Source organism: Esox lucius, chromosome 21 (genome assembly GCF_011004845.1).
Source record: "Esox lucius isolate fEsoLuc1 chromosome 21, fEsoLuc1.pri, whole genome shotgun sequence".
NCBI lineage: Eukaryota > Metazoa > Chordata > Actinopteri > Esociformes > Esocidae > Esox > Esox lucius.
Window position 1 is genome coordinate 32,196,907 of NC_047589.1, and position 63,411 is coordinate 32,260,317.

Genomic DNA, 63,411 nt, shown 5'->3' on the forward strand with positions numbered 1-63,411 from the left:
CTCTCGTCGCCACTGGGATGTCCTCCCTCCAATGCCATTCAGGGGCGGAGTCACTGGCTTGTTGTTGTCTCTCTGTTGCGCACTTGTGCAATTGGGCTGTACTCTGCTGGCAATACTCAGCCCTCATTCAGGGTGGTTGCGGTTGGTGGATCTCCCTTTGGTTGATGCCTGGCAATGTGGGTGGATTGATTTCCTGCCTGTGTGGCCCTGTCCTGTGACCTCCCCCGGGTAGGGCCACAGTGTTGCCGGACCCCCCTGTCTCAGTCCCAAGGTCTTACGCTGCTATACTATTGTACTGGGGGATTGGGTCAGTTCTCCTTCGCCACTATAAATCGTTGTTGATATGAGGAATGCACTTTCTGAATTTTCCCAGTCTCTTCCAGTTTTAAACTTTAGGAGGACATGAGGTCCTGGTCCACACCTGCAGAGTACCTGGTTTGGGGGGCCAGAAGCGGTCTGAGAACTGACCCCTGTGGAACTCCGAATGTCATCCCAGTGAGCAATCGCTGGCACGCCGCCGGCATTTTGTTGCTTTTCTCCTGATCTCAATTTGCATAAGCTCATTTGCATCTCAGGCGGCTTTCCACCAGCGGCCCGACTGCGTTTCGTTTGTGCTTCACAGACTAAAGCGCACTAAGGGCGTGGGCTTTAGTCTGCTGTATCTGCTTGTGTTGCCATTTTTTTCTAGCAGAGATGCTATTGTACCCCTTTTATTCTTGTACTGATTATTAGATTTTTTTTAATATTGTAAAATCTTAGTGTACAGGATTTTGGTCAACATTGGTAGTTTATAAATAAAATAGACTTTGACTATTGCATGTGTAAAGGACCTTTGTGTTGACATGTACAGTAAACACATCTCGCCATTGCTTACCATAATAATTTCCTGAACAAATGGCCATTTTCCACTGCATGGTACCGGCTCAACTACCCGTCTATAGCTTCGACTTTAATGCTTCATGGGGGACAGTCCTTTACTCTATTTAAACCCCGGCATGTCCGTAGATGGCGCTATAGCGAATTGCACATGTGTAAAGCAAGATGGATCCCACGTTGTTGTACCGTGAAAACTAGAAGTAACATACATTTTATCGACTTGGTTCTCTCGTCAACTCTTGTTCAAAGTTCATAAGGTATAAGCTATATGCTCTGAATTCGACAATACAACATGTGGATTATCACAAAGTCTAAGCAGAGATGCCCACTTCTGGCCACACTTCTGGCCACACTGTAAATGTAACAATCTGCTGCTATCTTTGTATTTGCTGATCGTTTTACCTTTACTGATTATTGTTTTTGTGTTTAAACTAAACAGACTTTTTACATTTTTATTTTTGCGTTTTACCAAAACTGATCTTTATTTTTGTGTTGCCTGTCTGTGATCATTTTAACCGAATTTTATTTTTGTATATTCTGTGCACTGACAAAGGTATAAAACTTAATAGAAGCCACAAGTTTTGATTTGTTGGGCATTGTTCATTGTGCAGTTGGGCATTGTGCATGGTCTGTCAGTCCCTGGGTTAGGGTATCTGATGTGTTGAAGGGCCCTGTGCATGGTCTGTCAGTCCCTGGGTTAGGGTATCTGATGTGTTGAAGGGCCCTGTGCATAGTCTGTAAGTCCCTGGGTCAGGGTGTCTCAAATGTGTTAAACCATTTCCACAGAGGGCAGAGTGTCTGCAGATTTTCACTCTCACCTTGTACTTGATTGATTCATTCGATTATTAATTGGTTAGTTTCTACCCTCACCCGGTTGTTTAGGTCTGAAATGGGAACCACTTTAAAGGAAAAACCAAATACCTGCAGACACTTGTCCCTCCATGGAACCGGTTTGACACCCCTGGGGTATCTGATATACGTAATCCTCCAGAGGTGGTATGTCAGACATGCTCTGATGGTACATGACTTGTATGTAAAGCTCAAGAGTAATAAATGATTTGTACTTTCAGGGGTGTTACATGTATTTGATATATGTATATGTATGCTACAAGAATAAGTGCACTGCTTTTGTTAGGTTCCCTTTCAGAGAAGCGCAGACGTCGCCAGGCCCAAATACCCACGAAACTCTGAGGCCACTGAGGGAATCCTTTCACGGAAGTGCAGATTTGCCAGGACCAAATACCCACGAAACTCTGAGGCCACTGAGGGAATCCTTTCACGGAAGTGCAGATTTGCCAAATACCCACGAAACTCTGAGGCCACTGAGGGAATCCTTTCACAGAAGTGCAGATTTGCCAGGACCAAATACCCACGAAACTCTGAGGCCACTGAGGGAATCCTTTCACGGAAGTGCAGATTTGCCAAATACCCACGAAACTCTGAGGCCCCTGAGGGAATCCTTTCACGGAAGTGCAGATTTGCCAGGACCAAATACCCACGAAACTCTGAGGCCACTGAGGGAATCCTTTCACGGAAGTGCAGATTTGCCAGGACCAAATACCCACGAAACTCTGAGGCCACTGAGGGAATCCTTTCACGGAAGTGCAGATTTGCCAAATACCCACGAAACTCTGAGGCCACTGAGGGAATCCTTTCACGGAAGTGCAGATTTGCCAGGACCAAATACCCACTAAACTCCCGAGGCCACTGAGGGAATAATACTGAAGCTTAAAGCAATGTACTTTGCCTGGTGTTTTCGGTGAGAGTCTTGCTTTGTCTGTTCTCTTTGTCTTGTTTTGTCTGTATACTGTGTTTGTTTCTTTTTGGTTTTAATCGTTGAACCTAAAATGTATGTGTAAATATATACTGCAGGGCCCATCTAATAAAGAGACCTTGATCTGAGTCTTTGTGCCTTGTTTCAACATTAATAAAGGTTTTATAATTTTTTTTTAGCTTACGTTGCTGATAGCTACTTCATTATGATTGCTTTTTTTTCTAGCACTACATTGCTGTGTGCTACTTTGCTGATTAAAAGTGTAGTTGCTGCTACTAGGTAATGTGGTTGTTTCCACCTGGCTTTCCCAAGATGCCCAACTGTAACTCTCTCTGGATATAAGGAGTGCTGATAAAAAGCTAAAATGCTAAATTGGAAGGATGGAATCAAAGAGGTCCAAAAGACATGCTGGATTTATTAATTGCTGTAAAGAGTTAAAAACAAAGAATATAATAGAAAATATTATAAAAACTATTAACATTAACAAAAAGGCTGAGATATTTAGAACATAGGAAATATTTGTATTTTAATTGTTATTTTTAATAATGATGATTATCAAAAATTATTATATTTAGGCAGTGGGTAAACATAGAGGAAAGATTTTTGCAGCAAAGACCTCTGAACCAGCCACCAACCACATTCTGAGCTTCAATGCCAATCTAAATACCTGTATTTTATCCAGCTTCGATGAAATACATGTTAAGATACCTTCACAGAGCCCTATCCAGCTTGGACTAAAACATGTTAAAATACCTACACAGAGCCCTATCCAGCTTGGACTAAATACATGTTAAAATACCTACACAGAGCCCTATCCAGCTAGACTAAAACATGTTAAAATACGTACACAGAGCCCTATCCAGCTTGGACTAAATTCATGTTAAAATACCTACACAGAGCCCTATCCAGCTTGGACTAAATACATGTTAAAATACCTACACAGAGCCCTATCCAGCTTGGACTAAATACATGTTAAAATACCTTCACAAAGCCCCACCTAAATTGGACCAAACCAGACTTCCGAAGAGGTACAAAATATGCCAACTCTGAAGCCATTACTTCTGGCCCTGCGATAGGCTCTCCCCTTTATCTCTCAAGGTTTTCTAAAACCCGGTAGACTGGATGCTGCTCGACAGGTAGTAGGCTAACTTTACAATAAGCAACAGAATGGCTTGTCATCGTTTTTTGGGAGGGATCTTAAATCGTAATATTGAACCATACATGTTAGAACTGAAGTAAGCTACTGTAGAATCGATTTGTTGACTGAAATATTTTCCTGTGTGGTGAGACTAATATGTATCTAATATGAATTGAAGGATGTATTTACAAATCACATTTTGACCACAACATTTTAACTGGACCAAAGTGGCAAATGTGTAACTTTATGAACAGACCAATACAGAGGAAGTAAGACAAGCTCATCACCCCTGTTTTTTTTAAAGCAAGCACTCTGAGATTCTGTTTCTAATGGAAAGCGTTATAGAAGCTGAGTAAATTATGAGAGACAGATTACTATATCGGACAGATAAGTTGTCTTAAAGGGGACTGAAGGAGCAGTATGACCACTGTGATTGTATTGTCATTGTGATGTCATTGAGTGGTAGTGAACTTTGTTTAGAATAACATCCCCATTAGACCCATCAGATATCACACTGTCTCCAAACACAGAGCCTGTGGAAACAAACACAAACAGGTTAAAACAAACAACTTAACCAAATAAAGGCTCTAGATAAGTTGGGTTATAGTTTAGAGGTCAGAAGTCTTGACACACCACTGTCATTGGATAGCCAGCTGCGGAGGGAGGAGCTTCTGGAGGCAGGGCCCCGAGTTGAGTTGGTTGTTGTAATGACAGAGAGTTTCTTATGATTATGGGTGGCCATGTGACTCCAATCTGGAGAACAGAGAAGAGATTTACTGAAAGACTGACTGAATGACTTCATCAAACAGACTGACCATCCATCTGACTGACTGAATTACTGTCCATCCATCGGACTGACTGTCCATCCATCGGACTGACTTACTGACTGACCATACATCTGACTGACTGTCCATCCATCTGACAGACTAACCGTCCATCTGACTGACTAACCAACTGTCAATCAATACATCAGTCATAAGGATGGATATTCTGTTAGTAAGTCAGATGGATGGTCAATCAATATGTCAGTCAGATGGATGACTGACGTATTGATTGACCATCCATCTGACTTACTAACAGAATATCCATCCTTATGACTGATGTATTGATTGACATCCATCTGACTGACTAACAGAATATCCATCCATCTGACTGACTAACAGACTGACCATCCATCTGACTGACTAACAGACTATCCATCCATCTGACTGACTTACTGACTGACCATACATCTGACTGACTGTCCATCCATCTGACTGACTAACAGACTGACCATCCATCTGACTGACTAACAAACTATTCATCCATCTGACTGACTAACAGACTGACCATCCATCTGACTGACTAACAGACTATCCATCCATCTGTCTGACTAACAGACTATCCATCCATCTGACTGACTAACAGAATATCCATCCATCTGACTGACTAACAGACTGATCATCCATCTGACTGACTGTCCATCCATCCATCTGACTGACTGTCCATCCATCTGGCTGACTAACTGATTTTCTATCCGTCTGACTGACTATTCATCTGACTCATTGACCATCTGACTGAATAACTGACTGTCCATCCATCTGTCTGACTGCACATCATTTGAACTGACTTGTCCATATATTGGACTGTCTGTCTATCCCTGTGCCTGACTGACTTTGTTTATCTCTGACTGAATGACTTATTGTCTGTCTGTCCATCCATGTGTCTATTTGACACACTGTTTTGGTCTTAACATGTTCCTGCGGTCTGACCTGAGATTTCAGCCAATCGCAGCCTTCCACAGCAGAGGTATGTCCTCCACTGTCTCTGAACGCTCTCCTTCACAGCACAGTGGAACAGGAAAATCAGAAACCCTGGAGACAAACAGCACAGTGGAACAGGAAGATCAGAAACCATGGAGACAAACAGCACAGTGGAACGGGAAGATCAGAAACCATGGAGACAAACAGCACAGTGGAACAGGAAGATCAGAAACCATAGAGACAAACAGCACAGTGGAACAGGAAGATCAGAAACCATAGAGACAAACAGCACAGTGAAACAGGAAGATCAGAAACCATGGAGACAAACAGCACAGTGGAACAGGAAGATCAGAAACACTGGAGACAAACAACACAGTGGAACAGGAAGATCAGAAACCATGGAGACAAACAACACAGAGGAACAATACATGTATTACAAAGATAGTAAATCCCAACAAATCTGTCCCACAAGGTATTTTGTTCAGTCTACAATCAGAAATTCATTGACTGGTCAGAGGGGTGACCAGTCCTCTTCTGGCTGTGCCGGGTGAGATATTAAGAGTCCAATTGGAATAATAAACACATTTCTCTGGGCTACATCCAGAGTCTATTTGATTTTAGACTAGGTCAAAAGTATAACCAGGTGGACAAGGACAGGGACAGCAACGGGCCCCCCAAACCAGGTACTCCGCAGGTGTGGACCAGGACCTCATCTCCTCCTAAAATTTTAAACTGGAGGGGACTGAGAAAAGTTAGAAAGTGCATTCCTCATATCCCCCAGCACAATAATAGCGTAACACCTTGGAACTGAGACAGGGGGGTCCGGTGACACTGTCGCCCTACCCGGGGGAGGCCCCAGACAGGGCCACACAGGCAGGAAATCAATCCACCCACATTGCTAGGCATCAACCAAAGGGACACCCACCAAGCGCAACCCCCCTGAATGAGGGCCGAGTATTGCCAGCAGCGTACAGCCCAATTGCACAAGTGCAACAGAGAGTCATCAACAAGCCAGTGACTCTTCCCCCGAAAGGCATTGGAGGGAGGCTAACAGCCTGCAGCCTGACCTGCACCCTATCTCATGTTAAGGCTATAGGAGTGATACTCCTGTCAATGTTCCTAGATAAAAGAAGAGCACCACTCCAGCTAGGATGGAGTCCGTCGCTCCTCAGCAGATCAGGCCTGGTCCTATTTCTGGGAGAGTCCCAAAAAGAAGGCCAGTTATCTACAAACTCTACCTCCTGCGACGGGTAGAACTCCGTTTTCAGCCAGCGATTGAGTTGCGCAAGTCTGCTGTAGAGCTCGTCACCACCCCTAGCTGAGAGGGGGCCAGAGACAATTACTCGATGCCGACACATCTTTCTAGCTAGTTTACACGCTGATGCTATGTTCTGCTTCGTAACCTCTGACTATTTCATCCTAACGTCATGTTTGTAAACCAAAGTCAATCAAGGCAACATTCTGAACAGCGAAACAGTTAAATTGAGACACAGGGTTACAATTGAGGTTAAGATTTGTTTTAGTTGTTAAAGGTTTTGCATTAAGATGTGAATGGGTGATCATTGTCACATCAGAGACCATGACGTATTGGGTTGCAGACATTTCTGATTGGTCTATAGTGCGGTTGTGTACTATTGCTCTCCACTAAGATGGAATGTATTGTGATCCTAGCAATGCCTCTGGCTCAGAGTTTCGGACCTACAGTTGCCCTCGATCAGTCAATACGTAATACATATTTAGTAGTGGTAGCTTTTGCTATCAACCAAAACAAAATACTAGCCACCTGCTAGATACATTTTATTAAACAAATGCACCCATTGTCATTAATGAACTGTTTCTGTAGGGGCTGTCACGTTTCTCTTGAACTGTCAGTATGTTATAGCAGAGAAATCAACTAAAATCGTGTTTTGTTTTAGTGAGTTTCATTTTAATGAACGGAGATTACTATTTGGTTTTGTTTATGTTGGGCCAGCCTTTTTTCCTTGATTGGTCAAAACAGCAAGGGCGGGATGCAGGCCCGGCACCATGAGGGGGCAAGAGGGGGCTTAGCAGTGAAAGGATGTGTGTGGCACATTCAATTGATCAACTATGAAAGTACACCTGGCTTACAGCGTCTAAAGAACATTGTTTGTGTGAGTTTGTTTTGTTTCTCTGGTAATTACATTGATTTGTGCTATGCAATGTCTATTTGTCATGCAGCATCCTGTCATACTGCATAATGGTGCATCCTTGATGGTTTTCATGTATTCATGTTTCTCTTTGACCTCTCTACATTCCAAATAAATAGCCTAAGTAACTCATTCAACTGGAAAATGCAACACATTGTTTGTAAAATATATATATGCCTACTTGTGTGTGTGTGTGAGAGAGAGATTCTTACCCTGTAAGGAATTAAAAATGGAAAACAGGTACATAAAGGTCATGTTGAGGGGTCCCCAGGCGAACAGAGCAAAGCTCCACGTTAGCCCCAGTAGAATGGACAAACCTAAAGATTCATCATTACATCATTACATCTTAATATCATCAGTATATCACAGTCATTAAATCGTGATCATCATCATTACATCATCATTTCATCAAATCATCATTATAATTCTCATCATCAGTAGCAGCATTAAAATCATTATCTTCATTATTTAATTTATTGGGAGTTGTAATATTTTCAATTTTACTGTTGGTTAGTTAGTGATAAATCATTGGGTATATTTGTGATGGGAAATCCCGGAAGTGTGTTTTGAATGCTGGTAATGCTGGTAATGCTGGTAATGCCAGGTACTGTGAATACTCACACCCTCACTCAGAGGGATTATCTGTCCGATCGATTTCCCTTCACTCACCAAAAATAACATAGTTTAAAAAGATCCTGTCAGTTCAAATGGCTAATGCACATGTTTTATTTTTATAACCCTAGTAATAACGAAACATTCTAATAATGAATACATGCTAATAATAAATTACTTGTTTAATGTAGGCTACTTTCCCTGTCATTTCAATTTGAAACATATTGCAAGAAGGTTTGAGAGATTTAGAGTGCTTAGGCAAATAACTTGTATAAAAAAAAAATGTATCAAAGCTACAACTAAAATGAAACCAACGCCAAAAACATCTTTCATTACCATATCAACTCATAACGCAAGGCCAATGGAAACTATGGCTATTAAAATATAATGGCTGTAAAAATATTCTGATTGACAGAAAATGTATTTGGAGAAAGAAATGGAACGTTGAGCACGAAAGACAATTTGGTGAATCGGATATTGCTGCGAATGTGTGTTGTGTAAGAGAGCTTCTCTGAGAATCCACCAGGATCAAGAATCAACCCACCTGTGAATTTACTGACAGCGGAATTAGGCAAAGTTCTCCAATCATGGAAAATTACGCTATATAATCATATCATATCCATACTGGAAAATTCCTCTTAACTGTAACAGAACTTGTTTTGTCTGAATAGCTGGCACACCCCTACCGTGGTAATGGTTGAAGAAATAAAAATCCAGTTTGTTTGCCCACAGAGATTAATCCATCCACCATTAAAAGATCGGACAAACTGCAATTATAATTCCCATCATCATCATCATCATCAAGAGTACCTGTGATGCTGCGTAGCTCAGCCAGACGCCCCCTTGGAGGAGAGTGGTGGGGGTTGTGTTTCTTGATGCGCTCCAGTTGAAACATCACCACCAAGAAGACCAGCAGATTTAGAAAAAACACCAGGGAGAAATACGCCACAACAGCCAAGTAGAACGCTACATCATTACGAAGCCAGCAGCTACACACACAAACACATATGAATCATGAATACATACAGAAAAACAACAACAAAAAATAAAACTCAAAATTAAGTAAAACAAATGAAGCATTTTCCAGCCTGAAAGAAAGACTTACATTGAGAATAAGTATGTGAAAGTTGTTCCCATAACATCTAATTGTTATATATTTGTACATTCACATTTCAAAACAATTGTGACACTGCGTATAATGCAAATAAAAATGAAATGCAATGATGTGAAAATCATGTAAAGAGTGAGACATGAGATAGAGAGAGACAAGAAGGCAGAAGAAAAAGGACGTAGAGAGAGACAGGAGAAACACAGAGACAGGAAGGCAGAAGAAAGAGAGAGACAGAGAGAGGAAGACAGGAGTGAGAGCTGCTACTCCATAACAGAAGAGATACTAATGTCCTTATTAATTATCGTTACATTTCTTGGCTTTCATATCTGGCCAAGACTCTGAGGTTCTTGGTAATTCTTCAAATGTGCTTTCTTGGAGTTGTATTCTGAATTCAACTATAACCCTATTTCTAAAAAAGTTGTCACGCTGCGTAAAATGCTAATGAAAAAAGAATGCAATGACGTGCAAATAATGAATACCTATATTTAAATTGAAAATAGTACAAAGACAACATATCAAATGTTATGGAAAAATGCAAGCCCATTTTGAATTTGATGCCAGCATCACGTGTCAAAAAAGTTGGGACGGGCATCTTTACAGTGGTGTTGCATCACCTCTTCTTTTAAAAACACGCTGTATGCGTTTGGGAACTGAGGAGGCCAATTGCTGTAGTTTTGAAAGTGGGGCGTTGTCCCATTCTTGCTTGATATAGGATTGCAGCTGCTCAACAGTTCAGGGTCTCCTTTGCTGTATTTGTCATTTCATAATGTGCCAAATGTTTTCGATTGTCTGAGAGGTCTGGACTGCAAGCAGGCCAGTTTAGCACCTAGACTATTTTACTACACAGCCATGCTGTTGTGATACATGCAGAATGTAATTTGATATTGTCCTGCTAAAGTAATCAAGGCCTTCCCTGAAAAATATTTTCTGGATGTTAGCATATGTTGCTCCAAAACTTGTATATATTGTTCAGCATTTATGGTGCCTTCACAGATGTGCAAGTCACCCATGCCATGTGCACTAATGCACCCCCATACCATCACAGATGGTAGCTGGATGGTCCCTCTCCTCTTTAACCAAGGATGCAGCAGTGGCGTTGTTTGCCCTAGTCATCTTTTATGAATAGCCCCGGATCTCAAACGGACCAAAAAAATAAATAATAAAAAGAATAGCACCTGATCTATTCATCTATAATTCCGATCGTGCATTATGGCAATGTAGACTTGTAGGCCGCTAGCGTGTACATCGACATTTTCCACATTCAAAACCCTGTACTTTCTGACCCGGGCGGGGCAGGGGGCTGGGCTAAGCCCGGAATGTGTTGTGATCCTAGCGACGCTTCTGGGATGCGGTGTCCATGATACCCAAAAATAATCTAAAATTTTGATTTGTCAGACTACAGGACAGTTTTCCAATTCGCATCAGTCCATCTAAAATGAGTTTGGGCTCAGAGGCGCTGGCATTTCAGGATGTTGTTTATGTATGGTTTCTTCTTTGCACGGTAGAGTTTTAACTTGCATTTGTGGATGCAGCGATGTACTGTGTTCACAAACAATGGTTTTCAGAAGTATTCCTGAGCTCATGCAGTGATATGGCCAATGCAGAACTGTGTCTGTTTTTAATGCAGTGCTGTCTGAGGGCCTGAAGATCACAACCATTTAATATTGGTTTTTGGCTTTGTCCCTTGCTTACAGAGAGTACTCCAGATTCTCTGAATCTTTTAATGATATTATGTATTGAGATCCCCAAACTCTGCAATTTTATGTTGATATACTTGTTCTTGAATTGTTGCACTATTTCTTTCACAGACTGGTGAACCCCTCTTTACTTCTGACATGACCTTCCTCTCTGGAATGATCTTTTAATACCCAATCATGTTACTGACCTGTTGGCAATTGACCTAATTAGTTGTGTGATGTTCCACCAGGTTATCAAACAACCCCATTTCCAAAAAAGTTGGGATGCTGCGTAAAATATAAAGAAAAACAGAATGCAATTATGTGCAAATCATTCAAGCCCTATATTCAATAGAAAATTGCACAAAGACAATATATGATACTGAGATATTTTATTGTGTCTTGAAAAATATAAGCCAACTTTGAATTTGATGCCAGCAACATGTTTCAAAAAAGTTGTGACAAAAGACTGGAAAAGTTGTGTAATGCTAAAAACTAAATTACAATCTCTCGTCCATGAACTGCCACCTTAACGTGGTGGAGGGGTTTGAGTACCAGAGTGTCCCTAGGAGCTATGTTGTCTGGGGCTATATGCCCCTGGTAGGGTCTCCCAAGGCAAACAGGTCCTAGGCAACGGGTCAGACTAAGAGCGGTTCAAAACCCCTTAATGATAATAAAAATGTTGAGGTCCGTGACGTCGCCCGGTATGGCGCAGCCGGGGTCCCACCCTGGAGCCAGGCCCGGGGTTGGGGCTCGTATGTGAGCGCCTGGTGGCCGGGCCTTTCCCCATGTGGCCCGGCCGGGCTCAGCCCGAAGGAGCGACGTGGGCCGCCTTCCCGTGAGCTCACCACCTACAGGAGAGACCATAAGGAGTTGGTGCGGAGAGGATCGGGCAGCAGTCGAAGGCGGGAGCCTCGACAACCTGATCCCTGGACACGGAAACTAGCTCTAGGGACGTGGAACGTCACCTCGCTGGCGGGGAAGGAGCCTGAGATCGTGCGTGAGGTTGAGAGGTTCCGACTAGAGATAGTCACTGGAAAATGCTCAGACTGGGGACTCTATCGTTCTACTGGGGGACTTCAACGCCCACGTGGGCAACAACAGTGACACCTGGAGGGGCGTGATTGGGAGGAACGGGCCCCCTGATCTGAACCCGAGCGGTGTTCAGTTATTGGACTTCTGTGCTAGTCACAGTATGTCCATAACAAACACCATATTCAAGCATAAGGGTGTCCATCAGTCCACGTGGCACCAGGACACCCTAGGCCGCAGGTTGATGATTGACTTTGTTGTCGTTTCATCTGACCTGCGGCCGTATGTCTTGGACACTCGGGTAAAGAGAGGGGCGGAGCTGTCAACTGATCACCACCTGGTGGTGAGTTGGATCCGATGGTGGGGGAGGAAGCTGGACAGACTCGGCAGGCCCAAGCGTACTGTAAGGGTCTGCTGGGAACGTCTGGCCGAGTCTCCTGTCAGAGAGATCTTTAACTCCCACCTCCGTCAGAGCTTCGACTGGATCCCGAGGGAGGCTGGAGATATTGAGTCCGAGTGGACCATGTTCTCCACCGCCATTGTCGAAGCGGCCACTCAGAGCTGTGGCCGTAAGGTCTCCGGTGCCTGTCGAGGAGGCAATCCCCGAACCCGGTGGTGGACACCGGAAGTAAGGGATGCCGTCAAGCTGAAGAAGGAGTCCTATCAGGCCTGGTTGGCTTGTGGGACTCCTGAGGCGGGAGATTGACAGACGGATCGGTGCAGCTTCTGCAGTAATGCGGTCGATGTATCGGTCTGTCATGGTGAAGAAAGAGCTGAGCCGCAAGGCAAAGCTCTCGATTTACCGGTCAATCTACGTTCCTACTCTCACCTATGGTCATGAGCTTTGGGTCATTGACCGAAAGGACAAGATCCCGGATACAAGTGGCCAAAATGAGCTTTCTCCGCAGGGTGGCTGGGCGATCCCTTAGAGATAGGGTGAGAAGCTCTGTCACCCGGGAGGAGCTCAGAGTAGAGCCGCTGCTCCTCCACATCGAGAGGGGTCAGCTGAGGTGGCTTGGGCATCTGTTTCGGATGCCTCCGGAACGCCTTCCTGGGAAGGTGTTCCAGTCCCGTCCCACCGGGAGGAGACCCCTGGGAAGACCTAGGACACACTGGAGGGACTATGTCTCCCGGCTGGCCTGGGAATGCCTCGGTGTCCCCTCGGAAGAGCTGGAGGAAGTGTCTAGGGAGAGGGATGTCTGGGCATCTCTGCTTAGACTACTGCCCCCGCGACCCGGCCCCGGATAAGCGGAAGATGATGATGAAACTACAATCTCACAACTAATTAGGTTAATTAGCAACAGGTCAGGCATGCCTGGCAGGCACTCAGCCCACCACTTCAAGCTTAAGCCTGCCCTCAAGATCTGTCCATCACAGTTGACAAAAGTTGCTTTGGATAAGAGCATCTGCTGAATGATCAAAATGTAAATCTAGAAATTGATTAGCATTTTACGCAGAGACTCAGCTTTTTTGTAAACATGGTTGTTGTTGAACACAGTGTCACCGGACCCCCCCGTCTCAGTTCCAAGGTGTTACGGTGCTATATTATTGTGCTGGGGGATATGAGGGATGTACTACTAACTTTTCTCACTCTCCTTCAGTTTAAAATTTTAGGAGGAGATGAGGTCCTGGCCCACACCTGCGGATTACCTGGTTTGGGGGGCCCGTTGCAGTCCCTGTCCTTGTCCACCTGGTCATACTTCTGACCTAGTCTAAAATCAAATAGACTCTGGATTTATCCCAGAGAAATGTATTTATTATTCCAATTGGACTCTTAATATCTCACCCGGCACAGCCAGAAGAGGACTGGTCGCCCCTCTGAGCCTGGGTCCTCTCTAGGTTTCTTCCTAAAATTCGACCTTCTTAGGGAGTTTTTCCTAGCCACTGAAATTCAACACTACTGTTGTTTGCTCCTTGGGGTTTAAGGCCGGGTGTCTCTGTAAAGCACTTTGTGACAACTGCTGTTGTAAAAAGAGCTTTATAAATACATTTGATTGATTGATTGAATTCAAGAAAGATGACATTTGTTGATTTACCAGGAACTTCAGTCTAGAACTTCAGAGTCTTGGCCAGATATGAAACCCTAGAAATGTAATGATAATTACCAAGGACTTTAGTATCTCTTCTCTTATGCAGCGGCAGATCTCTCTTTCTCTCCCTGTCTCTCTATCCAACTTTCTCTTTCTTCTGCCTTCTTGTCTCTCTCTCCGCTTTCCCCTGGCTCAGGGAGAGAGACACACACTCTCTTTCTGCAGTACTAAAGCTATTCTACATACTTCTGTAGTGTTTCTCAAAAAGAATACTGGATTTAATATGCAACACACACACACCCACACCCACACAGGCGCATACCCACACACAAATGTAGACACATACACAAATATACACACACATACAAATATACACACACACACACATGCAAACACACACAAATATACACTCCCACACACACACATACACACAACTACACACCCGCACACACACACACCCACACACACAAATGTACACACATACACACACTCTCACACACAGACAAATATACACACACACATACACACCCACCCACATACACACACACGTGCAAACACACACAAATATACACAAATACATCCACACACACACAAATACACACACACATATACACACACACAAACATACACAGAATCAGCAACCTACAAGTCATCGGATGAGCCATCAAGGTATATTCCATATGGGACCAGACCATAATTGCCCTTATCTACTGATATCACCACAATGACCACCAGAAGAGGAGCACCTGGAAAACATTACCAGAGTTATAGGTTAAGGTTAGACTATTGTGAAGACATAGGGAGAGGTTATGATTAGACTATTGGGAAGAAACAGGAAGACGTTATGATTAGACTATTGAGAAGAAACAGGGAGACGTTATGATTAGACTATTGGGAAGAAACAGGGAGACGTTATGATTAGACTATTGGGAAGAAACAGGGAGACGTTATGATTAGACTATTGGGAAGACATAGGGAGAGGTTATGGTTAGACTATTGGGAAGACATAGGGAGAGGTTATGATTATACTATTGGGAAGACATAGGGAGAGGTTATGATTAGACTATTGGGAAGACATAGGGAGAGGTTATGATTAGACTATTGGGAAGACATAGGGAGAGGTTATGATTATACTATTAGGAAGAAACAGGGAGACGTTATGATTAGACTATTGGGAAGACATAGGGAGACGTTATGATTAGACTATTGGGAAGACATAGGGAGAGGTTATGATTATACTATTGGGAAGACATAGGGAGAGGTTATGGTTAGACTATTGGGAAGACATAGGGAGAGGTTATGGTTAGACTATTGGGAAGACATAGGGAGCGGTTATGGTTAGACTATTGGGAAGACATAGGGAGAGGTTATGATTATACTATTGGGAAGACATAGGGAGAGGTTATGATTAGACTATTGGGAAGAAACAGGGAGACTTTATGATTAGACTATTGGGAAGACATAGGGAGAGGTTATGGTTAGACTATTGGGAAGACATAGGGAGAGGTTATGGTTAGGAACTTACCCCAACCGATTAAGGAAAGTTTGAGCATGTATCTGCTGAGGTAGGAGTTGAAGACCCTGACTATGCTGAGGTACATGTGAAGGGCTTCCAAACCTGACCTACAACCAAACACAATAACATTACTAATATTATTTCTACCAGCATTAAAAAACAGCTGATCAGATACAGATGCCATCAAGTACTGATATCATCGTATATACAGACATTATCAAATACAGACATGATCAGATACAGATGCCATCAAGTACTGATATCATCGTATATACAGACATTATCAAATGCAGACATGATCAGATACAGATGCCATCAAGTACTGATATCATTGGATACAGGCATTTTCAGATTCAAGATCATCGGATACTGTCATTATCAGATAAAAGATCATCGATACAGACATTATCAGATACAGACATCATATACAGCTCCGGAAAAAATTAAGAGACCACTGCACCTTTTTCTTTCCTTTCCAAAAATGGCGAAAAGAAAGGTTTTGAGTGAGGAACAGAAGGGTTAAAATTAAGAGACCACTGCTAATTGAACGCTTCTGTTCCTTATTCAAAACTTTCCTTTTCAACTTTTTTGGAAAGGAAAGAAAAAGGTGCAGTTGGCTCTTCATTTTTTCCAGAGCTGTATAGACACCATCAGACACAAATGCCATCAAGTACTGATATCATCGGATATACAGACATTATCAGATACAGGCATTATCAGATACAGATGCCATCAAGTACTTATATCATCGGATATACAGACATTATCAGATACAGTCATCATCTGATACAGACATCATCAGATACAGATATTATCAAATACAGACATCATTAAAAAATGTGTATTTAAATTAATTTATTACAACTGAAAGAAGTTGGCAGTGAAATAATTAGAATCATAATTATTATTTAAATGGTCATAATAATAATATTAATTATTCTAATAAGAATAGTAATCTGAGGGATTAAATTAGTAGTATAAATAATAATAATAAAGAGACACCACAATAGAAGTGTCTTACCAGGTGAAGGAGGTCAACAGGAAGTAGTGCAGGAATAAAGCAGTACAGATACAGAGGCCGCGGGCAGGGAAGAGGGCCAGCCAGCCATCCAATAGAAACATCAGATTCAACAGGAGGAGGGACAAACACAACTGCACCAGGATCTTAGATGGAATGTCACGACGTAAGTTCCTGTACAACACAGGAAAACGTTTGACATCACAACTAAACCTGGAGAAGGATGACGTTTCAACTCTATATATAGACACACACCCTTCATTTACATAAAAAAAGACACAGAGATAGAAGATGAAAGACACTCCCTCATTTTATTTCTGGTTCAATGAGCTAAGCATCCCAGTGTAATCCACCCTCAGAAACAAAGATCATTAAACTCCAATCAATTTGCCATTTTGCCAGAAAACAAACAATGAAGGTGATGCCCCCCACGGTCCTGGAGCTAACTGCTTCACTTGCTGTAATCAGATCTCACAGGCCTAAGGTTTACACTATTGATTGTATGTGTACTTCATACTATGTTGAGGCTAAAATATATTTGTGTGGATAACAACCCCATTACATGTTACAGACACATTTTACAGATGGGAATGTGAGGAGGATTGATTAACATTCGGAAACAAGCGGTAAATTAACAATGTAATGAAGATGGAGGAACTCGGGGGGATGAAGAGGAAGACCTGGGGGTGAAAAGATAAAGTTGGAAGGACACAGTGATTAGAAGGAAGATCGAAGGACTCACTGAAATGAGAGGTATGTTAGCAGAGTGATGAAGAGGAAGATGGCAGAGATTCCACAGCCGATGTAGGTGATGAAGGTCAATATGACGCCCTGCTTCTGGTCCCTCACACCTTCTCTAGACAGGTCCTGTTCACACAAAGACACAATCGCACACACCCACATAAGAGCAAATACATATCAACACACACAACCACGCACACACACACACACATATACAAATACACATGAACACACACGGACACAACCGCACACACGCACACACACACATACAAATACATATGAACACACACAGACACAACAGCATGCAAACACATACAACATCAACATACACAGACAACCGCACACACACACACACACAGACAAACACACACACACACACACACACACACACACAAATACAGATCAACAGACACAACAGCACACAAACATTTACAAATACATGTGAACACACACAGACACAACCGCATACACACACATACAGCTCCGGAAAGAATTAAGAGACCACCTTTTTCTTTCCTTTCTAAAAAAGTTGAAAAGGAAAGTTTTGAGTGAGGAACAGAAGCGTTCAATTTGCAGTGGTGCAGTGGTCTCTTAATTTTAATCCTTCTGTTCCTCACTCAAAACCTTTCTTTTTTACTTTTTTGGAAAGGAAAGAAAAAGGTGCAGTGGTCTCATAATTTTTAGGACATGACAGACATAAACACAACTTCCTACTAATTTGCAGACTCAAATGCTAAAGAAACAAGAAACCAGGCAAGCCTAATTCAGCCGGCACGCAACAGAAAGCATTAACCGTGGCTGCCCTATCGAGATTCGAACCAGGGTCAACCATGTAAAAAGGCTGCATCATTAACTACTACGCCACACAGATGTACATTTGCTGGGTGTCAGTATAGCCTCTTGACATTTGAGTATTTGAATATTTCATTAGACACCATTAACAATTGTGTCAGACTGACAAATGGTTCTTATTAAGCATCTATGAACTGTACGGCTTTTGCTAAAGGCCGTTTTAAAAGCTTATTAGCCATTCATGAATGACATAACTATTGTGTCAATATAGGTGACGATAACAGACATTTCCGTCAAGTGAAAAGACAAGAAAATTGTGTAGCCAGCGGTTTGTCTATCCTGAAGAAATAACTCGAAAATCCATCAGAAATAGAAATAGTTGCAATATAACAGTAAACAGTTTCAATTTAGACTTCCCATAACGTAGCTACATAAGGTTTTAGCTAGTGAAGTTTTTGTCTGTCATGAACCTCAGGCATAATGTGTTTTGACTGTTACAGGAGTCGGACATGGGACCTGTTGTTCCGTAGCCGGCATCTCTTACCATTACACTATTTAACAAGCGGTAGTCAGTTACTCACTCTCTCAGTCAGTCAGTAAGTAAGGGGACATTCGCTCTTCTAGGCTGGCACCGCTTATGGGTCCAGCAAAAAGATAGGTCTTAAGATGCGATTTAAAAATTTCGCTACTAGCAGAAGACCTAATATATAAAGGTAGGCTATTTCACAACTTTGTAGCAGAAACAGAAAAAGGCACAGTCTCCTTTAAACTTTAATCAGGACCATGGAGCACACAAAAGCATTTTTTTTGGACCTAAGGTTAAGACCTCAGGTTCTTTGAGGAAGAGTACTGGATAAGGAGGTCAGAAACCTAAGGGTCATTGAGGAAGAGGGGGGATAAGGAGGTCAGAAACCTAAGGGTCATTGAGGAAGAGGGGGGATAAGGACGTCAGAAACCTAAGGGTCATTGAGGAAGAGGGGGGGGATAAGGAGGTCAGAAATAGGAGGGTGCTCATCCATGTAGCTCATTAAAAACAAATAAAAGAACCTTAAAATCCAGCCTATATTTAACAGGTAGCCAGTGGAGAGAGACCAATACAGGAGTCTCTCTTCTTTGTACCAGTTAAAAACCTAGCAGCTGCATTTTGGCCAAGCTGAAGGCGAGACATGAAAGAATCCCACATACAAAAACAAGGATAGACTCCCATATACAAAGAGTTGCAATAATCCAGATGGGAGAAAATAAACCCATGAACTGTCTCCAAATCCTTGAAAGTAAGAATGGGTTTTAATTTGGTAATCGCCCGGAGCTGGAAAAAGCTACCTCTGACTAAAGCGTTTACTTGTTTATCAAATATAACAAAGACATATTTTGAATAACTATGTACAATGATGGAAAGAAGCCCTAAGTTATTAACAATAACTATGTACAATGATGGATAGAGGCCCAAAGTTATTAACAATAGCTATGTACAATGATGGATAGAGGCCCAAAGTTATTAACCTTGGGGTATCTTAGAATCTGTCTCCAGCTGCAGTAATATTTGTTCAGCCGTCGAAGCAGTAGAGTACATGACAGTGTCGTCAAAGTATAGATGAATTATCCTAATTATCTTATCCCATCACCAATATTGTTTATGTAGAAAGTGAACAGTAATGGACCAAGTACAGAACCTTGTGGGACCCCTTTAACCAACTACAGTGGCTCCAACTGGGTGCACTGCATGTTTCAGATCTCTCCCTGCCCTGCATGTTTCAGATCTCTCCCTGCCCTGTATGTTTTAGATCTCTCCCTGCCCTGCATGTGTCAGATCTCTCCCTGCCCTGTATGTTTCAGAACTCTCACTGCACTGCATGTTTCAGATCTCTCCCTGCCCTGCATGTTTCAGATCTCTCACTGCCCTGACGTACCTGATGTAGCTCATGAAGGACTTGATAAGGAGCTTATCATTTGAATCAGGTGTGACAGAGCAGGGAGAGATCTAAAACATGCAGGGCAGGGGTGGATCTAAAACATGCAGGGCAGTGGGGGACGCCGGAGCAGGGTAGAGAAACACTGGTCTACAGTGTCAAAGGCTTTAGACAAATCTACAAACATGGCGGCACAGCACTTGCTATTGTCTAGGGCATGAGCAATATAATTTACATCATGTACTGTGACCGTAGTGGTACTGTGTTTAGGTCTGAAACCAGACTGAATGCAGTCTGAATGCAGGACCAATGATAAACCCTGGTTCACTGCCAAACACAGGCGGCTGTGTTTGTTAAAGGAGGAGGTGTTCAAGAGCGGGGATAGAGACTGGTACAGAGAGGCAAAATACTGGTAAGGCAGTGAATGAAGCCAAGCGCCTGTAGGAAGAGAAACTAAAACAGCAGTTTTTGACCAGCAACTCTGCTTCTGTTTGAAGAGGCCTCCAAAAGATTACCAACTACAAGCCTAAATCCCCACTCCATTTAATGACCTGCAACTTGCCAACAACCTGAATGAGTTCTACTTCAGATTTGAAAGACAAAAGGGCAGTCCTGACAACATACCTTTTCCCTGTGTCTCCAGCCATCAACCAGCCCACTCCATCGGGGCCCATTCAGAATCACCCATCCCAATCATCCCCACCTCTGCCACTACAATGGATCTTTCGATCCTGGAGGATCAGTCTATTCAAGAGACAGAACACCTGCAGAGCAGCAGGGCCTGACAGTTTCTCCCCATCCACCCTAAAACACTGTGCAGATCAGCTTTCTGCTGAGTTTATGAACATCTTCAACACCTCACTGGAGACATGCTGCATCCCGGCTTGTTTCAAGTCCTCCATCATAATCCCAGTCCCCCAGAAGCCAAGGATCACAGGACTTAATGATTACAGACCTGTCGCACTGCATTTCTACACTGCCATCATAGAGTCCACCATGACTTCCTCCATTATTGTCTGGTATGCTGTAGCCACTGCCAAAGACAAGGCTAGACTGCAACGTATCATCCAGTAGTGTGTATGGCCCCCACATGCCTGTATGCACTTGTGACAACATCTGGGCATGCTCCTGATGAAATTACAGATGGTGTCCTGGGGGATCTCCTCCCAGACCTGGATCAGGGCATCAGTGAGCACCTGGACAGTCTGTGGCGCTACCTGGCGGTGTCGGATGCACTGATACATAACATCTCAGAGGTTCTAAATTGGATTCAGGTCCGGGGAACTTGAGGGCCAGTCAATCGCATCAATGCCTTTGTCTTCCCGAAACTGCCGACACACTCTGGCCACATGAGGTCGGGCATTGGATAAACCCAGGGTCCACTGCACCAGTGTAAGTTCTGTGAAGAGAACGGGGTGCCAGTGGCGGACCTGCCAAATCTGGTGTTCTCTGGCAAATGCCAATCAAGGTGCACAGTGCTGGGCTATGAGCACAGGTCCCACTCAAGGATGTCCTACTCATGGAGTCTGATCTGACAGTTTGGTCAGAAACATGCACACCAGTAGCCTGCTGGAGGAAATTTTGTAGGGCTCTGGCAATGCTCCTCCTGTTCCTCCTCTCACAAATGAGCAGATACCGGTCCTGCTGCTGGGTTGTCCAGCTCTCCCCGTGTAAAGGCCCATCTCCGGGTATCTCCTCCATGCTCTGGGGACCGTACTGGGAGACACAGCTGTGCAACCTGAATGGGCTGCAGGTACTGCATTATGGTACCCGTAGTGACAAGGAAACTAGCAAAATGCTGAACTAGAGAAGAATTAGTCAGGAAGGATAAGAAGGGAGCAAATGTCTGTGTCCACCACCTGCAAAACCATTCCCTTTTTTGGGGTTGTCTTGCTGTTGCTTCTCCAGTGCATCTGTTGTCACATTCATTTGCACCAAAACAGCTGACATTGAATCACAATCGCTTATCCTTTCTAACTAGACAGATTTATATCCCTGAAGTTTTATTGACTTAGTGGTATACTGTGATGATTACATGTTCCTGTATTTGTTTTAGAGCCGTGTATAAACCTTTGGTTTAGCATGCAAGCGCAAATACTAGGCCTCAGGCGGTTGTAGAACTTGCCGATGCTTGGTAGCTAGTCAACTAGCAGGCCTATGGAGCTAGGCGACGCTTCCATATTAGCTTCTGTATCAATACACTCAGACACAACCCGCACACACACATACAAATACGTGTCAATACAGAAACAGTCAAGACAGACAGACAAAAAAATAAGAAGACAGACAGACAGACATACCAGGAGAACAGCGAAGGAGGTCAGATGATTACATTTGCAGGTAGTTTCTTCTTGTGTAGTGTTTGCAACATAGCAGCCAGCATTGTTCCAACCTCCAACACCACCTGACCATAAAAGTACATAACATTATAACATAAAAGTACTACATAACACTTTAATATAACATAACACTTTCAAATTATAACATGACAATATTATGCAATAACATAACACTAACAGTAGAGCATCACAATACTAGATAACACTATAATAATAACATAACACTTTAACATTATAACATGTCAATTTCACATAAAACTAGATTTGAACTTTAAAAGGAAAATGACTGGGGCTTGTTTTCATGCTTTCAAAAGTAATTTTGGCCGGTATATTGGTACAGGAAAGTATGATAAATCATATTTTTTTAAAGTATGAAAAGTCTTTGAATGCTGATATTCATGTTTGTGTAAAAGTTGCAAACAATCATGTTGCTATTGTTACTTGCAGTATTTCTAGTTTGGTAAATACTCTTTTGTAAATAATTTCCATTATGAATAGCTGAGAAATATAGCTATACATAAGTAAACCTGTTTGTGTATTTCATGAAAAAGTACATTCTCTTGGAGCTGTTTTGAGAAGTTGCAAAGAAATCCTGTTGCTATGGTTACTCCGGTTGCAGTATGTCAAGTTTGGTAAGAGATATTAGTGGAATCTTTTCTGATTTAAACCGCTATGAAGCAGAGGAATATATAAAATAATTGATCTTTTTGTGTATCTTTCTGGGAAATTGGGTTAAACAGCAGTTGTTTGGGAAATATTGCTATGGTTACTGTGGTTGTAGTATCTCACGTTTGGTAAGATATATTTGTGTAATTCGTTCTGATTCAAATAGCTGCTTCTCAGCTATATGAATGTAATGATGCAGTGTTGCGAGAGCAAGGAACCAGGTGCAGGCAGAGGTAGTCGGTGTAGTTCTTTTTAATACAAACACCGAACACAAAAAAACACACAAAAGCAAATGGCTGACTAAAGCAGCAAAACTACTTTACAAATGATTCTAAAAGACTTGATTGAACAGCAACACACCACAATAACAATGATCCACAATGTAGGGAACCGAGGGGAAACATTTAAACACATACAAATGTGTTTAAATGAGGGGGCGGAACAGCCGATGCTAACAAGGGTGGCGGAGCCGTCGGGACAGGCCGGGGAGGTGGTGCCGGCGGAGGGTCGGGATCCCAGGAGAGCCGGCGGAGGATCAGGAGCCGGTAGAAGGCGCCGGGGCGGCCGGGACAGGAGAGTGCGCCGGGGCGACCGGGACAGGAGAGGTGCGCCGGGGCGGCCGGGACAGGAGAGGACGCCGGGGCGGCCGGGACAGGAGAGGTGCGCCGGGGCGGCCGGGACAGGAGAGGGGCGCCGGGGCGGCCGGGACAGGAGAGGACGCCGGGGCGGCCGGGACAGGAGAGGGCGCCGGGGTGGCCGGGACAGGAGAGTGCGCCGGGGTGGCCGGGACAGGAGAGGGCGGCAGCAGCCAGACCTCGGCGGACGGCAGCGCTGCTGCTCACCGTACCATGACAATGAAATGCTCTAACTTTTTGTCTCTCATTTGCAAAGTGGTAAAATGTGCTAATATTTGTAAAAAGTTTAGTTAAATGATTTACTTAAATCGCTGTAATTTTTTTGATTGATATTAATTTGTAATCTTTTCTAATAACAATAGCTGAGAATGTGAGGACGCTCACAATGTTTTAATGTCTTCTCTAAGTAGTTTGGAAAGGTGTAAAAATAGATTATTTGTGACTTTTTAAAAAACCTTTAGAATGTTTGAGTTTTAAAAATGGAACCTTCAGAATAATTAAGAATTCTCATTCAAGTCAATGTTTTAAATGTTGAATAAAAGTGTTTCAGGGGGCCAAGCGGGGCACAGGAAGCATCTCACTGCATGCTCTCACTAGAGAAATGTTTTGCTATTTAAAAATGCCCAATGCCACTAGTAGTCAGGATGTCCAATCAAAGGAGAGGAAATCAAAACAAAAAGACCTTGAAACCAGAAATTCTCCTAAACATATGACAATCATGGTATTACAGAGGGGATATATATTGTTGTGTGAAGGCTGAAAAGTACAGAGTGGCTATACATTTCTGAAATACAATACTTGGATCATCTCAAAGGGGAATCGAACCAGGGTCAAAATATTGAAGAACAGGGATGTCCCTACTACACCACAGGGGCTACTGGTGGCACTAGCAGCTCTATATCCTCTCCAAATGTATATTTTACCCCAGCCATTACAATTTTGCTGAGATAAAGTGGGCAACAAAACGTTTGTAACGGAACTAAAGTGTACTGTTGTACAAAGACTATTATAGATGGCTAGCTAATAGCTATACATCCTACTTATAAAGAAATCAATGACTCCAATCACTCCATGGCTGGTTCCTTTCTTTGGAAAACAATAACAGTATAAAACAGGTCACGTAATACAAATTCTCGCAAATAAATGAAAATCATGGTATTTCAGATATGTATTGTTGTGTGAAGGCTGAAAAGCACCAAGTGGAAAAGCATTTTTGAGATACAGAATTTGGAATGTCTGAGAAGGGAATTGAACTGGGGTCACAATATTGAAGGATGATGTTCCCACTACACCACAGGGCCAGCTGGCAAACTGAAGAGTCTCATCGGGTTGTGATCTCTAATACCCGAAATAGCACACACGGATGCATATTTTGAAAATCCACCAGAAACATTTACAACAATATAACTTTTTAAGACAATGGTTCTGTCATCCTTTACACCAATTGTCATCCTAATCCATTCAGCTGTTTCAGAGGAAATGTCATTTAAGTGTGTTTTTATCAACAGCAAAATCGTGAGAAACATCAGTGATGTTTATAGCGCCCCCAAGCGGTATTTCTGTATGGGAGTTTTCCTGTCCATTCCTAGCAGACACATTTATGAGTATGAGTAGTTTGTTTCATAGCTGTTTGGTGTTCTTTTTGGGTTTAATGGACGTCTAAAGTCAGAGACCCGCCCAGCTCAATTTCCTTCGCTGATTTCGGCCATATTGTTTGAGATATCAACTTTGCTTACCTAACATTTAAAGATAATGGTTCAAAGGTCCTTCACACCAAACGGCATGCAAATCCGTTCAGCAGTATCGGAGGAGATGTTGTAAACGAGTTTTTCACAGAAGTCAAAATGGAGGCCATATTGTTTGAGATATCAACTTTTCTTATATAACTTTTAAAGACAATGGTCCAGTGGTCCTTTACACCAATTGTCAACCAAATCTGTTTAGTGGTTTCGAAGGAGATGTCGTTTAAGTGTGTTTTTATTAACAGCAAAATCGTGAGAAACATTGGTGATGTTTATAGCGCCCCCAAGAGGTATTTCTGTATGGGACTTTTTCTGTCCATTCTTGAGTGACACATGTACTAGTATGTTTCGTTTCAAAGCTGTTTGATGTTCCATTTGGGATTAATGGACGTCTAAAGTCATAGACCCGCCCAGCTCAATTTCATTCGCTGATTTCTGTCGTACTATTTAAGATATCAAGTTTCCTTATATAACTTTTAAAGATAACGGTTCAAAGGTCCTTCACACCAAACAGCATGCAAATCCGTTCAGCAGTCTCGGGGGAGATGTCGTTAACGGGTTTTTCACTAAATTCAAAATGAAGGAAAATCCAAGAGACGAATTTGAAAGACCCCAGAGACTTTTTTGGTGAGAAGGGGTATATCTGGAACTTAGTTGCATGTCTCTACGACATTCGGTTCATGAGATCTGAGCTTCACTTTTTCCATTTTTGACTGAGTGCTACAGCGCCACCATGAGGAGTATGGGTACCGTGATGGGTCCTTCGAACCTTGGCTATCTACAATCAGGCAAAGTTTGGAGCGTTTTGAACCAGAGGGGACCGAGCTATGGACCTCTGAAAATGGCCCTAGAGAATAATGATAATAATAATAAAATGTACAAACATAAAAGGGTTCCAGCAACTTCGTTGCTTGGCCCCCTAATAATAAAATGTACAAACATAAAAGGGTTCCAGCAACTTCGTTGCTTGGCCCCCTAATAATAATAAAACGTACAAACATAAAAGGGTTCCAGTAATGTTGAAGAACTAACCTGGGGCTTTTTGATGCACAAGCCCCAGTAACTATAACAACATTATAACACTACAAAATAAAACTGTACCAATTGTTAGATGAAGTCCACTTTTGATCATAAAACCGGAAAGTCAGGAGGTAACTTTTTTATTTGCCTGACATCAGGACGTTGATCTTTAGGTATTACATGTTCTCCAACAATCAAGTCTTTTATGCAAAAATAAATAGAAGGCCGTGATCATATACCATTGGTCATCAGACCACTAAAGAGTCTATACATCCTCAATCAGAAGTGTGTATCCTACATTTGACCATTGTATGGCCTGTAGTGTTCATGAGTGTTCAGTGTGTGGGGCCCTGGAACCACCTATTGCCATTGTTACCTATCTCATTTTCCTCCTTGCTTCTTCTCCTTTTCTCTGCCTTCTTTTCAATCTGCTGCCTTTCCAATGTCCTCACCTATCTCTTTTGGTGGGGTCCTTTACTTCCAACCTTCTATTTCTGTATAGAAGGTATGGCCCACCCTAAAAACGCATGGAAGTACTACAATACTGCTATAACTATAACATAACACAGTAACGCAACACAAATAATTTTAACATTATATCATAATTGAATGACATTATCCCACTATAACATACCACTATAGAGCTACTATAATGCTAATATTATTACACTCACCATTGAGACTGAAGTCCCAGAATACACAGGTCACATTGTTTGCCTGCTAGAAAGAAAATAATTTGAGAGAAAAAGACAAAAACCATTAGTCCCTTTGATTATATCCAGTTACATCTGGGTGATTCAATATTGTCTGGATGGGAGGTGGGTGGGTCCAATGATATTGTCTGGATGGAAGGTGGGTGGGTCCAATGATATTGTCTGGATGGAAGGTGAGTGGGTTCAATGATATGGTCTGGATGGAAGGTGGGTGGGTCCAATGATATTGTCTGGATGGAAGGTGGGTGGGTTCAATGACATTGTCTGGATGGAACTTGGGTGATTCAATACTGTCTGGATGGAATGTGGGTGGGTCCAATGATATTGTCTGGATGGGAGGTGGGTGGTCCAATGATACTGTCTGGATGGAAGGTGGGTGGGTGGGCTCAATTATATTGTCTGGATGGAAGGTGGGTGGATCCAATTATATTGTCTGGATGGGAGGTGGGTGGGTTCAATGATATTGTTGGATGGAATGTGGGTGGGTTCAATTATATTGTTGGGATGGAAGGTGGGTGGATCCAATTATATTGTCTGGATAGGAGGTGGGTGGGTCCAATGATATTGTCTGGATGGGAGGTGGGTGGGTCCAATGATATTGTCTGGATGGGAGGTGGGTGGGTCCAATGATATTGTCTGAAACAGAGGTGGGTGGGTCCAATGATATGGTCTGGATGGGAGGTGGGTGTACCTTTTCACAAGGAACACACACATACACCAACTCACAGGAACACATACACTAACTGTTGTGGAAATTTCTATATACAATGTATTCTCTCTGAGTAAAGGATTGAGTCCCACTGTTAAGATAGGTACAGGAATGTGTGGGACCTGGTATTTGCATAGGGGGCATCTATTGTCTGTCCAGATGGAGATCAATGGGTTTTAGGACAGGATAGGAGAAGATACAACAGGGGGCAGTAAGGTCAGTTGGCCCCTTTGGGTAAACACTACAGTAAACATTATGGCAGGAAGGATAAGGTGGGGGAAGATAGCATTTGACTTGTGTGGTAGAACAAAGGGAAAGGTGTTTGATTGACCTGAGACAGATGGCAACATCTTACCACACCCCTTTTTCCTATGTGATATATACGGTTGAATGAGCTACATTAGTTAGAGGCTCCTCAGACGATTATGTTTGTGTAAGCGGTTGACGCGTCTCTCATAATACTCTGTGCATAATAATTAATAAAATAATGTACAAAGAGAACTTTCTCTCTGTGTCCCTTACTCCGAGTGTCGATACATGGAATTACCATCACACAACTCACAGGAACACACACACCAACTCACAGGAACACACACACCAACTCACAGGAACACACACACTAACTCACAGGAACACATACACCAACTCACAGGAACACATACACTAACTCACAGGAACACATACATCAACTCACAGGAACACATACACTAACTCACAGGAACACCCACTAACTCACAGGAACACTCACTAACTCACAGGAACACATACACTAACTCACAGGAACACATACACTAACTCACAGGAACACATACACTCACTCACAGGACCCACTAACTCACAGGAACACCCACTAACTCACAGGAACACATACACTAACTCACAGAACACCTACTAACTCACAGAACACCCACTAACTCACAGGAACACACACACCAACTCAAAGGAACACACACACCAACTCACAGGAACACACACACCAACTCACAGGAACACACACACCAACTCACAGGAACACACACACCAAATCACAGGAACACATACACTAACTCACAGGAACACACACACAAACTCACAGGAACACACACACTAACTCACAAGAACACATACACTAACTCACAGGAACACATACATTCACTCACAGGACCCACTAACTCACAGGAACACCCACTAACTCACAGGAACACATACACTAACTCACAGAACACCCACTAACTCACAGAACACCCACTAACTCACAGGAACACACACACCAACTCACAGGAACACACACACCAACTCACAGGAACACACACACCAACTCACAGGAACACACACACTAACTCACAGGAACACATACACTAACTCACAGGAACACATACATCAACTCACAGGAATACATACACTAACTCACAGGAACACCCACTAACTCACAGGAACACATACATCAACTCACAGGAACACATACACTAACTCACAGGAACACCCACTAACTCACAGGAACACTCACTAACTCACAGGAACACATACACTAACTCACAGGAACACATACACTAACTCACAGGAACACATACACTCACTCACAGGACCCACTAACTCACAGGAACACCCACTAACTCACAGGAACACATACACTAACTCACAGAACACCTACTAACTCACAGAACACCCACTAACTCACAGGAACACACACACCAACTCAAAGGAACACACACACCAACTCACAGGAACACACACACCAACTCACAGGAACACACACACCAACTCACAGGAACACACACACCAAATCACAGGAACACATACACTAACTCACAGGAACACACACACAAACTCACAGGAACACACACACTAACTCACAAGAACACATACACTAACTCACAGGAACACATACATTCACTCACAGGACCCACTAACTCACAGGAACACCCACTAACTCACAGGAACACATACACTAACTCACAGAACACCCACTAACTCACAGAACACCCACTAACTCACAGGAACACACACACCAACTCACAGGAACACACACACCAACTCACAGGAACACACACACCAACTCACAGGAACACACACACCAACTCACAGGAACACACACACTAACTCACAGGAACACATACACTAACTCACAGGAACACATACATCAACTCACAGGAATACATACACTAACTCACAGGAACACCCACTAACTCACAGGAACACTCACTAACTCACAGGAACACATACACTAACTCACAGGAACACATACACTCACTCACAGGACCCACTAACTCACAGGAACACCCACTAACTCACAGGAACACATACACTAACTCACAGAACACCCACTAACTCACAGGAACACATACACCAACTCACAGGAACACATACATCAACTCACAGGAACACCCACTAACTCACAGGAACATACACTAACTCACAGGAACACATACACTAACTCACAGGAACACATACACTAACTCACAGGAACACCCACTAACTCACAGGAACACATACTCTAACTCACAGGAACACATACACCAACTCACAGGAACACATACATCGACTCACAGGAACACACCCACTAACTCACAGGAACACCCACTAACTCACAGGAACGCATACACTAACTCACAGGAACACCCACTAACTCACAGGAACACATACACTAACTCACAGGAACACATACACTCACTCACAGGAACACATACACTAACTCACAGGAACACATACACTCACTCACAGGACCCACTAACTCACAGGAACACCCACTAACTCACAGGAACACATACACTAACTCACAGAACACCCACTAACTCACAGGAACACATACACTAACTCACAGGAACACACACCAACTCACAGGAACAGCCACTAACTCACAGGAACACACACAAACTCACAGAAATGGGGCGGATGTTTCTTAGGGTGAACTGAAGGTTGTCTGTCAAGTTGCTGATTGTCAGGTTGGCAACACTGGAACCCAGGACTGGACTGATCAGTTCCTTAGCAACTAGACTTGGGTCCTAGACACACACATACATACGTACACAGCGACAAAAGAATCAGGTCAAGGTTTAGAAGTCAGGGTTATAGTTCAAATGTTAGAGGTCAGGGGTTAGTTGTCAGGGTACCTGAAATAGAGAGGTGGTCCTGTAGAAGGTGAATTGGACTCTGCTGGCCAGCAGTTGTTGTTGGAGGGTCAGTCCATCAGTCAGGGAGGAGGGCAGGGTCACAGACCCCAAACCAACGTCCACTGACCTTCTGGACCTGCCGTTCACACTGACCTACACACACCCACACACATTACAGTTATTGAGAGTAGTTAATTAAACTCTAAAACATGTTGTTTGTTATACAGTTAGGTTTGGAAATAATTTGGACACTGACCCAATTTTCACAGTTTGGGCTCTGTACGCCACGACAATGGATTTTAAATGGATTTGAGCTTCAATTTAAGGGGTTGAACAAAAAACTCCAGACCTTTCATCTGCATAATTGATGAAGCAATAACAAAGGAATAGAAACAGCTTTTGAGTTTTTGAGACACATCCTTGAAACAGCTTTTGAGTCAATTGTCCATTTACTTTTGGACAGAGGTGGCTACATGTTAAAGAGCTATAATTCCTAAACCCTTTCTTCAATTTGGATGTGAATACCTTCAAATTATAACTGTGAGACTGCACTTTCAGTCCATATTCATTATTTAACTGTAACATGAATATATGTTGGTAAACAGCCGAAATAACAAAACTTGTGTCAGTGTCCAATTATTTCCAGACCCAACCGCATCTAGGAATTCACTCTGATGTTGCTAGTTATCCTCAATAGGTTTCATGTGTTGGGTGCCTCATCTCTGCTAGCCTAACCATAACCCAAACACAGTGATTGAGTTGACACTCAGATGTACGTATTTGTATTGGATTTTGAAGCCTGACATTCTAGTTCTTCCAATTTTCATTGAATCCCATGTCCTAAATTGAGTTGGGTAATTTATTTAGTTTTCAGTTACAATTTCCTATGGCATTTCAGTAATTTAATCTCAAAAGATATTGTCTTGGACACTTCTCAATCTAATTTCCTCAGTATATCAGCTAGTTTCTCCGCAAAGTATTTATGTGTTCAAAATATTGATAAAGGTCACCATATTATTCATCGAGGCTCTACCCTGAGCACATTAATATAGATCTGCTTTTTACTGGGATTTGAATAGCTTGGATCCCTTGTTTGTCCACATATAGTCCATCATTTAGCCTGGGAAAAGCCAGACAACCACCAACCTGTAATACATATACAGGTGCTGGTCATAAAATTAGAATATCATCAAAAAGTTGATTAATTTCAGTAATTCCATTCAAAAAGTGAAACTTGTATAATGTATACATTCATTCCACACAGACTGATATATTTCAAGTGTTTATTTCTTTTCATTTTGATTATTATATCTGACAACTAATGAAAACCCCAAATTCAGTATCTCAGAAAATTTGAATATTGTGAAAAGGTTCAATATTGAAGACACCTAGTGCCACACTAATCAGCTAATTAACTCAAAACACCTGCAAAGCCCTTTAAATGGTCTCTCAGTCTAGTTCTGTAGGCAACACAATCATGGGGAAGACTGCTGACTTGACAGCTGTCCAAAAGATGACCATTGACATCTTGCACAAGGAGGGCAAGACACAAAAGGTCATTGCTAAAGAGGCTAGCTGTTCACAGAGCTCTGTGTCCAAGCACATTAATAGAGAGGCGAAGGGAAGGAAAAGATGTGGTAGAAAAAAGTATACAAGCAACAGGGATAACCGCACCCTGGAGAGGATTGTGAAACAAAACCCATTCAAATATGTGGGGGAGATTCACAAAGAGTGGACTGCAGCTGGAGTCAGTGCTTCAAGAACCACCATGCACAGATGTATGCAAGACATGGGTTTCAGCTGTTGTATTCCTTGTGTCAAGCCACTCTTGCCTGGGCTAAAGATAAAAAGGACGGGACTGCTGCTGAGTGGTCCAAAGTTATGTTCTCTGATGAAAGTAAATTTTGCATTTCCTTTGGAAATCAAGGTCCCAGAGTCTGGAGGAAGAGAGGAGAGGCACATCATCCACGTTGCTTGAAGTCAAGTGTAAAGTTTCCACAGTCAGTGATGGTTTGGGGTGCCATGTCATCTGCTGGTGTTGGTCCACTGTGTTTTCTGAGGTCCAAGGTCAACGCAGCCGTCTACCAGGAAGTTTTAGAGCACATCATGCTTCCTGCTGCTGACCAACTTTATGGAGATGCAGATTTCAATTTCCAACAGGACTTGGCACCTGCACACAGTGCCAAAGCTACCAGTACCTGGTTTAAGGACCATGGTATCCCTGTTCTTAATTGGCCAGCAAACTCGCCTGACCTTAACCCTATAGAAAATCTATGGGGTATTGTGAAGAAGAAGATGCGATACGCCAGACCCAACAATGCAGAAGAGCAGAAGGCCACTATCAGAGCAACCTGGGCTTTCATAACACCTGAAAGTCCAGATGTTGTGTAATTCAGGCAAAAGGGGCCCCAAATAAGTATTGAGTGCTGTACATGCTCATACTTTTCATGTTCATACTTTTCAGTTGGCCAACATTTCTAAAGTTTTTTTGTATTGGTCTTAAGTAATATTCTAATTTTCTGAGATACTGAATTTGGGATTTTCATTAGTTGTCAGTTATAATCATCAAAATGTAATAAAGAAACTCTTGAAATATATCAGTCTGTGTGGAATGAATGTATATATTATACAAGTTTCACTTTTTGAATGGAATTACTGAAATAAATACATTTTTGATATTCTAATTTTATAACCAGCACCTATACTGTATAGGTGAAGCTGAGCTGGGACAGACAAAGGAAGCAGAAGTATGACCCAGGCAGAGACAGAACAGGCACAACTTGTAAGAATAACAAAAGTGATGTTGAAGCTGCATGAGCGAGGACATGCGGACCTGTCCTGAAATCCTTAGTGGGTTTGTTCCAGCTAAATTTCTTTCACAGCAACAATGCCATATTCTGCCATATTCTAAAGTGGTGCAAGCCTTAATGTGTTCTCCCCAGAGGAATACTTTGGCTTCTGTTTGTCAATTTTCTAGCTGGTTTATGTTTGCCAGACAGGAATTCATACAGATGACATAAGAGGAAACATTAAAGTAGGATGGTTTAGATAAGCAGATCTCATGCTTCACAGTATCAAATACATTTTTAAGATCCAAAAATAATTATTTGTTTCTTCTGGTTAAACCAAATCTGCATCCATTGCAGTAATGTCACGTAGAAACAAAAATGTTAGTTGAAACATAGCTGAGTGTTATGGTGACTATACCTGTAGGTTATCAGGGTTGGAAACAGAGAACGAGGCTCCCTGGAAGTGTGTCCCGTTCACTCTCCTGACGGCTACAACCAGTGAATTAGAGGACAGAATTTCACTGTTGTTCTTGACAACCAGTTTCCGGCCCAGCCCATCTATAGCCTGGATCAGCCTATTAGCGACAAAGACAACGGTTTTGTACACTGGGTATTTCTGCCTCAACTTTTATTAATAAAATGACTGTGTGTGTTTGTGTGTTTACCTGCTGGCGGCTGTAGAGATGGCTAGTGTGTTTTCGTCCATCAAGTTGCTAATAACAGTGAGGGCTTTCTGAGCCAGAGACTGACTGATGCTTGGACTCTGCAGGAGGTCCTCCAGACGCTCCATCACATCTTCCACCTGGGAACAGGTACAGTTAGGTCCAGAAATATTTGGACACTGACACAATTTTCATAATTGTGGCTCTGTATGCTACCACAATGGATTTGAAATGAAACAACAAAGATCCAATTGAAGTGCAGACTTTCAGCTTTAAATCAAGGGGTTGAACATTTTCATACACAGCTCCTTATTACAGGGTCTCAAATGTAATTGGACAAATTAATACAATCAAATACAATTTTAATTTTTCATACTTTAACAAGAATCTTTTGGAGGCCATGACTGCTTGAAGTCTGGAACACATGGACATCACCAAACGCTGAGTTTCCTCTTTTGTGATGCTTTGCCAGGCCTTTACTGCAGCTGTCTTCAGTTGTTGTTTGTTTGTGGCTCTTTCTGCCTCAACTTTTGTCTTCAGCAATTGAAATGCATACTCAATCAGGTTGAAATCAGGCAATTGACCCGGCCAATTGCAGAATATTCCACTTCATTGCCTTAAAAAACTCCTGGATGGCTTTTGCAGTATGTTTTGGGTCATTTTCCATCTGTAAAGTGAAGTGCCATCCAATCAACTTTGCTGAATTTGGCTGAATCTGAGCAGACAATACAGGTGCTGGTCATATAATTAGAATATCATAAAAAAGTTGATTTATTTCAGTAATTCCATTCAAAAAGTGAAACTTATATAATGTATACATTCATTCCACACAGACTGATATATTTCAAGTCTTTATTTCTTTTAATTTTGATGATTATAACTGACAACTAATGAAAAACCCAAATTCAGTATCTCAGAAAATTAGAATATTACTTAAGACCAATACAAAAAAACTATTTTTAGAAATGTTGGCCAACTGAAAAGTATGAACATGAAAAGTATGAGCATGTACAGCACTCAGTACTTATTTGGGGCCCCTTTTGCCTGAATTACACAACACCTGGGCTTTCAGGTGTTATGAAAGCCCAGGTTGCTCTGATAGTGGCCTTCTGCTCTTCTGCATTGTTGGGTCTGGCGTATCGCATCTTCCTCTTCACAATACCCCATAGATTTTCTATAGGGTTAAGGTCAGGCGAGTTTGATGGCCAATTAAGAACAGGGATACCATGGTCCTTAAACCAGGTACTGGTAGATTTGGCACTGTGTGCAGGTGCCAAGTCCTGTTGGAAAATGAAATCTGCATCTCCATAAAGTTGGTCAGCAGCAGGAAGCATGATGTGCCCTAAAACTTCCTGGTAGACGGCTGCGTTGACCTTGGACCTCAGAAAACACAGTGGACCAACACCAGCAGATGACATGGCACCCCAAACCAACACTGACTGTGGAAACTTTACACTTGACTTCAAGCAATGTGGATGATGTGCCTCTCCTCTCATCCTCCAGACTCTGGGACCTTGATTTCCAAAGGAAATGCAAAATTTACTTTCATCAGAGAATATAACTTTGGAACACTCAGCAGCAGTCCAGTCCTTTTTGTCTTTAGCCCAGGCGAGACGCTTCTGACGCTGTGTCTTGTTCAAGAGTGGCTTGACACAAGGAATGCAACAGCTGAAACCCATGTCTTGCATACGTCTGTGCATGGTGGTTCTTGATGCACTGACTCCAGCTGCAGTCCACTCTTTGTGAATCTCTCCCACATTTTTGAATGGGTTTTGTTTTACAATCCTCTCCAGGGTGTGGTTATCCCTATTGCGTGTACTCTTTTTTTCTACCACATCTTTTCCTTCCCTTCGCCTCTCTATTAATGTGCTTGAACACAGAGCTCTGTGAACAGCCAGCCTCTTTAGCAATGACCTTTTGTGTCTTACCCTCCTTGTGCAAGGTGTCAATGGTCATCTTTTGGACAGCTGTCAAGTCAGCAGTCTTCCCCATGATTGTGTAGCCTACAGAACTAGACTAAGAGACCATTTAAAGGCCTTTGCAGGTGTTCTGAGTTAATTAGCTGATTAGAGTGTGGCACCAGGTGTCTTCAATATTGAACCTTTTCACAATATTAAAATTTTCTGAGATACTGAATTTGGGGTTTTCATTAGTTGTCAGATATAATAATCAAAATGAAAAGAAATAAACACTTGAAATATATCAGTCTGTGTGGAATGAATGTTTACATTATACAAGTTTCACTTTTTGAATGGAATTACTGAAATAAATCAACTCAGAATAAATCTGGCTGCTTCTGTCTTCTGTCGCATCATCAATAAACACTAGTAACCCAGTGCCATTGGAAGCCATGCATTACCATGCCATCACACTGCCTCAATCATGTTTTACAGATGATGTGGTATGCTTCGGATCATGACCCATTCCAAGCCTTCTCCATAGCTTTCCCCCCTTCATTCTGGTACAGGTTGATCTTAGTTTCATCTGTCCAAAGCATGCTGTTCAAGAACTGGGCTGGCTATTTTAGATGTTTTTTGGTAAAGTCAAATCTGGCCTTTCTATTCTTGAGGTTTATGAATGGTTTGCTCCTTTTGGTGAACCCTCTGTATTTGCTCTCGTAAAGTCTTCTCTTCATGGGAGACTTGGATAATGATATGTCTAGCTCCTGGAGAGTTTTCTGCTGGATGTTGTGAAGGGATTTTTCTTGACCATGGAAAGGTTCCTACAATCATCCACCACTGTTGTCTTCTGTGGATATCTAGGCCTTTTTGTGTTCTCAGTATGTACCAAACTATTGATTTGGCGACTCCTAATATTCCTGTTCTCTCTGTGATGGATTTTCTTTTTGCAGCCTAAGGATGGCCTGTTTCTCTTGCATTGAGAGCTCCTTTGAGTTCACAGTAACATCTTCCAAATGCAAATGCTACACCTGGAATCAACTCCAGACCTATTACCTGGTTAATTGATGAAGAAGTAATAAAGGAATAGCCCACACCAGTCCATGAAAACAGCTTTTGAGTCAATTGTCCAATTACTTTTGTTCCTTGAATAAGAGGGGGCTACATATTAAAGAGATGTAATTCCTCCAACTTGGATGTGATTATCCTCAAATTAAAGTTTGGCCACTTTAAGCCAATATTCATTACTTAACCATAACTTAAAATTATTTTGGTAAACAGCCAAAATAGCAAAACTTGTCAGGGTCCAATTATTTCCGGAACAAACGTATATAGTGGGTATAGAAAAGAATCACCCCCCTTTAAAATAATCAAATTTTGTTGCTTTGCAGCCTGAAATGAAGACAGACACAGTTTTTGATTCATTCAGCTGTATTTACTCAGTGCAACTTATAACATCCAAGTGAAAGATATAACACCAATGTCAGAAAAAAATTAAATAAAAAAAAACATAATCACTGAGTTGTAAAAAGGATCACCCCCTTGTGTCAGTATTTTGTTGAACCACCTTTTGCTTTAATTACAGCCTTTAGTCTGTTGGGATATGTCTCTACTAACTTTGCACATCTAGACATTACAATATTTGACCACTCTTCTTTGCAGAACTGCTCAAGTACAGTTAAATTTGATAGTGACCGTTTGTGGACTGCTGTCTTCAAGTCATTCCACAGATTTTCTATGGGGTCCAGGCTCTGACTAGGCCATGCAAGGACAGTCACCTTATTCTCCTTGAACCACTGTGTGGTCAGTTTTGCTGTGTGCTTTGGGTCATTGTCATGTTGGAAGGTAAATCTTCTTCCCATTGACAACTTTCTGGCAGAGAACAGCAGATTTTCCTCAAGAATTTGACAGTATTTTGCCCCATCCATTTTTCCTTCTATCCTGACAAGTTGTTTCTCTCCAGGCCCTGCTGCAGAGAAACAACCCCATAACATAATATTACCACCTCCATGCTTTACTGTAGGAATGGTGTTATTTAGATGGTGAACTGTATTGGATTTTCGCCAGACATATCGTTTGGCGTTGAGGCCAAATAATTAAATTTTAGTCTCATCTGACCATAACCCCTTTTTCCATGTGGCCTTAGAATCTTCAAGGTGCGTTTTGGCAAAGCTCAGTCGTGACTGCATGTGGTCTTTCTTGAGGAGTGGCTTTTTTCGTGCAACCCTCCCATACAAGCCACATTTGTGGAGAATTTTTGATATTGTTGTCACATGCACACAATGACCACTCTTTGTCATTAATTCCTGCAACTGCTTCAGAGTTGCTGCTGTAAGCCTCTTGGTAGCCTCTCTGACCAGTTTCCTCCTGGCTCTTTCATTCAGTTTGGAGCGAAGTCCTGACCCAGAGAGTGTCTTTGCTGTACCAAATACTTAGAATTTTTTTTGTATCCATCTCCTGACTTGTGCCTGTCAACAACTTTATCCCGGATATCTTTTGACAATGCCTTGCCACCCATAGTTGATTGTTTTCTTCAGTTGCACTACCAAGGACTGAAATGCTTCAGGAAAAGCTTGTTTCATGCTGAGCTAATCAAAATGACCACAGCTGATCACAGTTGAAAGTCAGTTGGCTTTGTGTGCTATTGAGAAGGTGATTAACTACACCTTGTTGGGTTTACAAGTCATTTTTAGGAGGGGGTGATTCTTTTTCCAACTGATTCTTTTCTATACCCACTGTACATCAATCAATTATTCAACCAACCAATCAGTCAATATATCAATCAGTGTCTGACCTGTGAGGAGTTAAGCTGGGAGGCTTGTTGTGTCTGGTTGAAAAGCTCCTCTAACTCATACTGCTGTTGGGCCTCCTGGCTGAACAAGTCATCCATCTGCTGCTGCACCTCCTGTTGCTCACTATCCTCCTGCTCCTCCTCTCGCTTCCTATGCTCCTTCTCCTTCATCTCCTCCAGCTCCTCCTTCCCCTTATGCTGCTCCTCCAGCATTTCCTGCAGCTCTTTAACCTTCTGCTCCTCCTTCACATTCTGCTTCTCATTATCCTCCTGCTCCTTCTTCAGCTTTCCCAGCAGTACCTCCTTCACTTCCTCCGGTTCTTCCTTCAAATCCTGCTGCAATTTAACCTCCTGTTGCTGCTCTTTCATCAATTGTTCCTCTTTTACCTCTTGTCTCTTAAAATCCTTATGCTCCTCAACTTTCTGCTCCTCCTTCACCTCCTGCTTCCCCTTCACCTCCTGCTGCCCCTCCAGCATTTCTTGCTTCTCCTTTATCTCATCCTGCCACTCCTCCAGATTCCCCTGCTGCTCCTGCGTCACCTCATGCAGCCCAGGAGTAGGTGTAAAATACTGTAATGTAGTTTCTGATATAGCCGATGGGTGGTCAGCAGGTATGACTTTTGTGGTTGTTTTGAGATAAAAGTAACGCCTGAACCCTGTGGTCGGGTGGGGGTTAAAGTCAGGGCTCACATCTGTGGTCGGGTCGGGGTTAAAGTTATGCCTGAGCCCTGTTGTTGGGTGGGGGTTAAAGTTAGTGCTCAGATCTGTGGTCTTTTTGGTGTTAGTGTCAAAAGTAAGACCAAGACCTGTGGTTATGTATGGGTTAGGGTTAAGGCTACGACTAAGTTCTGTGGTTGTATTTGAGTTAATTTTAGGGCTGATATTTGCAGTTGTCTTTGGTTTAAGATCGAGGCTAAGAATAGGATATGTGGTTGTATTGGAGTTAGGATCAAGGCTAAGAATAGGATGTGTGGTAGTATTGGAGTTAGGATCAAGGCTAAGAATAGGATATGTGGTTGTATTGGAGTTAGGATCAAGGTTAAGAAGGGGATGTGTGGTTGTGTCAGGATTAAGAATGGGATGTGTGGTGGTGTTGGGGTTAAGGTCAAGGTTAAGAATGGGATGTGTGGTTGTGTCAGGATTAAGAATGGGATGTGTGGTTGTGTTGGGGTTAAGATCGAGGCTAATAATAGGATGTGTGGTTGTGTCGGGATTAAGGTTAAGAATGGGATGTGAGGTTGTATTGGAGTTAGGATCAAGGCTAAGAATAGGATGTGTGGTTGTATTGGAGTTAGGATCAAGGTTAAGAAGGGGATGTGTGTTTGTGTCAGGATTAAGAATGGGATGTGTGTTTGTGTTGTGGTTAAGATCAAGGCTAATAATAGGATGTGTGGTTGTGTCGGGGTTAAGGTTAAGAATGGGATATGTGGTTTTGTTGGGGTTAAGATCAAAGTTATGAATGGGACGTGTGGTTGTGTCAGGATTAAGAATGGGATGTGTGGTTGTGTTGGGGTTAAGATCGAGGCTAATAATAGGATGTGTGGTTGTGTCGGGGTTAGGATCAAGGTTAAGAAGGGGATGTGTGTTTGTGTCAGGATTAAGAATGGGATGTGTGGTTGTGTTGGGGTTAAGATTGAGGCTAATAATTGGATGTGTGGTTGTGTCGGGGTTAAGGTTAAGAATGGGATGTGTGGTTTTGTTGGGGTTAAGAATGGGATGTGTGGTTGTGTTGGGGTTAAGATCGAGGCTACGAATAGGATGTGTGATTGTGTCAGGGTTAAGAATGGGATGTGTGGGTGTGTCAGGGTTAAGAATAGGATGTGTGGTTGTGTTGGGGTTAAGATCAAGACTAAGAATAGGCTGTGTGGTTGTGATGTGGTTAAGATCAAGGTTAAGAATGGGATGTGTGGTTGTGTTGGGGTTAAGATCAAGGTTAAGAATGGGATGTGTGGTTGTGTTGGGGTTATGGTTGGCATTGAGACCTGTGGTTGTATTTGGGTTATGGTTAGGGATGAGCTTAGTCGTCATGTTGGGGTTGGAGTTGGTCACATTAGAGTTAATGTTAGGGCTGAGTTCTGTGGTCATGTTGGGGTTAATGTTAGGGCTGAGTTCTGTGGTCATGTTGGGGTTAAAGTTAGGGCTGAGTTCTGTGGTCATGTTGGGGTTAAAGTTTGGAAATCGGGTGATTGACAGGACTGTTTCTTGGCTACTATTTGCTGTCAGTGGATCTGAAAGAATAAAGATGGCGGTCAGTTCAAAACAAGTAAATCACTGCTTACTAATGAGTGTGTCTGAATTATGAACGTTTGTGCCTGTACAGATTTCTGTGTGAATGTGCTAGGTTGATCAATGGCTTCCAGTTGATTCCACCAATGAGCACCCAGGACAGAGAGGATTTTGACTGGGTTGGATGGGATGCTAGAGCTGGCGGCAAGTAGCACTTGGGAAGAGTTGTGGACTGAGTTAGAGCATTGCCAGAAGATATGCAGGGACAGTTCATTGTGCTGCTATATAGGCAAGAACCATGGTCTTGTAGTGGAAACCAGATTCAACTGGAGGCCATTGGGATTACGTGGTCGAACTTGGGAAATTTGAACACCGAAGGGCTGAAATTTACAAATGTGTATTTGATCACAGAATCAGTTCTGGCTTCTCTCAATGTCTTTATATATATTTTTGTAGAAAGAAAGTCTTTAAATTTTTATGAAGTTAGAAAGCAGCATGTGAGCAAATTATTTGGCCATACATAAAAGTGGAGCTATTTGTCCACACATGAAAGTGGAGATATGTGGCCACATATAAATATTCGGTTTGGACCAGGGACATAATAATTTTTTGTTGCCTTCAGGTCCGTTGTTCTCCTTTCCTTTGGATATTTTGCGTAGGTTCGTGGGGTACATGGGTGTAGGCAGCAGGGTGGAGGGAAGGGTTTTAAAATACTTACAAGACCGTGAGGTGGAGAGCTGCTGTTCTGGGGATGGCAATGCTGAAACAGGAAATGAAATGTCTTGCTAAGTGTCTCTCTCCCTCTTCTTCACAAAATATTAATATTCCTTCAATTGCGATCTTCTAATAATAAATAATATTATTCCAAAAAAGTTGGGACACTGTACAATTGTGAATAAAAACAGAATGCAATGATGTGGAAGTTTCTAATTTCAATATTTTATTCAGAATACAACATAGATGACATATCAAATGTTTAAACTGAGAAAATGTATCACTTTAAGGGAAAAATAAGTTGATTTTAAATTTCATGGCATCAACACATCTCAAAAAAGTTGGGACAAGGCCGTGTTTACCACTGTGTGGCATCACCTCTTCTTTTTATAACAGACTGCAAACATCTGGGGAGTGAGGAGACAAGTTGCTCAAGTTTATGAATAGGAATGTTGTCCCATTCTTTTCTAATACAGGCTTCTAGTTGCTCAACTGTCTTAGGTCTTCTTTGTCGCACATTCCTCTTTATGATGCGCCAAATGTTTTCTATGGGGGAAAGTTCTGGACTGCAGTCTGGCCGGATCCTTCTTCTATGCAGCCATGACATTGTAATTGATGCAGTATGTGGTCTGGCATTGTCATGTTTGGAAATTGCAAGGTCTTCCCTGAAAGAGACGACGTCTGGATGGGAGCATATGTTGTTCTAGAACTTGGATATAACTGTCAGCATTGATGGTGCCTTTCCAGATGTGTAGGCTGCCCATGCCACACGCACTCATGCAACCCCATACCATCAGAGATGCAGGCTTCTGAACTGAGCGCTGATAATAACTTGTGTTGTCCTTGTCCTCTTTAGTCCGGATGACATGGCGTCCCAGTTTTCCAAAATGGACTTCTAATTTTGATTCGTCTGACCACAGAACACTTTTCCACTTTGCCACAGTCCATTTTAAATGATCCTGGGCCCAGAGAAAACGCCTGCGCTTCTGGATCCTGTTTAGATACGGCTTCTTTTTTGACCTATAGAGTTTTAGCCGGCAACGGCGAATGACACGGTGGATTGTGTTCACCGACAATGTTTTCTGGAAGTATTCCTGAGCCCATGTTGTGATTTCCATTACAGTATCATTCCTGTATGTGATGCAGTGCCTTCTGAGGGCCCGAAGATCACGGGCATCCAGTATGGTTTTCCGGCATTGATCCTTACCATTGTTCCAGATTCTCTGAATCTTTGGATGATATTATGCACTGTAGATGATGATAACGTCAAACTCTTTGCAATTTTTCTCTGAGAAACTCCTTTCTGATATTGCTCCATTCTTTTTCGCCGCAGCATTGGGGGAATTGGTGATCCTCTGCTCATCTTGACTTCTGAGAGACACTGCCACTCTGAGAGGCTCTTTTTATACCCAATCATGTTGCCAATTGACATAATAACTTGCAAATTGGTCCTCCAGCTGTTCCTTATCTGTACATTTAACTTTTCCGGCCTCTTATTGCTACCTGTCCCAACCTTTTTGGAATGTGTAGCTCTCATGAAATCCAAAATGCGCCAATATTTGGCATGACATTACTAAATGTCTCACTTTCAACATTCGATATGTTATCTATATTCTATTGTGAATTAAATATAAGTTTATGAGATTTGTAAATTATTCCATTCCTTTTTTAATCACAATTTGTATAGCGTCCCAACTTTTTTGGAATCGGGTTTGTACTTTTTTATTTATAAAAACACTGTGACATTGAGCAGATCCAAATATTTGGATACCTTTCATCACCCATTTTAGAGCTCAAACCTGTTTAACTTGGTCGTCAGTCATTTCCTTTGTTAGTTCCCTTTCTGTTGAGCAACAGTATGTTCTGGAAGTATTGGGGAATGTAATGCATGCTGTAGATATGTCTAACTATATGGTCAGGGTTAGGCTACCTGACCCTGAGGCTTATACATGAGGTTTTACTCTGTTTCACCACAGCTCCTCCAAAACATGGAACAGTCTGATTAATGCACTGAAGGTCTAGCTGGATAAGAGCATTAAATAAATTAAGTAAATGCAAAATGTTACTGGCAAATTAGGATTACCTAGCAGATTAAGGTTAAATTCTGTCTGCCTGGGTTAAATCATGTCTGTCAGGGTTACTGTAGGTTCTGTCTGTCAGGGTTAGGTTCTGTCTGTCAGGGTTACTGTAGGGTCTGTCTGTCAGGGTTACTGTAGGTTCTGTCTGTCAGGGTTAGGTTCTGTCTGTCAGGGTTACTGTAGGTTCTGTCTGTCAGGGTTAGGTTCTGTCTGTCAGGGTTACTGTAGGGTCTGTCTGTCAGGGTTACTGTAGGTTCTGTCTGTCAACGTTACTGTAGGTTCTGTCTGTAAGGGTTACTGTAGCTTCTGTCTGTCAAGGTTACTGTAGGTTCTGTCTGTCAGGGTTACTGTAGGTTCTGTCTGTCAGGGTTAGGTTCTGTCTGTCAGGGTTACTGTAGGGTCTGTCTGTCAGGGTTAGGGTCTGTCTGTCAGGGTTACTGTAGGTTCTGTCTGTCAGGGTTACTGTAGGTTCTGTCTGTCAGGGTTACTGTAGGGTCTGTCTGTCAGGGTTACTGTAGGTTCTGTCTGTCAGGGTTACTGTAGGTTCTGTCTGTCAGGGTTACTGTAGGGTCTGTCTGTCAGGGTTACTGTAGGGTCTGTCTGTCAGGGTTAGGGTCTGTATCAGTGTCAGGGCTGGGGTCAGTTTGTCTCACCACAGGGCAGGCTGCTGTCTGTCTGTCTGGCCTTGGCACTCGACACACCCCATTGGGCAGAGTCCCATCTGATCACAGAGCCGTCCTCACAGGAGGTGTGTTTTCCCATGTTGTCCCACATGCGGAAAAGGTAGAGCTCCACCTGAGCAATTTTAACTCCTGGGGGGCGGTCCGTAGGCAAGCAGCCCAATCGCAGCAATCCAGTGGTGGTAATCACCTTGGCAATAACTGTTCTCTCAGCAACTATGTCCCCATCAATCTATTAATACAAGATAATAAGTAATTCAGGATAATACAATACAAGATAATACAATACAGGATAACATCCTGGCAGTTGTTTTGGTGTGCAGACTTTCATAAAGACCTCACCCCGTTTCTCTTCTCCTCAGTTAAGATGAGAGGGAGATTTGGAAGGAGCTCCAAAACCTTCAGATGTGCACTCTATAGGAACTCATTTTTTCTGTTTCTGCCATCAGTGAAGACAAGTGAGCCAGTTTCACTGTCTTGCAAGTGACTGCTATACATGCCCAAATCACAACATGACCATAGTTTACCAATGAGCTGGTATGGCAGTGCATTTATGTCTCCCCATTTCTCCTGCCATCTACCTGGTTAATCTTTGTTTAATCTGTCCACAATAAAGATTTTAAAGCCAACTCATTTTGCTCTTGACACATTCACACCTTCCTAAAGGACAGTGTTGCTGACCTGTTGGACAGTTTCTGTCATTATAGTGAGCATTTTTGCCAGGATTTTCACTCTTCCACAGGGAGATCATGACCCCCCCCCCCCCATGTGTAATATTGTGGGGGGTCATGTACCCCCACCCCTTCCCCCAAATCTCCCCCAGGTCCTCCTTAGATCCAGCAAGCATGTTTATTTATAAAGCAGAATTCATACATAGAAGCAATTCAATGTGCTTTACTAAGAAAAAAACAACACTCAAATGAAAACAACAAAACAACATAATAATAAGAAAACATAAAATAAGAAAATAGAAATAGAATAAAAAAGGGATTAAAACATAGGAGGCTATTAAAGCTTTAAGGCTAAACAGTGTGGTTAAGTTTAAGTGCTCAGTCATAGGCGCATGGAAAAAGTGTTTTTAACCTGGATTAAAAAATTGATACGTTTGGGGCACGTCTAAGATCTTCTGGTAGTTTATTCCAGTTGTGTAGAGCATAAGTGCTAAACGCAGCTTCTCCATGTTTAGTTTGGACTCTGGGCTCTACTAGCTGACCTGTGGATCTAAGAGCCCTGCTTGGTTAATATTCTTCAAACATATCAGAAATGTATTTGGGGCCTAAACCATTCAGTGAATAAAAGCACCACTTTGAAATCTATTCTGTAACTGACTGGAAGTCAGTGCAAAGATTTAAGAACCGGAGTGATGTGCTCTGTTCTCTTGGTCCTGGTTAACATTCTGAATGAGCTGCAGCTGTTTTACAGTCTTTTTGGGGAGTCCAGTTAAGAGGCCATTTCAGTAGTCAACCCTACTAGAGATAAAAGCATGGATGAGCTTCTTTTGGTTTTTTTGTGACACCAGGCCTTTGATTCTGGGTGATAGAATGCTGTTTTGGTGAACACTTTGATATGACTGTTAAATGTGAGGTCTGAGTCTATCAGAACACCAAGATTATGCCCTTGCTCCCTGGATATAAGGAGCCCGAGAATCCAGCTCTTTACTTATACTAGTTCTCTTAATTTTGTTACCAAACACAATAATCTCTGTTTTATCTTGGTTTAATTGTAGACAATTTAGTTTCATCCATGTATTTATGTGCTCTATAAAGTGACACAGTGAGTCTATTGATCTGTTGTCATATGGTTTGAGAGCCATATATATTTGAGTATCATCGGCATAGCTGTGGTAGTTAATGTTGTTGTCCTGTAGATCCAACAGGATCCAGAAAGCTTAAGCCAGAATGCTGAAGCCAGAATGCTAAAGCCAGAATGCTTTAGCCAGGTGTTCAAGGTTCCTATTCTACAACACTGGCATGCAGTTGAAGATTGTGTCCACTACAAAGACCATGTTGCTTGCCTACTGAGCAGAAATTGGAACTGCCCCTCTCAGGCAATGTTGAAACATCCCTGACCTCTACTCTTCGTTCTGCCATCTGCTCACCTGGCCATCCCTAACCAGCTCCTGTTCAGCCCAGTCAAATCTCCTGCCTGTGCTATAACCCAAAACCAGCTTCCCCTTGAGGCTAGGATAGCAGAGTGCCTGGCCAGCTTCCTCTTGAAACTAGGATAGCAGAGTTCCTAGCCAGCTTCATGAAAAGCGTCAAACTCTTCTAAAAGTGTATTTAAAAAATGGTATATCATGTTGTATTTCAGGTTGCTGTGTATTTACCTCCAGACTGAACGAGTTGTGCAACACTTCTCTATGGAGACACAGCTGGTGCCAGTATGTGGGCGTGAGTGATAGCGGGAAACGGTGTCGGACTCCCAGTAGCCAAGCGTAGACAGCATCCTTGTCGCCCTCCAATCCCAGCTCAGGTTTTGGGGCAAAAACAGAGCTATACTGGAAGGCTATCCAATCACCAGGGACGACCACTCTAACATGAACACAAGCGGTCATCTTGTAGAGGAAAGGCAGGACAACGCCATCCTGCAGCATCCAGTGCTCAGCACAACCACTCAACACCGCTTTACTGTCACCCAGGAAATAACACATACCTGGGGAGAAAGACAAACGTAAAGAAAGAGAGTGCAAAACAAATGAGCAGCAAAGAAACAAAAAAACAGCAGGTCAAAAACTATACTACAGGTTTTGGAGCAATTCATCCAGATTATGTCTTTTTCAGGGAAGGCCTTGCTTATTTTAGCAAGACAATGCCAATCAACAATCTGCACGTATTACAACAGCATGGCTCCGTAGTAAAAGAGTCCAGGTAATAAACTGGCCTGCCTGCAGTCCAGACCTGTCCCCCATTGAAAAGATTTGGTGCATTATGAAACATAAAATACAACAAAGGAGAACCCACACTGTTGGGCAGCTGAAATCCTATATCAAGCAAGAATGGGAAAACATTTCACTTACAAAACAACAGCAAGTGTCCTCAGTTCACAAACGAGTATTATTAAAAGAAGAAGTGATGCAACACTGTGGTAAACATGCCTTAGTCCCAACTATTTTGAAACATGTTGTTTGCATGAAATTCAAAATGGGCATGTATATTTCCAAAAACAATAACATTTCTCAGTTTCAACATTAGAAATGTTGTCTTTGTACTATTTTCAATTAAATAGAGGGATTAAATGATTTGCACATCATTGCATTCTGTTTTTATTTGCATTTTACGCAGCATCCCAACATTTTTGCAAACGGGTTGTATGATGTTGTTTAGGACCTTCAATGTTGTTGGGAGCACAGCCAAGGCCAGCTCTGAAGCCTGGTCGACCTGCAGGGAAAACACTTTGGGATTGAAAACGGCAGGTTAATTGACATTCAAAACTTTAGAAAATGCTGAGCAAGATTGAGATTTAACAGTTGGGGTTTATCTTGTTCTATTTGAAAGGTGGAAGGATGGAAGGTGTTGTCCAAATTCCATGAGTCCAAGATTTTGTAGCAACTTCTGAGTCTGGGCTAGTAAATGCATTGTTGAAGATATAGTAGGTGCTCTACAGGGAGTTGAAGTAGATGCTCTGAGGGAGATATAGAAGCTGGCAGATGGAGTGAACATATTCAAATGCAAGGCTAACCCTGATAAAGGCACTGTTGAAGCAATTCTAACGTCATCAGATGTGACAGTGTCTTTAGATTTAAATGATGAATTGTTCAGTGCACCATTGCTCCACTTTTTTGGGATCTTCCTTTGTTGTCTCCATGCCAGTGCTCAGATGGTCTGTATGAAGGATGTTTACAGATGTTAGACAATAATAAGAGTAGTATGTTTAACAGAGGTACAATGTAAATAGGCACTACTACATTGATCATTAAGATCTTGGCTGAAAATAGCAGCTGTGTACTTGTGGTGTTCATGGATTTTTTACAAGCAACTGTCCAAACTGTTTCTGCTGTGAATTTGATAAAGTGACTGAGCAGATTCTCGTTTTACCCCTTCAACATTGGAGGAACTATTTTGGCAGGATATATTTTTACCTGAAACGTAATCTTTTATTCAACTTATTGACTTGACTTATGTTTAGCACCTCTTCAAAATATAGAATTAACTGTCGTAAGATATTGTTATGATAGAGAGAACAATACAAATACAGAGAGAACAATGTGAATATTCAGATGGCAGCCAGACAGGGTTGCTTATGACAAGCAAGATGGCGCCAGTATTTGCGGCCAATCGTCTGCTCAGTATTGTGTTTGTTGTTGCTTTGTTTATATGTATTTGTCGTTGTAATGTGGGTGCGTTATTCGTTTGTGATCGCCAAGCTCTTTTTAGCATCCAAGAGACAGTTGATTTGCTGCTGCTAAAGCATGACTTGGGAGAGCAGATTACAGATCTCCCTCCCTTCTCATCTAAATGACCTACCTTGTGCCTACCCTCGTAAAAATAGTTTTAAGAGAACGCCTGAAGAGACGGGGAAAGTGGGGAGGTGTGCTGGCGAGACTAAAAGCTTACACAATGCCCTCATATACGACTAATCCTGGCAGTATATGGTACCGTATTCCTGCAGTCAGGAATCTACTGGATTCCAGAGGTCGCAGGATCCGACCTGTCATTCTGTGTCTACTGACTGACTGTTCATGTATTATGTTAGAGACATCTCGGATGATTATATTTGTAAGCGTTTGATGCGTCTCTCTATTTGCAAATAAATAAACGTAATTATGCCAAGAGAATTTTGTCTCTGTACTTCCTCCTTCTGAGTTCTGATCAATGAAACTGCCATCACACTGGTCTGACACATGATAAAGGGCACACACTGGACCCTGTTGTCCTACGGTTTGTGTGTCCACGTCACTGAAATGTGTGATATTTGTATATCAGATCACCTGCCTGTTTTGATCACAGTCACAGTTCCCTGCTCTAAGGCTGAAAATGTTGTTCCTGCACGTACATTGCTTGCGATTAACCCCGTAACTTTGTTGCATTTTTCTAATGCTTTTAATGAGTCTATGTTGTGTAATCTAAATGATAGCTGTGCTCTTTTACTACTCTCATGCATTCCACTTGCAATGATATCTTAGACTCTGTTGCGCCGTTCTAATCTAAACGTGCAAAGCCATCTTTAGAGCCTTGGCTAAACGACAGTACCCGCACTCTCAGACATTCACTTAGACGAGCTGAAAGAAAATGGAAGGATAAACTCCAGGTTTCCCTAGGAATGCTACTTGACTGCTGTACTATCTGAGGGCTGTTACAGCTGCAAAAGCACAATTTATATCAAACCTTGTTTTCAACACTAATTATAGGCCTTAGGTTCTCTTCAATTCTCTTAACTCTCTGATAAACCCCAGTAGCGCGGCTTGTATTGTTCCATCAGCCAAAGTGTGTTAGGATTGTAAGACATCATGTTATTGGAAAGATTGCTGCTCTAAACCCTAGACCCTGCTGCTCCCTCTACTTTCTCAGCTGTCTTCGATCAGTTTGAGGCTGTATCACTTTCATTATTAACAAAGGTAGTTTGTACCATGCGCCCCACAAACTCCCCTGGATACCATTCCCTCTTGTCTTTTAAAATATGTTTTTGATATGGTTGGGCCCAGTATTCTTATTCTGATTAATACAAAAAACTCAGTCAGGTATGACTCGAACCATTCCAGGACAGTTCCTTTGATGCCAATGGACTGTTCAAGGCATTTCAAGAGAATCCTATAATCCACCGTGTCAAAGGCTGCAGACAGGTCCAGAAGCACTTGAATAGCGGGGCTCCCTGAGTCAAAAGTTTCAAGTTTAAAAACTCTTAAGAGTGCCATTTCAGTACTATTGAATCCAGACTGAAACTTTTCCTGGGTATCATGATTTTCTAAAAACATTGTCAATTTGTTAAGAACTGCTCTCTCTAGTACTTTAGAGAGTAAAGGTAGCTTAGAGATGGGCCTAAAATTTGAAAGAACATAAGGATCCAGGTTTATTTTTTTAATAAGAGGCTGTACTACAGCATGTTTAAAAGCAGCTTGAACACACCCAGAAATAGGGCAAGGGCAACCTAGCCAAATTTTCATAGACTACGGCACCTCTCACTTGTGGGGTCCCCATCCTTTTTCACTAAATACAGTGGATATAAAGGTCTACACACCCCTGTTAAAATGCCAAGTTTTTGTGATGTGAAAAAATGAGACAAAAATAAATCATGCCAGAACTTTTTCCACTTTTAATGTGACCTATAATGTGAACAATTCAATTGAAAAAAACTAACTGAAATCTTCAAGGGGAAAAATGAAAAATAAAAACCTTAAAATAACCTGTTTGCATAAGTCTGCACACCCTATTATAACTGGTGATGTGGCTGGGTTCAGAATGAACCAATCACATTCAAACTCATGTTAAATAGAAGTCATTACAAACCTGCCATTATTTAAAGTGACTCTGATTAATCACAAATAAAGTTCAGCTGTTCTAGTAGGATTTTCCTGACATTTTCTTAGTTGCATCTCAGAGCAAAAGCCATGGCCCGCAGAGAACTTCCAAAGTATCAGAGGGATTTCATTGTTGAAATATATCAGTCAGGAGAAGGGTACAAAATAATTTCCAAAGCATTAGATATACCATGGAACACAGTGAAGACAGTCATCATCAAGTGGAGAAAATATGGCACAACAGAGTCATTACCAAGAACTGGACGTCCCTCCAAACTTTCTGAAAGACGAGAAGAAAACTGGTTAGGGAGGCTTCCAAGAGGCCTACAGCAACATTAAAGGAACTGCAGGAATTTCTGGCAAGTACTGGCTGTGTGCTACGTGTGACAACAATGTCCCGTATTCTTCATATGAATGCGCTATGGGGTAGGGTGGCAAGACGGAAGCCTTTTCTTACAAAGAGAAACATCCAAGCCCGGCTGAAGTTTGCAAAAACAGACCCCAAAAGCATGTGGGAAAATGCGTTATGGTCTGAAGAAACCATGGTTGAACTTTTTGGCCATAAATCCAAAAGGTATGCTTGGCACAAAAACACTCACCCAAAGAACACCATACCCACAGTGAAGCAGGTGGTGGCAGCATCATGCTTTGGGGCTGTTTTCCTTCAGCTGGAACCGGGGCCTTAGTCAGGGTGGAGGAAATTATGAACAGTTACAAATACCAGACATTTTTGTCATAAAACCTTCAGGCGTCAGTTAGAAAGATGAAGAGGAAGTTCACATTTCAGCACGACAACAACCCAAAGCACACATCCAAATCCACAAAAGCATGGCTTCACCAGAAGATGATTAACATTTTGGAATGGCCCAGCCAGAGCCCAGACCTGAATCCAATTGAACATCTGTTGGGTGATCTGAAGAGGGCTGTGCACAGGAGATGTCCTCACAATCTAACAGATTTGGAGCCCTTTTGCAAAGAAGAGTGGGCAAATATTGCCTGGTCAAGATGTCCCATGCTAATAGACTCCTACCCAAAAGGACTGAGTGCTGTAATATAATCAAAAGGTGCTTCAACAAAGTATTAGTTAATGGTGTGCACACTTATACAACCAGGTCTAGTAGTGAAATCTAACTTCTTTCAGCTAAGACTTTTGGCAAAGGTTAAGGTATATCTTCCTCCGAGGGATTTTGAGAAAGTTATCCCTGCATTTATTACGTCTTGGCTGGATTACTGTAATTCCTTGTACCTGGGGGTGGATCAGAAAACCCTAACTCGACCTTTAACTGCTATAAGAAAACAGGAGCACATAATACCAATTCTGGCCTCCCTCCATTGGCTTCCTGCTCATTTCAGGATTGATTTTAAGATTTTAATGCTTGTCTTTAAGGTTTTAAATGGATTGGCCCCTTTATATCTGTCTGAACTTTTACATCGTCATTCTTCAGCCCGAGCACTGAGCTCAGCTAACCAGTTACTTCTAGTTGTCCCAAAAGCCAGGCTAAAAACTAGAGGGAATCAAGCTTTTGCGGTGGGTGGTCCCATCCTCTGGAATAGCCTACCACTGCATATTTGAAATGCCGTGACTATACACACTTTTAAGTAATTTCTAAAGATGCACCTTTTTACTATGGCTTTTAATCTTAGCTGAATGTGCATTAAATGTCTGTGCTGCTATTTTGTCTGTGTCTTGTTATGTGTATCTACCTAATTTTATGTGTATCTACGTAACCTGTAAATTTCATATATTTTGTATACTTTGATATTTTGTCCTGTACAGCACTTTGGTCAACGACAGTTGTTTCAAATGTGCTTTATGAATAAAGTTGACATTGACATTGATAACAACATAAAATGCCTGAATTACAAACTCATTCTCTTAGACAGATGCAGAGACAGGTCCATGCATTTGTTTAATCTAGAACTTTAAGGCATCTCCTTCTCCCCTCCCTCACATTCTCCCCTCCCTCTCCTTCTCCCCTCCCTCTCCTTCTTCCCTCCCTCTCCTTCTCCCCTCCCCTTCTCTTTCTCCCCTCGCTCTCCTTCTCCCCTCCCACGCATTCTCCCCTCCCTCACATTCTCCCCTCCCTCACATTCTCCCCTCCCTCGCATTCTCCCCTCCCTCGCATTCTCCACTCCCTCGCATTCTCCCCATCTCTTTAACTCTGTCTCCTCCCACCTGTATCTCACTCTTTCCCCCTCCCACATTTGTACCTGGGGTGAAAGTGAAGATCAGCCAATAGAAAGTGAGGAAGTGAAGGGTCAACTTCATGTTGGTTGGGGTTTCACAGCGTTGCATTCTACTGAAACACAAAAACAAGAGCACGGTTAAACTTTCTACCTCCATGTCTGTCTTATTTTTCCCCTGTCTCTCTTGCCGTTCTTTCTCCTTCCTGTCTCTCCCCTCTCCATATTCTGTCCTATCTTCCGATATCTTTCACTTAATACCAAACTCTGTTTTATGCAGTCATAAACATGTAGTTGACTGTTATGTGTGTGCATTCAGGTGTGTCCAACAAACACAAATACCCAGAAGAGATGGTGGATTGTCTTCCTTGGAAGATATTGGCACATCCTGGATTGGTATTTGAGTAATCAAGAGTAAGAAATGGCCACATCAACACTTAAAATATACTGAAGAAATATATCCACCTTTATGAAGTATCTCATATATATACATGTTTTCATGTCCAGGTATGTCCAGGTATGTTTTGCATTTTGCAGAAGTGGTTTCTTTAGAGATTTCATTCTTGAATGAAGTGTCTAATGTAAGAAAGTATGTAATGTTTTGCGAAGTGTGTTGCAGAATTACAAATAAAGTGCAGAACATTTTGGTATTTTGGTTCCTTTGTTTAAAGCATGTTAAAGTTAAGAATGCATTTGTCTAAGCATTCACTTTCAGTTTGTAAGGAATTGGCAAAAACTGTAATAATCAGCAGGTGCATAATTGGTTCACAATGTGTGGAATTTGGCAAATGATCGGTGAACTAATCCAAAATCTAAACCTAACTCCTAACCTTGAGCATAAAATAGCATTGTTGTTTTAAATGCGCAAAATGGCACTGATTTTTCCTTGGCTACTAAACTGGGGAGGACTTCCTGTTCACACAGTTCTAGTAAGATAGCTACACATGCGCTCACACAAACACACACCCATTTACAACACAAGCTTTCTTTGGACCCACTGCAGGGCAGGGTTGAGCTGACAGGATTGTGTTACTACTATACAACTATAAATACACCGGGCCAGTTTGTGTGTGTGTGCTGTGTGAGCTAGTGTGTAAGAATTTCAACCCTAACCTAACCATACTGTATCCATACCCTAACTATTCCCTAACCATACCCTAACCTGACCTAACCATAACGTAAACATACCTTAACCATGCCCTAATCATGTCATAACCATACCCTAACCTAACCTGACCTAACCATACCATAACCATACTCTAACTGCACAGAGGAAGGAATGTTTATTTTAAGTTTGCTGTGTAGTTAAGAATCTTTTCTCTCTTTTTAGACTTATTCTAAATGTAAATTATCTAAACATCTGGTTAATTTCCTAAAGAACCGCTGCACTGCCCCACAAACATATACTCAAACCCAGGACACAAACAACAAAGCACATTAAAAGATTTTAAGAAAAATCTGTGAACTTACCTCATGCTTTGATGTTGTGTGTGTGTGTGTTATTAAGGGGGAATTGTCCTTTTTCCTCTCGCCACTCTTGGATGGCATTTGTCCATCTTCAATAACCCAGAACAATGCTAATATCCAGGATTGTCTTCTCCTATTTTATCCTCGACTCTCCCACAGCTGCTCCTAAACCAGTATGTGGACACCCTCTCGGCTTTAACACATCTCCCAAGCTTCTGTCTGCCTGCCTATCTGTCTGTCTGCGTGTCTGTCTGTCTCCAGCTTGTGAAAGTTCAGGAAATCAAAAGTTCTGAAATTGAAACTCCTGCAACCTGTGACACACCCAACAGTAATGAAGGACAATGAAAGTGTATGTGTTATGAGTGTCTGTTGTGTTGTGCTTGTGCTGTGTGTGTGTCTGGTGTGTTGTGCATGTCTGGTGTGTTGTGCTTGTGCTGTGTGTGTATGTGTGTTCAAGACAGCAGCTGGCACTCAGGATGTTTGGCTAGACAGTTCCTAGAGATGGTATTACTCCTGAAACATGTAATGAAAGAGGGGAGAAGGTAGAGGAAGAAGAGAGGATCACAACTAAAATGAATGCAAACAACACAAATAGCCTGTGGCCAGATCTTATAAAAGACATGAGTGTGTCTTTCTATGTGTGTTTGTGTGTGTTGTAGTCAACAGTAGTGCACTACAAAAAGAATAGTGGTCAATAGTAGTGCACTATTTAAATAATAGTGGTCAATAGTAATGCAATATATAGAATAGTGGTCAATGGTAGTGCACTACAGAAAGAATAGTGGTAAATAGTAGTGCACTACATAAAGAATTGTGGTCAACTGTAGTGCACTACATAAAGAATAGTGGTCAACAGTAGTGCACTATATATAGAATAGTGGTCAATAGTAGTGCACTATATAGAATAGTGGTCAACGGTAGTGCACTACATAAAGAATAGTGGTCAATAGTAGTGCACTACATAAAGAATAGTGGTCAACAGTAGTGCACTATATATAGAATAGTGGTCAATAGTAGTGCACTGTATAGAATAGTGGTCAATAGTAGTGCACTATATAGAATAGTGGTCAACTGTAGTGCACTACATAGGGAATAGTGGTCAACAGTAGTGCACCATATATAGAGTAGTGATCAACTGTAGTGCACTACATAGGGAATAGTGGTCAACAGTAGAGCACTACACTCACCTAAAGGATTATTAGGAACACCTGTTCAATTTCTCATGAATGCAATTATCTAATCAACCAATCACATGGCAGTTGCTTCAATGCATTTAGGGGTGTGGTCCTGGTCAAGACAATCTCTTGAACTCCAAACTGAATGTCAGAATGGGAAAGAAAGGTGATTTAAGCAATTTTTAGCGTGGCATGGTTGTTGGTGCCAGACGGGCCGGTCTGAGTATTTCACAATCTGCTCAGTTACTGGGATTTTCACGCACAACCATTTCTAGGGTTTACAAAGAATGGTGTGAAAAGGGAAAAACATCCAGTATGCGGCAGTCCTGTGGGGGCGAAAATGCCTTGTTGATGCTAGAGGTCAGAGGAGAATGGGCCGACTGATTCAAGCTGATAGAAGAGCAACTTTGACTGAAATAACCACTCGTTATAACCGAGGTATGCAGCAAAGCATTTGTGAAGCCACAACACGCACAACCTTGAGGCGGATGGGCTACAACAGCAGAAGACCCCACCGGGTACCACTCATCTCCACTACAAATAGGCAAAAGAGGCTACAATTTGCACGAGCTCACCAAAATTGGACAGTTGAAGACTGGAGGAATGTTGCCTGGTCTGATGAGTCTCGATTTCTGTTGAGACAGTCAGATGGTAGAGTCAGAATTTGGCATAAACTGAATGAGAACATGGATCCATCATGCCTTGTTACCACTGTGCAGGCTGGTGGTGGTGGTGTAATGGTGTGGGGGATGATTTCTTGGCACACTTTAGGCCCCTTAGTGCCAATTGGGCATCATTAAAATGCCACGGCCTACCTGAGCATTGTTTCTGACCATGTCCATCCCTTTATGACCACCATGTACCCATCCTCTGATGGCTACTTCCAGCAGGATAATGCACCATGTCCCAAAGCTCGAATCATTTCAAATTGGTTTCTTGAACATGACAATGAGTTCACTGTACTGAAATAGCCCCCACAGTCACCAGATCTCAAACCAATAGAGCATCTTTGGGATGTGGTGGAACGGGAGCTTCGTGCCCTGGATGTGCATCCCACAAATCTCCATCAACTGCAAGATGCTCTCCTATCAATATGGGCCAACATTTCTAAAGAATGCTTTCAGCACCTTGTTGAATCAATGACACGTAGAATTAAGGCAGTTCTGAAGGTGAAAGGGGGTCAAACACAGTATTAGTATGGTGTTTCTAATAATCCTTTAGGTGAGTGTATATATAGAATAGTGGTAATTCACAAGGTAGATGTTGATACAGGGTAAAATGTGCCGCTCATCTATTAGCTGTAAAACATTTACAATTTAAATGCACTCGTGCTCCTCTATTCATACATTATCCTTTCACTGCATCTCCCGACAACCCATAGCATGTATTTTCATACTGTAGGGTGATTCCTCATGACATGTAATTTCATACTCTAGGGTGGTTCCCCATAGCATGTATTTTCATACTCTAGGGTGGCTCCCTATGACATGTATTTTCATACTGTAGGGTGGTTCCTCATGGCATGTATATTCATACTCTAGGGTGGATCCCCATAGCATGTATTTTCATACTCTAGGGTGGTTCCCCATGGCATGTACAGTGAGGGAAAAAAATTATTTGATCCCCTGCTGATTTTGTACGTTTGCCTGCCGACAAAGAAATGATTAGTCTATAATTTTAATGACAGGTTTATTTGAACAGTGAGAGACAGAATAACAACAAAGAAATCCAGAAAAACGCATCTCAAAAATTTTATGAATTGATTTACATTTAATAAATAAATATTTGACCCCTCTGTAAAACATGACTTAGTACTTGGTAGCAAAACCCTTGTTGGCAATCACTGAGGTCAGACATTTCTTGTAGTTGGCCACCAGGTTTGTACACATCTCAGGAGTGATTTTGTCCCACTCCTCTTTGCAGATCTTCTCAATCAATCATTCAAATGTATTTATAAAGCCCTTTTTACATCAGCAGTTGTCACAAAGTGCTTTTACAAAACACCCGGCCTTAAACCCCAAGATGCAAACAACAGTAGTGTTGAATTTCAGTGGCTAGGAAAAACTCCCTAAGAAGGTCGAATTTTAGGAAGAAACCTAGAGAGGACCCAGGCTCAGAGGGGTGACCAGTCCTCTTCTGACTGTGCCGGGTGAAAATATTAAGTGCACAAATTGTAATAATTAATAAATGCATGTTTGAGTCCAGAGTCTATTTAAACTCAGTCCAGGTCGGAAGCATGACCAAATGGACAAGGACAGGGACAACACAGGGAAGGAGGAGATGTCAGCACAGTGGCAGCTGAAATCGTCAGGTGCCGTCTTGATCTGCAACACAACCAGGAGGACTTGGGACAGGGACAACAACAGGTCTTTCAAGCCAGGTACTCCTCAGGTGTGGGCCAGGACCTCATGTCCTCCTAAATTCTTCTCCAAGTCATTAAGGTTTCGAGGCTGACGTTTGGCAACTCGAACCATCAGCTCCCTCCACAGATTTCCTATGGGATTAAGGTCTGGAGACTGGCTAAGCCACTCCAGGACCTTAAAATGTGCTTCTTTGAGCCACTCCTTTGTTGTCTTGGCCGTGTGTTTTGGGTCATTGTCATGCTAGAATACCCATCCCGACCCATTTTCAATGACCTGGCTGAGTGAAGGAGGTTCTCACCAAAGATTTGATGGTATATAGCCCCATCCATCGTCCCTCTGATGCGGGGAAATTGTCCTGTCCCCTTAGCAGAAAAACACCCTCATAGCATGTTTCCACCTCCATGTTTGACGGTGGGGATGGTGTTCTTGGGGTCATAGGCAGCATTCCTCCTCCTCCAAACACAGTGACTTGAATTGATGCCAAAGAGCTCGATTTTGGTCTCATCTGACCATAACACTCACCCATTTCTCCTCTGAATCATTCAGATGTTCATTAGCAAACTTCAGACGGGCCTATACGCTCCTGTGCGCTGCAGGATTTCAGTCCTTCATGATGTGGTGTGTTACCAATTGTTTTCTTGGTGACTATGGTTCCAGCTGCCTTGAAATCATTGACAAGATCCTCCCATGTAGTTCTGGGCTCATGCCTCACCGTTTTCATGATCATTGCAACTCCACGAGGTGATATCTTGCATGGAGCCTCAGACCGAGGGAGATTGACAGTTCTTTTGTGTTTCTTCCATTTGCGAATAATCGCATCAACTGTTGTCACCTTCTCACCAAGCTGCTTAGCAATGGTCTTTTAGCCCATTCTAGCCTTGTGTAGGTCTACAATCTTGTCCCTGACATCCTTGGACTGCTCTTTGGTCTTGGCCATGGTGGAAAGTTTGGAATCTGATTGATTGATTGCTTCTGTGGACAGGTGTCTTTTATACAGGTAACAAGCTGAGATTAGGAGCTCTCCCTTTAATGGTGTGCTCATAATCTGTTTGTTACCTGTATAAAAGACACCTGGGAGCAAGAAATCGTTCTGATTGAGAAATACTTATTTCACTCATTAAAATGCAAATAAATTTATAACATTTTTAACATGCATTTTTCTGGATTTTTTTGTTCTTATTCTGTCTCTCACTGTTCAAATAAACCTATCAGTAAATATATAGACTGATCATTTTTTTACAAAATCAGCAGGGGATAAAAATGTTTTCATACTGTAGGGTGGTTCCCTATGACATGTATTTTCATATTCTAGGGTGGTTCCCCATGGCATGTATTTTCATACTGTAGGGTGGTTCCCCATGGCATGTATTTTCATACTGTAGGGTGGTTCCCCATGGCATGTATTTTCATACTGTAGGGTGGTTCCCCATGGCATGTATTTTCATACTATAGGGTGGTTCCCCATGGCATGTATTTTCATACTGTAGGGTGGTTCCCCATGGCATGTATTTTCATACTGTAGGGTGAGTCCCCATCGCATGTATTTTCATACTGTAGGGTGGGTCCCTATGACATGTACAGTGGGGAGAACAAGTATTTGATACACTGACGATTTTGCAGGTTTTCCTACTTACAAAGCATGTAGAGGTCTGTAATTTTTAGCAAGTGTACTCATCAACTGTGAGTGACGGAATCTAAAACAAAAATCCAGAAAATCACATTGTATGATTTGTAAGTAATTAATGTTTGCAATTACAGAGAGCATACGTTTCCTGTAGTTCTTAACCAGGTTTGCACACCCTGCAGCAGGGATTTTGGCCCACTCCTCCATACAGACCTTCTCCAGATCCTTCAGGTTTCGGGGCTGTTGCTGGGCAATACGGACTTTCAGCTTCCTCCAAAATGTTTCTATTGGGTTCAGGTCTGGGGACTGGCTAGGCCACTCCAGGACCTTGATATGCTTCTTACGGAGCCACTCCTTAGTTGCCCTGGCTGTGTATTTTGGGTCGTTGTCATGCTGGAAGACCCAGCCACGACCCATCTTCAATGCTCTCACTGAGAGAAGGAGGTTGTTGGCCAAGATCTCGAGATACATGGCCTCATCCATCCTCCCCTCAATACGGTGCAGTCGTCCTGTCCCCTTTGCAGAAAAGCATCCCCAAAGAAAGATGTTTCCACCTCCATGCTTCACGGTTGGGATGGTGTTCTTGCGGTTGTACTCATCCTTCTTCTTCCTCCAAACACGGTGAGTGGAGTTTAGACCAAAAAGCTCTATTTTTGTCTCATCAGTCCACATGACTTTCTCCCATTCCTCCTCTGGATCATCCAAATGGTCATTGGCAAACTTCAGACGGGCCTGGACATGCGCTGGCTTGAGCAGGGGGACCTTGCGTGCGCTGCAGGATTTTAATCCATGACGGCGTAGTTACTAATGGTTTTCTTTCAGAATGTGGTCCCAGCTCTCTTCAGGTCATTGACCAGGTCCTGCCGTGTAGTTGTGGGCTGATCCCTCACCTTCCTCATGATCATTGATGCCCCACGAAGTGAGATCTTGCATGGAGCACCAGACCGAGGAAGATTGACCATCATCTTGAACTTCTTCCATTTTCTAATAATTGCGCCAACAGTTGTTGCATTCTCTCCAAGCTGCTTGCCTATTGACCTGTAGCCCATCCCAGCCTTGTGCAGGTCTACAAGTTTATCCCTGATGTCCATACACAGCTCTCTGGTCTTGGCCATTGTGGAGAGGTTGGAGTCTGTTTGATTGAGGTTGTGGACAGGTGTCTTTTATACTGATAACAAGTTCAAACATTGTGCCTTTAATACAGGTAACGAGTGGAAGACAGAGGAGCCGTGGGTTTAGGTCATTTGCAACATTAAGTAATTGTAATAATTATTTAATTTATGAATTGAGCACTAACTTAAACATGTAATGAATACACAGGAACAGGATTCAGATTCAAGTGCAGAGCAGTGCTTTAATGGAACTGTACCCAATGGCACAACAGGGACAAGGCAGATCGGTTGTCAGAGGACAGGCGAGGTTCATGCACGGGAAACAACGGCCAGGGCAGAAGCACAAGAGGGTTTGGCAGATGGATGATGACAGTTCGTTCAGGGTCGATAACAGGTTCCAGAAACAACAGTACCCAGGGGCAAATCCATAATCGAAAAAGGAATCAGGATACGCAGCTCAGGCACGGGAAGACTGAGAGAAAAAGAACAAAATATGAATAAAAGGCTTAGTATGTCACAACAGCAAACAATACCTCAAAAGAAAACAGGAACGGGTGACTAAACTAAATAGGTTGCTGATGACCTTCATTATCTACATTATAGTAAGCCTAAAATAAAACTGTTTACGGTTATATTGCAACTGTTGAATCCGTGCATGCTTTTTGTGTCAGGATAGATTTTTTTTTTGCTGGCTACTACATTCAGTAGCTACGTTATAGTTAGCCTAAAATAAAACTGTTTATGGTTATATTGTGACTTTTTCTGGTGAATTTTCAAAAGTACGCATCTGTGTATGCTTGTGGGGGTAATGATATAGATTTATCAAAACCCCTTGGGCAGTAAAAGAGTTGGGTTTTCCATGATTCTCTCGTCTTTTCATTTGATGAAAAAGTCAGTTATAGTTATTATATCAACGTCATTCACGAATGAGAGAAAAATGAATGTTTTTGTGCCATGAAATTAAATAGCCTTGGCAGGGAAAACCTCCTTTTCAGTCTTGCTAGCAATTGCTCTTCTTATGACTATTCCTGGGAAGTTAGATACTAGTAGGCCTATTAATGGCTAATAATATTGCGTGCCGCAATAAAACTGTGTACGATTATAGTGCAACTATTTCTTGTGGGTTTTCAAAGCACGGATCTGGGCTTTTTGATACACGATAGACAAAAACTTAGCTAGCTACAACATTCAGTAGCTATGTTATAGTAAGTCTCAACTAAAACTGTTTACAGTAATACGGTATTGCGACTATTTCTGGTGGATTCCACGATTCTCTTGTCTTTTAACTTGATGAAAAAGTCAGTTATCGTCACCTACTGTATATTGATAGATACTGTATCAATGTCATTCACAAATGGCTAATTTGCTGTTAAAACGGCCAGTGGCAAAAGAGGATTTGTTTAGGATAGACAAAAACGTAGCTGGCTAAAACCTTCAGTAGCTACGTTATAAGCCTAAAATGAAAGTGTTCTCTGTTATATTGCGATATTCTCACCTTTGTTCAGAATAGACAAGCACTTTGCTGACTACACAATTCTCTATTGTCACCTATATTGATACAGTAGTTATTGTATCAATGTCATTCACGAATGGCTAATAAGCCATATTGTTTAATTTTATTTACATTCTTATTTAAAATACAGAGAAGGTTTTTGTTCAAACATGCACTTTCAAGTTCTAAGTAGTTTGCTTTTTTGACTGTTTTCTTTAAATGTGTATTCCAATAATTCACTGAGAGTTGAGTAGGCCAGCCCTCAGCACCGTATCCTGGCATGGCACATGTCCCTCTGGAGACATGAGTCTCCCTTTGTCAGCCAAGGTGTCTCCCTCTGTGACCTGTCTTCTCCACTCCCCGGCTGTGCCTCGTGATTGTTCTCCTTCCCCACTATACTGACGGCTCTTCCTGTTGGGTCATCCAACGTCACTGGGTCTCTGACGGCTCTTCCTGTTGTGTCATCCAACATCACTGGGTCTCTGACGGCTCTTCCTGTTGTGTCATCCAATGTCACTGGGTCTCTGACGGCTCTTCCTGTTGGTGAACCAATGTCACTGTTGGTGAACCCTAGCACTAGCTACTAAAATATTTGTATTCTGCTTTTTGTACCAGGCTGATCTTGTCAGGATGTTATCGACACCGACTGACCA

General features: G+C 42.2%; 2 protein-coding genes across 3 annotated transcripts; both read right to left on the reverse strand.

Annotated features, from left to right (window-relative positions):
• Nucleotides 1-3,146: 3,146 nt before the first annotated feature.
• On the reverse strand, nucleotides 3,147-45,001 carry LOC105007518 (adhesion G-protein coupled receptor G4). Of its 2 annotated transcripts, none has more exons than XM_020041652.3 (18): nucleotides 44,861-45,001; nucleotides 42,134-42,175; nucleotides 39,193-41,417; nucleotides 34,504-34,640; nucleotides 34,257-34,413; nucleotides 31,050-31,202; nucleotides 30,819-30,941; nucleotides 27,213-27,255; nucleotides 22,437-22,540; nucleotides 17,436-17,560; nucleotides 16,697-16,867; nucleotides 15,685-15,782; nucleotides 14,806-14,905; nucleotides 9,121-9,299; nucleotides 7,911-8,015; nucleotides 5,540-5,641; nucleotides 4,422-4,541; nucleotides 3,147-4,321 (listed from the first exon to the last, which is right to left on the reverse strand). In XM_020041652.3, the coding sequence occupies exons 1-18, from the start codon at nucleotides 44,979-44,981 to the stop codon at nucleotides 4,230-4,232; spliced, it is 4,197 nt and encodes a 1,398-aa protein (XP_019897211.3). In that variant the 5' UTR covers nucleotides 44,982-45,001; the 3' UTR covers nucleotides 3,147-4,229. The 2 variants fall into 2 exon arrangements, with proteins under 2 accessions (XP_019897211.3, XP_019897210.3); XM_020041651.3 differs by having other exon boundaries at nucleotides 27,213-27,258.
• Nucleotides 45,002-45,012: 11 nt separating this feature from the next.
• LOC117593658 lies at nucleotides 45,013-55,150 on the reverse strand. Its single transcript, XM_034289489.1, has 5 exons — nucleotides 54,996-55,150; nucleotides 53,553-53,641; nucleotides 47,214-47,539; nucleotides 45,055-45,119; nucleotides 45,013-45,019 (listed from the first exon to the last, which is right to left on the reverse strand). The coding sequence occupies exons 1-5, from the start codon at nucleotides 54,998-55,000 to the stop codon at nucleotides 45,013-45,015; spliced, it is 492 nt and encodes a 163-aa protein (XP_034145380.1). The 5' UTR covers nucleotides 55,001-55,150.
• Nucleotides 55,151-63,411: the final 8,261 nt, after the last annotated feature.

Bases quoted from the DNA above. Each gene is read 5' to 3' on its own strand.
- LOC105007518 (XM_020041651.3), bottom strand. From the start codon at position 44,981: ATGTGGGACAACATGGGAAAACACACCTCCTGTGAGGACGGCTCTGTG. The intron at 30,942-31,049 runs GTACCCTGACAA...GTGTGTGTCTAG, and splicing joins GGACCACCTCTCTATTTCAG to GACCCAAGTCTAGTTGCTAA. The intron at 4,542-5,539 runs GTCAGACCGCAG...TCTGTTCTCCAG, and splicing joins GCGATTGGCTGAAATCTCAG to ATTGGAGTCACATGGCCACC.
- LOC117593658 (XM_034289489.1), bottom strand. The intron at 47,540-53,552 runs GTACAAATGTGG...CTTTCTCCCCAG, and splicing joins GATCTTCACTTTCACCCCAG to GTATGTGTTATTTCCTGGGT. The intron at 45,120-47,213 runs GTAAATACACAG...TTGTATTAATAG, and splicing joins ACAACTCGTTCAGTCTGGAG to ATTGATGGGGACATAGTTGC.